The sequence below is a fragment of the Aegilops tauschii genome, chromosome 2, assembly GCF_002575655.3.
Source record: "Aegilops tauschii subsp. strangulata cultivar AL8/78 chromosome 2, Aet v6.0, whole genome shotgun sequence".
In the NCBI taxonomy this organism is placed as follows: Eukaryota; Viridiplantae; Streptophyta; class Magnoliopsida; order Poales; family Poaceae; genus Aegilops; species Aegilops tauschii.
In genome coordinates this window covers 360,429,274-360,501,362 of record NC_053036.3, presented here as the reverse complement: position 1 = coordinate 360,501,362, position 72,089 = coordinate 360,429,274, and positions in this window count along the sequence as shown.

Below are 72,089 nucleotides of genomic sequence, written 5' to 3'. Positions count from 1 at the left end.
TACTCACCCGAGTGTGGAGTTCTCCAGGCCCGTTTGCGGATCTTCCGAAGAGTGCCGCCGATGCTGCACAGTTCTTCCGAGCCCAGGAGGGGAACTCGATCGAGAAGTTGTTCTGGTCACAATTTCTCGCGCCGGAACACCCGACACCTCTGAACGACCAGCTGAATCAGCTAATGGAGCTGCATAGGGTGGCAGGCTTGGCCATGAAGGATCTAATAGTCCAATTCTGGCCGGCCGAGCCGATTCCTAGCAGCTACTTCAGTTTGGTGAAGCGGCTTGTCGACGCGTGGCCTCGGATTGATGTTGTGAAGCGCTCGGCCTGCATAGAGGGTACCCGGATGGCCTTCGCCCGCATCAAGATGCAATGGGCAAAGATGAAGGCCACCGAAGTGGCAACTACAGGCCCACCCGGAAGCCGGAGAGATACTTCGACGACGTCCTAGAAGGAGCCCGAATGATAGAGGGTCAATGTTCTAAGGATATAGTATTTGATTTAGTGTGTTCAGGTTGTACAAACTATGTGATGAACCCATGCTGTTTATATATCTATGCTTGCGCTTTTTGTTTCAAGCGATGTTTCCTCCTGTGCGGCCGTTTATTGTTCTATTTCTGAAAGTTGCCAGTCGTCGGCTTCAGCCCCCGTATAGATGCTACAGGGGTGTTCGGCATAACGCGTGACCACACTTTATCCCGCGTCTTGGTCCGTAAAGGAGGTGTCCGCGAGGTGAACCAGGCAATCGGACTATGAGGCTTTATTACTTTCACTTAGCCATAGGAGTTTGACTGTGGAGCTAAGTACTAGCCCCTTGTGCGTGTGCGGTTATCCGGACTATGGCGCCTTTTCCACGCGGCTGGACGAAGACCAGCCCCTCCTATAACATGGGGTGAATCGCTAACAATTTGTACTATAATACTAAGTCGCCGAATCACCGACCAGCTCACCTATCATGACAATCAGTTTTCGGCTTTCTCTACTAAGGTACTTGACCGGACAAACCAGAAATACAATCGTAGTAGTTCTCCCTTTACTACCTTAGCCGAACGAGCGGAGCGTAAGGTGGTAAGCACAGGAGCCGGGCAACCCAACTATAGACGGAAGACATGATTCGGGGCCGATGCATATAATGCAATATCCGGGACGCCGAAGAGTTCCCTATAGGTGTTCGGACTTGAAATGTGCATGGCCGAATACAGCCCCCGGTGTTAAGGCCGGGCTAATGCACGTGCGGCAATCTGAAGTAGGGAGGGAATACAGATGGTAATATGAAATAAAGTGAATGCCAAACAAAAGTGGTGATCAACTGCTTCCTTTATACCCTTATTAATATGTCGAGCCATGTTATTATAGATAATGCCATGAATATCGAGGCCATTTTACATGCCAAAAATTTACACAAGGGAAAGGTTTATACAGGGCCTAGAAGTAGTGGTTTGAAGATCACAATGATGCCCTGCTGCACGTCTTCGTCGTTTCTCCTTGGTGAGACATCCTTGTAGAGGAGGAGTATAATGGTTGTCAGCTAGAAAGAGGGATCTGGAAAAGAGCCCCCGTACGACTGTAGATCAGGTAGGTTTCTTAACGAGCCTACAATGAGAAAATATTTGAGGTCCGAATAGGGTCAAGCCATACTATGGACCTTTTCCGCGGTGTGCCTCCGGTGCTGCCCAAGGTATTTTAAATGGGTAATTATGTACACGCAGTACGTATGCGGCAACCTTATGGGGCGATCGGCGGAGGCTAAACTACTATTCAAGCTCCGGATCCACCGAGCTACCGCCTTGTAACATGGGTCGGACACGTTTAGCAGTGTCATGGGTCTTGATGACCGGTGATTTGTTCAGCTTGATGAGGCCACCCTGTACTTCGGCTGCTAGGGCCATGATATGCTCCTCGGTATGGAGGGAGCGCTCTATATTCCCATTTACTGTAATGATGCCACGAGGTCCAGGCATTTTTAGCTTTAGATAGGCATAGTGCGGGACTGCATTAAAGCGGGTGAAAGCAGTTCGTCCGAGCAATGCATGATAACCACTGCGAAAAGGAACGATGTCGAAGATCAATTCTTCGCTTCGGTAGTTGTCTGGAGAGCCGAATACTACTTCCATTGTTAAGGAGCCCGTGCAGCAGGCCTCCACTCCGGGTATCACTCCTTTAAAGGTAGTGCTACTAGGCTTGATTCTTGACGGGTCGATACCCATCTTATGGACAGTATCCTTGTAGATCAAGTTGAGGCAGCTGCCGCCGTCCATAAGGACTCTAGTAAGATGGTATCTGTCAATGATACGATCGAGTATCAGGGCCGCCGAACCTCCGTGACGGATACTGGTTGGGTGGTCCCTATGATCAAAGGTGATCGGACAAGCCGACCATGGGTTGAATTTTGGGGCGACCGGCTCTACGGCGTAGGCGTCCCTCAATGTGTGTTTGCACTCCCTCTTGGGGATGTGGGTGACATAAATCATGTTCACCATTTTCACCTCGGGGGAAACTTCTTATGTCCCCCAGTGTGCGGTTGGCGAGGCTCATCATCGTCCTTGCTGTGAGGCTCATCACCGGCCTGTTTGAAAACCCACAGTTTCTGTTGGTGTGGTTGGCAGGCTTGTCAGGGGTGCCATGACTCTGGCAAGGTATCTCTAGTATTTTGTCCAGGTTGGATGGACCGTCCCTATTACCTTTGAACGACTTCTTCCGCTGATCGGGTTTAGAGCCACTGAATCCCGCGTTGACTGCCGTATCCTCTATTTCTTTGTTGTTGTTCTGACGCTTGTTTTTACTGCATCGTGGCCTTCCATTGCCATCCTGGGCCTCAGAAGTGCCGGGGTCGCTGGTACTGTTGCTTCTTCGAGCCAACCAGCTATCTTCACCCGCACAGAAGCGGGCCATAAGTGCAGTAAGAGCTGCCATGGTCTTCGGCTTTTCCTGACTGAGGTGCCGAGCGAGCCATTCCTCGCGGACGTTGTGCTTAAATGCCGCTAAGGCCTCGGCGTCCGGACAGTCCTTGATGTGGTTCTTTTTAATTAAGAACCGATTCCAAAGTTTGCGAGCTGACTCTCCGGGTTGCTGGATTATGTGACTCAGGTCATCAACATTCGGTGGCCGGACATAAGTGCCCTGAAAGTTGTCCCGGAAGGCATCCTCTAAGTCTTCCCAGCTTCCAATGGAGTTCTCTGGGAGGTTGTTCAACCAGTGCTATGCTAGTCCTTTCAGCTTTAGAGGAAGGTATTTAATGGCATGGAGATCATCTCCGCGAGCCATGTGAATGTGGAGAAGAAAATCTTCAATCCATACGGCAGGATCCGTCATTCCATCGTATTGCTCGATGTTCATAGGTTTGAACCCCTCTGGAAATTGGTGTTGCATTACCTCATTGGTAAAGCACATAGGGTGTGCGGCACCTGTGTATCGGGCGACATTGCGACGGAGTTCGGATGACATCTGTGTTTAGTGCTGATCCCAGACTTGGTTATGTTTGTCGCGCCAGGCTTGATGGCCGTCATCTTGTGCTGGGGCACGTCCTCTTGATCCATAGATTGATCTGTTCTGGCCGGCTCTATTGTCTAGGTCCTGACATAAGTCATACGTGTAGCCCGGAGCCGCTGTCTCCTTGCCTCTATGGCGAGGGGGCGCGGGCTGGTGTTCGACATAATTAGCCGTTTTGTCCCGTCCATGTGGTAGTCGGTCTGGTTGATCAGCCTGATTGTATTTTGACGGTATTGGCTCAAAGGCCTCGTCGTCGAATTGTGGCAGTAGCCTGCGTTTGGGATAACGTTTTGTTTGGCGCTCAAAGCCATATCCTTCTTCGGCGGCTAGGACCCTGGTCCATCTATCGTTTAGCGTATCCTATTCGGCTTGAATCTGCTGTTGTTTCTTTTTCAGGCTCTGTGCAGTGGCGATGAGCCATTGCTTGAAGCGTTCTTGTTCAAGGGGTTCCTCTGGGACGATGAATTCTTCGTCACCGAGGCTAACATCCTCTTCAGAGACAGGTAAGTACTTACTATCCTCCGAATCCTCGTGATCGGCGTGTTTGGGGCTGTATTGACCCTCTTCCCTTTCATTCTGCTCGAACGCAGGCTCAACGAGGTGACCGGGATCTTCGGCATTGTCCGGAGTGTTATTATCTCCGGTGTCGGTATTGCTTTCCCTTGACCGACACGATCATGAGCGGCGCCTCTGACGCCGATGTTTTGGTGGTTCATCAACGGGCTTATCCTCATCTGGATCTTGAGTGCCATCGTCGTCCTTCTTCTCAGGCGTGTCCACCATGTATATATCGTAAGTAGAAGTGGTCTTCCAATGCCAGTGATGGGCGGGTTCTCACCTGGTTCGGCTCCGACATCGTCATCCATGCCATCGATGTCTTTAGAGGCGTAATCTAGCATGTCGGTTAAATCCTCGACCGTGGCTATTAAGTGGGTGGTGGGCGGGACGTAAAATTCCCTAATCTCAGCCCCCAGTTCAAGCTGGGCGTAGTTCGGAGGTGACACTTCCATGATGGTGAGAGATTGTATTAAGTCCAGTGTTTCGTTTAAGAGCGAAAGTTGGACAGGCGTTTGAGGATCTGCGGAGCTAGGCTTGGTGATAACCTCTTGGCCGAGCCCGATGGACACAGACCTCGAGAGTTCGGAGTTGATGTACAGAGGCGAGTCCGGCTTCCCGATGACGGGGAGAGTCCCATTTGACTCCGGATCCGCCGATGGCGTGCTCGCACCTGGGTCCCCGGCTAGAAGCTCTATGATGGGAGAGAGTCCGGCGGGGTTCATCCTCCCGTCATCGGACGAAGTGGTTCGCCCTGGATCTAAGGCCGAGGTAGACACGAGCGTCGGCCCCTGGACAAGATCTCATGGTAGATCCGAAGGGCCTCCTTCGCGTGGGTGGGGAGCGACACCGAGGCCGTGAACCCCTCGAAGATCAGGTCTCCTCAGATATCGACGATGTAGTTCAAGCTTCCAAACCTGATCTGGTGACCAGGGGCATAGCTGTCGACCTGTTCAAGGTGATCAGTCGAGTTGGCACGTAGCACGTAGCCACTAAACACAAAGAGTTGACCAGGGAGAAAAGTTTCCCCGGAAATAGCATTGTCGTCGATGACAAGGCGAGCCATCGATCCTTCTATCGACAACACAACGGAACTCTCAATGAAAGCACCAATGTCGGTGTCAAAACCGGCAGATCTCGGGTAGGGGGTCCCAAGCTATGTGTCTAAGGATCAATGGTAACAAGGAGCAATAGGGACACGATGTTTACCCAGGTTCAGGCCCTCTTAAAGGAGGTAAAACCCTACGTCCTGCTTGGATATATTCAGTATGTGTATAGGGGTTACAAGAGTTGATCTACCTCGAGATCGTAATGGCAAAACCCTAGCTGTCTAGCCTATGATTGTTCTGATGGCCTATACAAACTAAACCCTCTGGTTTATATAGACACCAGAGGGGCCTAGGGTTGTACAAAGTCGGTTTGCAGAGGAAGGAAACAGTACATCCGGACATCAAACTTGCCGTCCACGCATATAGGAGTCCTACCCGGACACGGGGATAGTCTTCTGCTTTATCTTGACGGCCCATCAGTCCAACCCATATCAAATAGACCGGACACCCAAGGACTCCCTAATCCAGGACTCCCTCACTAGGTTCTACTTTGATTTGTTCAGCAGGTTTAGGTGCTCTTATATAGCTTTTATTAACCACGGTTGAGACCTTAGCATGTTCCTTTATCCTAACAGGGAAAGGTGGTTTTTCGATGTAAGTAGTAGGAACAACTGGGTCAACATTATAAATGATAGTTTCATCTTTAGCTATTACTGGTTCTTTAATTTCTTCTTTAATAGGTGGGTGATATTTAAACCACTTCTCTTTAGGGAGATCAACATGAGTAGCAAATGATTCACAAAAGGAGGCTATTATCTCAGAGTCAAGTCCATATTTAGTGCTAAACTTTTGAAAAGCATCGGTATTCATAAAAGATTTAACAAAATCAGACTTAAGATTAATACCTGACTCTTTACCTTAGTCGAGTTCCCAATCTTCAGAGTTGCGTTTAATTCTTTCTAAAAGATCCCACCTGAATTCAATAGTCTTCTTCATAAAAGAACCAGAACAAGAAGTATCGAGCATGAATTGATCATCACGAGAAAGCCGAGCATAAAATTCTGAATGATAATTTCTCATGAGAGCTCATGATTGGGGCATGAATATAACATTGACTTAAGCCTCCGCCAAGCTAGAGCGATAATTTCTCCTTCACGAGGCCAAAAATTATGTATGTTATTCCGATCACGATGAATTAAATGCGTAGGATAATTTTTTGGTGAAATTCCAATTTCAATCGATTCCAATTCCAAGATCCAATATCATCGCATAGCCTATACCATGCCAATGCTTTTACCCTTCGCAGATAAAGGGAAAACCTTCTTAGATTCATCTCCGGGTAAACTTGCAAGCTTAAATAATCCACATATATGAAGTGCATATCAGGATGTTCGGTTCCATCTCCTGCATAAGGATTAGCTAGCAGTTGTTCTATCATACCCGAAGGAATTTCATAACCAATATTTTTAGTAGGTTAAGTAGGTTTAAGGGCAACTAATTGTGGTTCTGGTCGAGGTGAAGATACCATGAACAAACCCCTCAAAGGATTGTTCTCCATAGTAACAACTGACAATAAATTTCAACACGTAGTAATAATTTTTCCTTACCAAGAGCGCTTCGCTCGCCGGCAAGGGCGCCAGAAAAGAGCCTTGATGACCCGCAAGTATAGGGGATCAATCATAGTCCTTTCTATAAGTAAGAGTGTTGAACCCAACGAGGAGAAAAAGGAAATGAGAAGCGGTTTTCAGCAAGTATTCTCTGGAAGCACTGAAATTATAAGTATCCAGTAGTTTGATAGCAAGATAATTTGTAACGAGGGAGTAACGGTAATGGCAAATAATATGTAGCAAGATAGCCCAATCCTTTTGTGGCAAAGGACAGGCCAAAACGGTCTCTTATGATAAGCAAAGCGTTCTTGAGGGTACACGGGAATTTCATCTAGTCACTTTCATCGTGTTGATTTGATTTGTGTTCGTTACTTCTATAATTTGGTATGCGGATGGACCGGTGCTTAGGTGTTGTTCTTACTTGAACAAACCTCCTACTTATGATTAACCCCCTCACAAGCATCCGCAACTACGAGAGAAGTATTAAGATGAAATCTAACCATAGCATTAAACTTTTGGATCCAAATCAGTCCCTTACGAAGTAGCGCATAAACTAGGGTTTAAGCTTCTGTCACTCTTGCAACCCATCATCTAATAACTACTCCACAATGCATTCCCTTAGTCCCTAATAAGGTGAAGTGCCATGTAGTCGACGTTCACATGACACCACTAAGGGAATCACAACATACATACCATCAAAATATCGAACACATATCAAGTTCACATGATTACTTGCAACAAGATTTCTCCCGTGACCTCAAGAACAAAAGTAACTACTCACAAATGATAATCATGCTCAAGATCAGAGGGGTATTAAATAGCATAATGGATATGAACATATAATCTTCCACGAAATAACCCATATAGTAATCAACTACAAGATGTAATCAACACTACTAGTCACCCACAAGCACCAATCTAAGGTTCCGGTACAAAGATTGAACACAAGAGATGAACTAGGGTTTTAGAGGGGATGGCACTGTTGAAGATGTTGATGGATATTGACCTCCCCAAGATCGGAGAGTTGTTGAAGATGTTGATGATGATGATATCCCCCTCCGGGAGGGAAGTTCCCTCAACACAAGCGCTCCACCGGAGGGCAAAAGTGCTCCTGCCCAAGTTCCGCCTCGAGACGGCGGCGCTTCGTCCCGAAAGTCCTCTCCTCATTTTTCTAGGTCAAAATGACTTATATACCAGAAGAGGGGCACCGGAAGTGGCCCGAGGAGGGCACAACCCACCAGAGCGCGCCTAGGGGCCCTGGCACGCCTAGGTAGGTTGTGCCCACCTAGTGAGCCCCCTCTGGTGGTTATTTGCTCCAATAATTATTATATATTCCATAAAAAATCTCTGGGAAGTTTCAGCTCATTTGGAGTTGTGCAGAATAGGTGGCCTGACATAGTTTTTTCAGGTCCAAAATTCCAGCTCCCAGTATTCTCCCTCTTTGTGTGAACCTTTCATATTATGTGAGAAAAGTCATTAGAATTACTCCAAAAAGCATTACTATGCATACAAACATTACAAATAACAGTAGGAAAACATGATGTAAAATGGACTTATCAACCCCTTAAGACCTTATTCTGCTAACTCCTGGGCTTATTCTACACATCCCCGACCTGATCGCCTGTGACGCCCCCGATTCAACCGTACACTAATCATGCACGAAAACGTGTACGATCAAGATCAGGGACTCACGGGAAGATATCACAACACAACTCTAAACACAAATAAGTCATACAAGCATCATATTAGAAGCCAGGGGCCTCGAGGGCTCGAATACAAGTGCTCGAAAATAGATGAGTCAGCGGAAGCTACAATATCTGAATACATGCATTAAGTTAAACAAGGTGCCATAAGATGGCTAGCAAAAACTGGGAAACAGATCGAAAGAGGCGTAGGCCTCCTGCCTGGGATCCTCCTAACTACTCCTGGTCGTCGGTGGCCTGCACGTAGTAGTAGGGACCCTCAGTGTAGTAGGGGTCATCGTTGACGGTGGCGTCTGGCTCCTGGACTCCAACATCTGGTTGCGACATCTGAGAAGAATGGAAAAGGCGGAAAATAGGTAGCAAAACAACTGTGAGTACTCATCCAAAGTACTCGCAAGCAAGGACCTACACGACATATGCATTAGTATCAATGAAATGGGTAGTATCTGTGGATTGAACTGCAGAATGCCAGAATAAGAGGGGGATAGCTAGTCCTATCGAAGACTACGCTTCTGGTAGCCTCCATCTTGAAGCATGTAGAAGAGAGTAGCAAGTGCAGCATCAAGTAACAACGCATAGCATAATCCTACCCGGCGATCCTCCCCTCGTCGCCCTGTGGGAAAGCGATCACCAGGTTGTATCTAGAACTTGTAAGAGGTGTGTTTTATTAGGTATCTGGTTCTAGTTGTCATAAGGTCGAAGTACAACTCTGGGTCGTCCTTTTACCGAGGGACATGACTATTCGAATAGATAAACTTCCCTGCAGGGGTGCACGACATTACCCAACACGCTCGACCCCTCAGGCCGGGCACACTTTCCTGGGTCATGTCCGGCCTCGGAAGATCAACACGTCGTAGCCCTACCTAGGCTCAATAGAGAGGTCAGCACGCCGGTCTAAATCCTAAGCGCGCAGGAGTCTGGGCCTATTGCCCGTTGCACACCTGAACGTTGCGTATGCAGCCGGTGAGCAGACCTAGCAACCTCCATTACAAAGGAAGTTGCGTTATGCTGTCCAACCTGGCACGCGCCGCTCAACCGCTTACATCAAGAAGTCTTCGGCTGACACCACGACGTCGAGTGCCCATAACTGTTCCTGCGTAGTTGGTTAGTGCATAAAGGCTCGTAGCCAGACTCAGATCAAATACCAAGATCTCGTTAAGCGTGTTATTTTGAAGTAACCACGGATACTGACCAGGGACCAGGCCCACCTGTCTCCTAGGTGGTCGCAACCTGCCCTGTTGCTCCACCACAAAGTAACCATCAGGCGGCTGCCAGGAACCCAGGGCCACCACTACCTGGGTGGAACCACCTGCCCCTTCAGCCCCCATCTCCGAATCATCAACATAAGTATGTAATAGTATAGTATATACCCGTGATCACCTCCCGAGTGACCACAACCCAGTAATATGGCATGGCAGACGGACAAGAGTGTAGGGCCACTGATGTAATACTAGCAACCTATTCTAAGCATTAGGATAGTAGGTAAAGGTATCAACAATTGTAGCAACAATGACAGGCTATGCAACGTAATAGGAGCTATTGAATCAAAAACAGTAGCGAACCGAATGCAAGCATAAGAGAGAAGAGAGTGGGTGATATCTGGTTGATCAAAGGCGGTTGGCTTCCCTAGAAGCTCAGTCGAGAAGGAGGGGTCGTTGACGGTGTCCTGGACTAGGGGGTACTCACCACATCATCTCCCGGCCAGGTGGATCGGGCTGAGGACCCCCATGGCGGTTCACTCATGGGCCACTTCGGGCAGCCCATGCCGCATACGAGGAGTATTCCACAAGACTTGGTGATCAAGACAAGGACTCCTCTCCACCAACGTATTCGGCTAGGACTCTTGTTATCCTAGGCCTCTGGGGCATTATATAAGCAAAGGCCAGGCTAGTCGATAGATTATTATGACATTAATCATCATGCCCCTAGGGTTTAGACCACAACATATGATCTCGGGGTAGATCAACTCTTGTAATCTCTATATTCATCAAGATCAATCAAGCAGGAAGTAGGGTATTACCTCCATTAAGAGGGTCCGAACCTGGGTAAACATCGTGTCCCCTGTCTCCTGTTACCCATCGATCCATGACACACAGCTCGGGACCCCCTACCCGAGATCTGCCGGTTTTGACACCGACAATGGTGCTTTCATTGAGAGTTCCGCTGTGTGGTCGACAAAAGGATCAATGGCTCGCGTGCAGATCAACTGCGACGTCGATGTCTTCGTCGCCGCCTTGACTGGTCACCTTGGCTTGACCGAGGACTGTGCCCTACCTCCAATTGTCATGTTCGGACGAGGGCCTTCATCAACATCAACTCCGATCTCTATCAAGATCATGGAGGAATCATCCATGGAGCTCAGGGGCTCAACGTCAACATTGCCCTCGGGCGACCATGCTGTTCTTCCGAACAGCAAACTTGTATCTGCTACCACCACCTCCTCGAGCATTGCTTTGATGATTCCTTCGTTGGAATTGTGCGGAATTGAGTCTACAACAACACTGTAAAATTTCATCGCGTTCCGGTGGAGCAATCTCCGCCGGTCTCCGATATACCGGAGCCCCGTCAAATCTGGATGGGAATCTGGACGAGTTGGGAGCATGGTGTCCAGCATCTAGCTCGGACGTCCTTTGGAAGATCCAACCGTTTATCGGCTGCGGAATTCCTATATCTACCACCCCTCAAAATTTCAGCTCGATCCGACCGTCCAAACTCCGGGAACCTTCCGATTATTGCATCACTTTTCAGATCTGTTTTCTGCGAGAGAACGAATCCGACCCGAGTTCATCTTTCTTATGAACGGGATTTTGGAAATCCTTTTTGAAGGAAGTTTTGTATGGGGTATTGTGCTTTGTTCCCAAACACATCTCATTAATTTTAAAGTCTTTTCCAATACGGTCTTCACCATCGCGCTGGTGTCAAACCAGTCCGGCAATATTGCTCCACGGCTGCCGACTTGCGCTAGACACATTGTCGCTTTGTTGAGCCGAGCTCAACTTCTTCGGATCATCATCTCGGCAAGCCGAACAAGAGTTCGGAATCGCAAAGGAAAAATCATCACCAACATCGCCGCCCCACGGATCACACAGAGCAGGCACACCGGCATCGCCGCATGGTCACTTCATCATGCCGGCATTGACCGCATCACAAGTTACGACCAGCGTCGGCATGGTCGCACTGTTGCTTGTTCAAGCCGATGTCCATCACGCCGAACTGCTTCAACACCTCGGCTGACATGGCAGCTGCAACGTCTCCTTACCGTCCTGCTCCGTCACCTCGGCTGGACCGGGGGCTTCACCATATCTTCATCAAACCTACTCCAGTGACTTCAGCGTCACGAGCCAACCTGCTCCGACTCATCGGCTGACATGGAGGCTTCGACACCTCGACTGGACCGGGGACTTTGCTATTTCTTCATCAACATACTCCGGTGACTTTGGCGTCACCAGCTGACTAGCTTCGTCACATTAGCTGGACCGGGGGCTTTGCCTCGGCAAGCCAACCTTTGCCAGCATCGCCATGCCGTCGCTTTATCGCCCATCAGGCAATGAGTGTGCAGATCAAGTCCCAATTTTGGGAGTCACCTTTCTTCGGATTGCTAAAACAAATAAACCAGGTGCTATTAATCCTAGTAATTTTTGCTTGTTTGGTTTTATTTTTCCCGAGGAATTATTACTCTGGGTTGTTCCATCATCTATACATAGGTCTATCAAATGGTGGCCGCATTAATGACAGTCGCGTGGTGGTTCGGTCAGTTTCCGTACACAGTTCGGCGAACGCCGCATCCGGAACTTGGACCGACCTGTGAATTCAAGCTTTGCCAGGCCTTACCGCATCACGCGGACGCCCTGCATTGACATTGACTTCGGCGCCAGGCCACATATCTTTAAATAAATTATTTTGCGTAAATTAATTACGTGAAGATTTTTATATATTTATATTATTATTGTTGGACTGCACTATCTTACATGTGTAGGTAATCGACTTCGACTGCGTCGTGCGGTCACTTCGGCAAGCCGACGTCGTCGTCCCAATCGACGTAAATCGGCTCGCGTGATCACCTTGTTGGTCGAATTGCCATACCGACATGTTCGGTTTCCTCGGGACTTCGGCATCACTGAGGGAGCTCTACCTCATCGAGTGTTCAGCACATAGGCCATATTTCTTTTATTACTCACTTTGCATAAATTATTAATTATGCAACAATTTTTTTAATACTATTATTTCCGGTTTGCACTATTTTCTGTGCACAGGTAAATGATCCGGGTCGGGCAGTGTTGTCACCTCGACGTACTGATGTACCACGTCAGCTCGGCTGGACTGGGGGCTTCGTCATTGTCGGTTCCATATCCGGCATATCTCGTAGTAGGGGTCCTAAGCTAGGCGTCTTAGAGCGATGGTAACATGGACACGGGATTTTACCCAGGTTCGGGCCCTCTTGATGGAGGTAAAACCCTACATCCTGCTTTTGATTATATTCATACGGGTGTAGTATAGGGTACATGTGTCTACCACGAGATTGATCTAATGAATATCAGATGATCTATTGACTAGCCTGGCCTCGGTTTATATAACACACCGGAGGCCTAGGGTTTAAGAGAGTCCTTGGCTTGGGCACCAAGTCTTGTGGAAACCTCCTTGTATGCGGCATGGGCTGCCCGAAGTGGCCCATGAATGAACCGCCAAGGGGGTCCTCGGCCCGATCCAGCTGGTCGGGAGACGACGTGGTGAGTACCCCCTAGTCCATGACACCGTCAGTAGCCCCCTGAACCGGTCTTCAAGTTGGGGACGCTCCTCGGTTCTTCCGAATTGTTCTTCATCTTCGGTCATCGGTCTTGAAAACTCGTTCAACAAATCTTTCCCATCTTTGAATGAGGATCACCGAGCTGAACCCAAAGAGTGCACATGTCGAGCATCCGAGGAGACCTTTAAGTTTTCAGCCTTTATCAATGCCTTGTTATTTTTTACGCCACCCCTCGGGTTTGAAGTTGTTCCCGTGCGGCAGTGTCCTCTTGCATCCGAGCTCCAAGGCTGGACTCTATCCAAGCTCTAACGCCGGACTGCATTCGAGGTGTCATTTTGCAGCCGAGCTCCAACGCCGGTCTGCCTCCGAGCTCCAACGCCAGACTATATCCAAGCTCCAACGCCGGAGAGTATCCGAGCTCCAACGCCGGACTATATCCGAAATATCATAGATCATCTTGGCTAAAAAAAGTCGAAGGAGTTTAACCGAGCTTAATGCCGGAAATGCCCTCTATGGAGCCAACCATTTGTATCTAAGCTTTATGCCGAATAGGCCCAAGATGGTACCTATTATTGTCCGAAGACGCGTTTGCTTATAGCTCGGTCAAGCCGAACACTGAGCACTTTGAATTTTCTGTATTGAATAGGCAATGCAGTAGCCCCCGAGCCACTGGTCGGCAACACCAGATCAGGGGATCGATGTGCCCCTTTAGTATTAGTAAATGATAAGCCTGAAGCCCAGTAGTCCCCGAGCCTTAATGTGGGTGCGGGTGGCTGAATTAAGGATCGATATTTGGAGTAAAATCACAAATTATGTGTAATGATTCTATGTATCCAAGTACTCTACATCATTAATGGTCGGATCCGCATTGTACAAAACTTTGTTGACCGACCATCGGCTTTAACCTCCTCGGCCAGTAGCCAGGGAGTGTTTGCCCTACTTTATAAAGCCTTTATAAGGGCAAAGATTTACGGCAAACAAGGCAATCCGGTCATACGGTTTTATAAAAAAAGGTACGCGGTGAAATATGTTATATTACTTTTTATGTAAGAAACATCTTCCAAGGAAAATAGTCCCGCTATCGGTTCCTTTCTTTGGGTTGTCATGCTGATCATGATCATGAAACCTCACCTCCGATCAATGTGGGAGGAAAATATTGAGGATTTAGTTCGGGGAAAGTTTCCGAACTATGTGGTCTAAATGAATCAAAATTTTCACTTCCGTCGTTGCCAACCAATTATATCCTTTAAGATCGCTAGCTTTCGGCTTCACCCAATCTGAGGTACTAACTCGGATGACCCGGTAGTAACAATCACAGAGGTGCTCCCTTTATCGCCTAGCCGAACAATCGGGAACGTAGGGGTAAGCACAGGAGCCAGGCAACCCAGCTTGGCCAAAATCTTAAGTCAAATTGATGCATATTTATGGCTTTATAATGATACTTACGGAAGGCAGCCCTCGTATATTAAATACAAACGCCGATGATATGTTTATTTTGACTCCGTTGCGACCGTTTATCAGATGAAAGTGGCCCATCGTCGGCTTCCACCCCCTTGTAGATGCTACGCAGGGTGTTTCCGCCATAACAAAACAACCCTTAGCCGACGTCTCGGTGCCCGAAGGCGGTTGTGTTAGCGGAAACGAGGCAATCAGATATGCGGGCTTTATAACTTTCACTTAGTCAGAGGAGCTTTAAACTGGGGAAGCTAGCTACGAGCCCCTGGTTAGTGTTCGGCACCGACCGAAGTCTAGCCATTAACACTTCGGGCAATGTTATGAAAGGCCCATCGTTTAACACGGGGTAATTGGTATCGATCTATATTTTGATACCGTCATCGGATCGCTGACCAGTTTACACCTTGTGACAGTCAGTTTTCGGCTTTCTCCACTGAGGTGCTTAACCATTCGAGCTAGAAGCACAATCGCAGTGGTTCTCCCTTTGCACACCTAGCCAAACAAAGCGGAACGTAGGAGGCAATCACAGGAGCCGGGCAACCCAAGTATTGACCGAAGACACAATTCGAAACCGATGCATATATAGCAATATCCGAGAATGTTTTTGCCGAATCTCTAAAGGTGTCCGGCGTTGCACTATGAGACTTATGCTGGAAACACACAAATAGTTTAAAAGTGCCATAGGTTTGGAAAACCAAAAAACTTCAGTAATAACTTTACGCCCGAACTAAATCGAGTCATTTGGTGCCTATCCGAAAATTGGTCTTACTTTTGTGCTTCTGTCGTGCATTAAATGATACATCCAATCTCAAGACTTCAAGCGGGTCAGCCTACGGCTGCAACCTCCTATCCCGAAGGCGGAGTACTGCTCGTTAGGCTAGTTTAGCGAACTAAGCTCGAGCGGCATTAGAGAGAAAACAGGCTATCCGGCTGTTGACCACACACTCGAGTCGAGAAAGGAGTGGTAGAAAAAGACTGCGCAGCGACTAACAAAAATGGCTCATACTAATTTAAGAGCCCCCAAGTGACTTGGGTAAAAGAATTTTATGTATAATGATTGTATGTACCGAAGTACTTATATCATATCTGTGTTCACTCGAACTTTAAACGCGTCTTAACCGGCCGTCGGCTTCTCCCTCTTCGGTCAAGGGCCGAGAAGTGTTATGTACTCCACCTGTCGACAATATCAACGGTGTTTTCGATAACCAGGCAATCAGGCCATAAGGCTGTAACAGACAAAGCATGCTCAGGGAACTTATGCTATATTACTGACAAAGTGTAAGAAGCATCTTCACAGAAAATAGTACCCCCGCGGATACCTTTCTTCGGTTGCTCATTGCTACTATGAGACTTGTGCAATAGATTTTTTGTACTCATGAGTTCCGTTGTGTGCCGACCATGATTGAAAATAATAAGAGTGCTAGCTTTCGGCTTCACCCAGTCTGAGGTCCGAGCTCGGATGACCCGATCGTGACAATCGCAGAGGTGCTCCCTTTACTCGCTAGCCGAACAATCGGGAACGTAGGGGTAAACACAGGAGCAAGGCAACCCAGCTTGCGGAACACTTAAGTCAACGTGGTGCATATTGTGGCGTAATACACAAACAAGGAACGAAGCCATACAAGTATAATCATATGCAAGAGGAAAGGCTTCATAAAGGAAGCCCCCAAGTAAATGGGGTATTTGAATTTGTGTGTCACAAAAAAAGTTTTGACAAGGAAGTTTTTCACAAACAACTTTTTGCCAGAAAAGTATAATGCTTGGTTGAACCGAACAAAATTTAAAACTGAGATTTTTTGAGCATGAAAGCAACTTAGCTGGCTAATGTGTTCGACGTAGATGATGTGGCCCGAGCTTATGGCGGGACGAGGTCCCAGCCCCCAAGCCAGTCCCGAGGTGGCCGAGCGAAGAGCTCGGCAATCCGAAGAGGTGAAGCCCCCAGTCTAGCCAAAGTGATGGAGCAGGTCGGTGGGGTATGGCCGAAGTCCCCGGAGTAGGTTGGAGAAGTGATGGCGCGGTGATGCCGACAAAAAGGTGTGTTGTCCTGCGCCAAAGTGGTAACACAATTTGGTTGACGAAGGCAGGACGACGACATCGGCACGCCGAGGTGACCGCGTGACGCAGTCAAATTCGAATACCTACACACGTAAAATAGTGCAAAAAGTAATAACGAATAATACTAATGAAAAATCTCCTCTGCTTAATTAATTTAAGGAGGTATAGAATTAAAGAAAAATAGCCTGGATGCCGAGGTCGGCTCGGCGAAGTAACATCATGTGGATGCCAACGCATGTCCCAACTTGTTCTAGGAACGTGTCGACGCGGCATGATGGTGGCCTAAAAATGTCGGGGTCCCTGCGGCAATGATGTCGGCCTGCACACACAAACAGTGCTAATCCGAAGTAAAGGATTTCTTGATGTATGAAAATGTGCAAAACAAATAAATGGAAAAATTGCACCTGAACCCGGGTAATCGTGGGAACAAAAACTGCACCAAAGTGCTCTTAGAGCACTCACGTGAGAGGTAGCTATATTAGACTACTTGCTCCACGGTTAGTCTTAAACAGAAAATATTAGAAAACAAGAGCCGTCTAGTCGCTGGACTTTAAAAAGAAGAGGAGAAGGAATCTTCCTGGACTCATGCCGCGAAGCTGAATTCATGTCAGCCCCGGTGCACTCTTCGTAGTACTAGTAGCCCTGTGAGCCGCCTCGACCGGATCGCTGTTGTTCGAATGCCGGTGTAGGGTCGCTCATCAAGGTGGCGTAGGCAAAGTATTTTTCCTGTTTTATTTGTTGTGGCAATCAACTGATGATGTAGCAATCCGACAGCAGATCCTAATTAATATGGCTCAGGAGGTCTAGCATCTCAGGTATGATACTAGCAAGCATAGTTATAGTACTACTTGTCACGCCATGGTCAAATCAATCTAATGCGTGAAAAAGTGCACCAAAGGCAGACCACAAGTTAAAAGCGTAGACAACCTCTTATCTTAATATAAAATAAAGAAAAGGAAGGATTGATCTCCCTGTGCGTTGCCACATATACGGAATAGCTGAATTCGTGTCAGCTATGGGCACTGCTTCGCGTGGACTATACGCAGCCATGCCCGTCTTCCTTCGATGGATCGTGACAGACCGGATTGCCTTACACATCGGCTGCCTGTACGCACGTGCTTCTTCGGGGTCCTTCCACAGCACGGTGTGACTCATTTTTGGGTAGACCTTCGATCCGACGTACTGTGCAGAGAAAATAACACTGGCCAAAGCAATAATTCTCCCAAAAAATAATATTGTGTATTGAAAATACTTTGGAGAGATAGCACCTGGCAATAGTACTAGAGGTTAGTCAAATCGAAGGCAAACGAAGCAAAGTCTGACAAAAAAACTGTCCTGCACCAGAACGACGAAGCCGGCCACTGCCAGCAGACAATCCATACTCCAGCAGCCATCACGTGGTCTCATACTAGTGTTTGCAATGAGAAGCACTAGTACTAGTGTTGCCTCTTGTTCCTCGGGCCTTGCGCACAGCCACATCCCTGGTTTGGCACTTCGGCCAGCAAACAGATAGACAAAAAAGACTGCTACAGTAGAAATTGAACTTGGCTGATCGCCCGGCATTACGCCGCCCTAAAAGGATTCCCCAGATCTCGATCTTATACTGCGATCAAAGTAGCACAAAGCCAACAACAATAATTTTGAAGAAATCAACTGATGCAAAGTAATCTAATTAGAGAAGTAACACCTGATTTGACATCGGCCGAAGATCCATCACAACGCGGCAACACCTAGCAGGCTCTCAATGAAAGCACCATTGTCAGTTCCATATCCGACATATCTCGTAGTAGGGGTCCTAAGCTAGGCGTCTTGGAGCGATGGTAACATGGACACGGGATTTTACCCAGGTTCGGGCCCTCTTAATGGAGGTAAAACCCTACATCCTGCTTTTGATTATATTGATATGGGTGTAGTACAGGGTACATGTGTCTACCACGAGATTGATCTAATGAATATCAGATGATCTATTGACTAGCCTGGCCTCGGTTTATATAACACACTGGAGGCCTAGGGTTTAAGAGAGTCCTTGCTTGGGCGCCAAGTCTTGTGGAAACGTCCTTGTATGCGGCATGGGCTGCCCGAAGTGGCCCATGAATGAACCGCCAAGGGGGTCCTTGGCCCGATCCAGCTGGTCGGGAGACGACATGGTGAGTACCCCCTATTCCATGACACCGTCAGTCATCACTTCATTAACCCACGCCGGGGACTTCGGCGTCACTCTGCCGGCCTGCATTTGGCCGTGCTATGTCACCACTTTGGAGTGCCGGGCTCTACGCTCCGCCACCTCGGGACCGGCTTGGGGGATGGAACCTTGTCCCGCATCAAGCTCGGACACCTCGGACTTGAGGGCTGGGACCTCGGCCATGCCGAGGACTGTGAACCTTGTCGGATCTGTCACAGATCAATGGGCTCTTGGTCCCGCCACAAGCCCGAATCGCGTCATCAACACTGAGCACATTAACCAGCTAAGTCGCTTTCATGCTCAAAAACTTTCAGTTTTAAATTTTGTTCGGTTCGACCAAGCATTATACTTTTTTGGCAAAAATTTGTTTGTGAAAAACTTCCTTGTCAAAACTTTGTTTGTGACACACAAATTCAAATACCCATTTACTTGGGGGCTTCCTTTATGAAGCCTTTCCTCTTGCATATGATTATACTTGTATGGCTTCATGCCTTGTTCGTGTATTACGCTACAATATGCACCATGTTGACTTAAGTGTTCCGCAAGCTGGGTTGCCTTGCTCCTATGTTTACCCCTACATTCCTGATTGTTCGGCTAGGGAGTAAAGGGAGCACCTCTACGATTGTCACGATCGGGTCATCCGAGCTCGGACCTCAGATTGGGTGAAGCCGAAAGCTAGCGCTCTTATTGTTTTCAATCATGGTCGGCACACAACGGAACTCATGACTACAAAAAATCTATTGCACAAGTCTCATAGTAACAATGAGCAACCGAAGAAAGGTATCGGTGGGGGTGCTATTTTGTTCGAAGATGCTTCTTACACTTCGTCAGTAATATAGCATAAGTTCCCTGAGCGCGCTTTGTCTGTTACAGCCTTATGGCCTGATTGCCCGGTTATCAGAAACACCGTCGATATTCTCGACAGGTGGAGTACATAACACTTTTCGGCCCTTGACCGAAGAGGGAGAAGCCGACGGTCGGTTTAGACGCGTTTAAAGTTCGGGTGAACAAAGATATGATATAAGTACTTCGGTACATACAATCATTATACATAAAATTCTTTTACCCAAGTCACTTGGGGGCTCTTAAATCAGTATGAGCCGTTTTTGTTAGTCGCTGCACAGTCTTTTTCTACCGCTCCTTTTTCGACTCGAGTCTATGGTCAATAGCCGGATATCCTAGCTTCTCTCTAAAGCCGCTCGAGTTTAGTTCGCTAAACTGGCCTCGGAGAAGCACTCCGCCTTCAGGATAAGGAGCTTGAAGCTATAGGCTGACCCACTTGAAGTCTTCAGATCAGATGTGTCATGTTAAAGCACGACAGGGGCACAATTTTTTTAAAAGACCAATTTCCGAATTGGCTCCAAAATCTCGGTTTAGTCCGGACATCAAGCTTCTACATAAGTTTTTGGCTTTTCGAGCCTATGGCACTTTTAAACTATTTGTGTGTTTCCAGCATAAGTCTCATAGTGCAACGCCGGACACCTTTAGAGATTCTGCAAAAACATTCTCGGATATTGCTATATATGCATCGGTTTCGAATTGTGTCTTTGGTCAATAGTTGGGTTGCCCAGCTCTCGTGCTTGTCTCCTACGTTTGGCTTTGTTCGGGTAGGTGTGAAAAGGGAGAACCACTGCGATTGCGCTTCCAGCTCGCATGGTTAAGCACCTCAGTGGAGAAAGCCGAAAACTGACTGTCACAATAAGCGTAAACTGGTCAACGATCCGATGACTGTGTTAAATGATGGGCCATTCATAACATTGGCCGAAGTGTTTACGGCTTGACCTCGGATGTCGCCGAAAACTAACCAGGGGCTAGTAGCTGGCCTCCCAACTTTAAGCTCCTATGACTACGTGAAAGTTATAAATCCCGCATATTTGATTGCCTCGTTTCCGCTAACACAAACGCCTTCCGGGCACCGAGACGTCGGCTAAGGGTTGTCTTGTTATTGCGGAAACACCCCGCGTAGTATCTACAAAGGGGTAGAAGCCCGCGATGGGCCACTTTCAACTGATAAACGGTCGCAATAGAGTCAAAATAAGCATATATCATCAGCGTTTGTATTCATTATACAAGCGTTGGCTTCCATAATTATCGTTATAAAGCCATAAATATGCATCAATTTGACTTAAGATTTTGGCCAAGCTGGGTTGCCTGGCTCCTGTGCTTACCCCTACGTTCCCGATTGTTCGGCTAGGCGGTAAAGGGAGCACCTCTGTGATTGTTACTACCGGGTCATCCGAGTTAGTACCTCAGACTGGGTGAAGCCGAAAGCTAGCGATCTTAAAGGATATAATTGGTCGGCAACGACGGAAGTGAAATTTAGGTTCGCTAAAGACCACATAGTTCGGGAACTTTCCCCAAACTACATCCTCAATATTTTTCTCCTGCATTGATCGGATGTGAGGTTTCATGATCATGCTTTGCATGACAACCCAAAGAAAGGAACCGATAGCGGGACTATTTTCTTTGGAAGACATTTCTTATGTTAAACAGTAATATAACATATATCTCTGCGTACCTTTGTTTATAAAACCGTATGGCCGGGTTGCCTTGTTTGTCGTAAATCTTTGCCCTCATAAAGGCTTTATAAAGTAGGACAAACACTCCTCGGCTAGTGGCCGAGGAGGTGGAAGCCGATGTTCGGTCAACAACGTTTTGTACAATGCGGATCCGAGCATTAATGATGTAAATTACTTAGATACATAGAATCATTACACTTAATTTGTGATTTTACTTCAGATATCGATCCTTAATTTGGCCACCCGTGGGCTACTGGGCTTCACGCTCTTTATTTATAAATATTAAAGGGGCACATCAATCCCCTGATCTGGTGTTGCCACCCGACCAGTGTCTCGGGGGCTACTGCATTTCTTATTCAATGCAGAAAATTCAAAGTGCTCAGTGTTCGGCATGACCGAACTATGGGCAAGCGCGTCTTCGGACAACAATAAGTACCATCTGGGACTTATCCGGCATCAAGCTAATATATCACGGCGACTTCTCATAACCCTCTCTCAGGGGCCTGTCCCCTGATCATTATTTCTAATATATTACACTACGTTTCTATTCCTACGTATGCTGCCGAGCTAGGAGTTGATCCTCAGGCCGATTTTGCAAATTGCATGAGTCTCAGGGGCTACTAGGATCAGCAGTTTTATGTTTTCCTTCAGGTGCATCTCGGGTTTTAGACCGACACACACCTTGAGGGCTACTGGATATACATATACTGGCTATATATCTCGGCAGAGAATAAATTGCACCAATAAAAAATATTCACAAAAAATCAGCCCACGGTCGGGGTGGTGCACCACCTCAGAAGCAGTCCGGCATAAAGCTCGGGCGCCAGTGGCTGGCTCCATAGAGGACATTTCCGGCATTAAGCTCGGCTAAACTCCTTCAACTCTTTTGAACCAAGGTGATCTATGACACCTCGGATATAGTCCGGCGTTGGAGTTCGGATACAGTCCGCGTTGGAGCTCGGATACAGTCCGGCGTTGGTGCTCGGCTGCAAAAGATACCTCGAATGTAATCTGGCGTTGGAGCTCGGATGCAAGAGGACACCGCCGCACGGGAACAAGTTCAAAACTAAGGTGTGGCATAAAAAATAACAAGGCATTGATAAAGGCCAAGAACTTAAAGGGGCTCCTCGGATACCCGACGTGTAAACTCTTCGGATTCACTTCAGCGATCCTCAAGATCAAAGATGAGAAGATCTGTTGAACCAGTTTTCAAGACCGACGACCGATGATGAAGAACAGTTCGGAAGGATCGAGGAGCGTCCCCAACTTGAAGACCGGTTCAGGGAGCTACTGACGGTGTCCTGGACTAGGGGGTACTCACCACATCGTCTCCCGACCATGTGGATCGGGCCGAGGACCCCCATGGCGGTTCACTCATGGGCCAATTCGGGCAGCCAATGCCGCATATAAGGAGTATTCCACAAGACTTGGTGATCAAGACAAGGACTCCTCTCCACCAACGTATTTGGCTAGGACTCTTGTTATCCTAGGCCTCTGGTGCATTATATAAGCCAAGGCCAGGCTAGTCGATAGATTATTATGACATTAATCATCATGCCCCTAGGGTTTAGACCACAACATATGATCTCGGGGTAGATCAACTCTTGTAATCTCTATATTCATCAAGATCAATCAAGCAGGAAGTAGGGTATTACCTCCATTAAGAGGGCCCGAACCTGGGTAAACATTGTGTCCCCTGTCTCTTGTTACCCATCGATCCATGACACACAACTCGGGACCCCCTACCCGAGATCTGCCGGTTTTGACACCAACAGTCGTCAACAACGTAGTCGATTGGGGCAGCAGCAGCGACGTCAGTCTCGTAGTCTACCGGAGAGAAGAGGGGGAAGAAACAATGAATACAATGCAAACAAATACATGACGATGCATTACAAGACATTAAGCGATGCTAGATGTTCTCTAACGCGGTAGTAGGTGGTATTGTCGAAGGGGAAAACATCCGGGAAAGTATCACTGGTGTTCGTGTTTTCGAACAGACGGACCAGAGGGGGACGGTTGCAGGTTCGCTATGCTAGGGACGTGTGGCAGACGAACGGACTGCGCATTCGGATTCGTCTCATCGTTCTGAGAAACTTTCATGTACAAAGTATTTTCATCTGAGATACGACTATTTTATATTGTTTTCAAAGTTTTAAATCAATTTTGGATTTAACAGATTTAAATTAATTAGAAAATGCAATTACTGTGTTAGCGTGACATCAACACGATGTGAGCAGGTCCACAGGTTGACTAGGTCAACCCTGGTAGGTGGGACCCGTTCGTCATAGACTGAGACTAACTAAACAGGGTTAATTAGCTTAATTAGGTGATTAGGTTAATTAAACAATGTTAATTAAGTTAATTAATCATTTATTTATTTAATTAATTGATTATTTTTATTTATGTATTTATTTATTCCCTTTTTAAATGTTTCATAGGGGCAGGCCCACATGTCAATGGCCCCAGGGCTTAGCGGGCGCTGGGCAGCGATTACGGGCGCAGGCGCTGCGGGCGCCTAACCCGTATGAGGGCCGAGCGGGCGCCGGCGCGTCACCGGAGGTGGCCGCAGGCACGGCAGAGCGAGGCGGCAACGAGGTTGGGCCGGCGGAGCTGCGGCGAGGCAGCGGGCCGGAGCAGGGGAGGCGATAGTGGCTTGGCTGCGGGGGGAGCGCGGGTGGGGCACGTGCGCGAGGTGAGCACCAGCGGCCAGCGGCATCATGCGCAAGCGGGGGGATGCGAGCGCGCAGAACGACGAGGCCGCAACAGTGCCAGCGAGGAGGGGCAGCGTGGACGGGTGCCGGGGCAGGGCTGCGCGGTACGGCGATGGAACAACAGCAGCGGCAGCGAGCAGAGGCGAGCGGCGAGCGTGGTGGTTGCGATAGAGGAGCCGACGGCAGCCGCGAGGCAACAGGGCGCGTGCGTGCGGCCGCGGACGCGTGCGGTCTATGCGGCGAAGATGAGCATGACGACAAGGCCAGGCAAGGGGGGAGAAGGGGGCAGAGGGGTGGCTCGCGGAGGGGCTGTAGGGGAATGACAGCAGGATCGGGGTGGTCCGGTGAGGGGGAGGCCGAGGCGATCTGGCGAAGTCCGACGACGTCGTGGCGGCTTGGGTTCGGGGTCGACGAGACCGGGGCAGTGTCCGGGCCACCGACGACGAGGGCAGTGGGGCGATCGCGCGCGACGACGGCGGGGGAGGGGGGTCAGGGGCGTCGGTTGCCCCCGATCCAGATCCACTCGGGGGCGAGGTGGGGAGGCAAGAGGGATTGGGGGAGGAGTGGGGGTTACGAGCTAGGGTTTTGGGAGCGTGGGGGTTAAGGGAGTGAGGTGGGGGGGGGGGGGCGACTGGACTAGTGGGCTGGTCGGCTAGGCCATTTGGCCAGGGGGAGTTTTTTTTCTTTTCTGTTTTTATTATATTTTTCACTTTATTTTAGTTATAATGTTGAAAACTTTTACCGTTTGACTTCATTTTAAATTTGAATTTCGAATCGATTTTGGACTAATGCGAGATTAATAACAGTGACATGGGATCATTAGTATGTGATTACTGTAGCCTAATTCTCCGGGTGTCACAAATCTCCTCCACTACAAGAAATCTCGTCCCGAGATTTTAGAGGTCGAGTCATGGGGAAAGAATCGGTTACGAAATTCTAACGAATCTTCTTGATCTTGGTTGCCCTTCCCGAAGTAGTTGATCCTTTTTGTTGATGTCTTTATTTCTCTTCTTCAGGTCATCATGATGAAGTCGGGATCCTTCTTCACGAACTCCATCTTACTTACCGAAGAACAGGGGGGTTATTCCGGAAGAACGGACCTCTACAAGGTTGACTATCTGGTAGAGAATATCGGGGAAGGTGGCGGAAAGTAACTCTCAGATTGAAACTTAAGAAGATATCGAGAGCAAAGTAAGAAGGTACAATGAGAAGTTTCAAGCGGGCAGGCAATTGTTCGATGCCTGAAATAGGGTGTGAAAGGGGCTCAAAGCAATGAGAATAAGTATTGTATCTAATACTAGAATTGATGATCTCTCGGAAGGTGGCTCGTGAATTACATACGAGACTGATAACCCACAAGTATAGGGGATCACAACAGTTTTTGAGGGTAGAGTATTCAACCCAAATTTATTGATTCGACACAAGGGGAGCCAAAGAATAGTCTCAAGTATTAGCAGTTGAGTTGTCAATTCAACCACACCTGAATAACTTAGTATCTGCAGCAAAGTGTTTAGTAGGAAAGTAGTATGGAAGTAACGGTAACGGTAGCAAAATTAATATTTTTGGGTTTTGTAGTGATTGTAACAGTAGCAACGGAGAAGTAAATAAGCAAAGAACAATATGTGAAAAGCTCGTAGGCATTGGATCGGTGATGGAGAATTATGCCGGATGCGGTTCATCATGTAACAGTCATAACATAGGGTGACACAGAACTAGCTCCAATTCATCAATGTAATGTAGGCATGTATTCCGAATATAGTCATACGTGCTTATGGAAAAGAACTTGCATGGCATCTTTTGTCCTACCCTCCCGTGGCAGCGGGGTCCTAGCGAAAACTAAGGGATATTAAGGCCTCCTTTTAATAGAGTACCGGACCAAAGCATTAACACATAGTGAATACATGAACTCCTCAAAATATGGTCATCACCGGGAGTGGTCCTGATTATTGTCACTTCGGGGTTGCCGGATCATAACACATAGTAGCTGACTATAGACTTGCAAGATAGGATCAAGAACTCACATATATTCCTGAAAACATAATAGGTTCAGATCTGAAATCAAGGCACTCGGGCCCTAGTGACAAGCATTAAGCATAGCAAAGTCATAGCAACATCAATCTCAGAACATAGTGGATACTAGGGATCAAACCCTAACAAAACTAACTCGATTACATGATAAATCTCATCCAACCCATCACCGTCCAGCAAGCCTACGATGGAATTACTCACGCACGGCGGTGAGCATCATGAAATTGGTGATGGAGGATCGTTGATGATGACGATGGCGACGGATTCCCCTCTCCGGAGCCCCGAACGGACTCCAGATCAGCCCTCCCGAGAGAGATTAGGGCTTGGCGGATGCTCCGTATCGTAAAACGCGATGAATCTTTCTCCCTGATTTTTTCTCCCCAAACACGAATATATGGAGTTGGAGTTGAGGTCGGTGGAGCTCCAGGGGGCCCACGAGGCAGGGGGCGCACCCAGGGGGAAGGCACGCCCCCACCCTCGTGGAAAGGGTGTGGGTCCCCTGGCCTTGATTCTTTCGCCAGTATTTTTTGTTATTTCCAAAAATAATCTCCATGAAGTTTTAGGTCATTCCGAGAACTTTTATTTCTGCACATAAATAACACCATGGCAATTCTACTGAAAACAGCGTCAGTCCGGGTTAGTTCCATTCAAATCATGCAAGTTAGAGTCCAAAAGAAGGGCAAAAGTGTTTGGAAAAGTAGATACGATGGAGACGTATCAAAGACCACACATGAGGAATAGCTAAGGAAACACGGGGTGTATAGGAGAGTCGGGTTTCAATCCTGTGGAACTGTGGGTTATGGGCCCACCATGTGGGTTAAATGTAGGGAGAGCTATGTCATCTTGCACGATCATGATAGCAAGGCATGTCGGAGAATAGACTGTCATTTATGTCGGCAACAACATCGGTACCAAGGGCGAGGGACGAAGAGAACCATTTTCCTGCTCGTTGAACGAGGAAGACCAATAGGAAAAGTTCTCATCCATCGGTGGTTACCGGAATGTCATCAACACAAGTAACAGGGTCTTACTGACAGAGTGGTACAACGAGGTGCTTACTTAAGCAGGGAATTATCACTACTCACCTAAGCCAGATTACAAGAAAGGTTAAATGATACAATGGAAAGGGGAATGCGATTATCAAATTAAGCAGAACAATGGAAAGGAAAATGTGTTTGAACACATATTCAGGGGTATATCCTTCCCAAGGACAAGCAGAGCATGATATCCATGGTAGGATATAACGTAGAAAACCCTTTAGGAAAGGGGAGAGAAATTTCATGACATTACGCATACAACGGTGCTTGGATAATTAATAAAGAAATTTTAGCATTGTGCTTCAAATGTTCTAATTGAAAATCGGAGTACCACGGACATGCTTCGAGATAGCATTGACATGGTCTTCAATCAGAGGTCGGACAATCAGAGGTCGGACTCTGGATACACAAAGGATCCATCATGAACAACTCATAGAATAAGTCTTACCATTTCCTCTTGGAAGAATGGCTAACCTTGCTAAAAAGGAAACTATAACAATAGGTCTTCCGGCCTGGTGTGCTAGGCATGACATCACCTTACCGGGTCATAAAAAGACCATGGTTATAACTCTTGGAAATATGTTCCAACCATCATATCTGACCGAGATTCAGATCTGGTTGGTGCCAGGATACCTCAGACTCAGGATGTATGAGAAGAAAAGGTGCAACACAAATTGACGAGATGCCATTGCAAGATTCTTGGGAATTGAACTACGGAAGCGAGTTCCACAACCAGAGTTCATCATTAAACCTAGGAGAGGATAAGGAGGTGGTTGATGTACTCAGCGACAATTCATCGAGATTTCCAAAAAGATGGATTTCCACAATGAAGTGAACAAGGTGAAAACATCGGACATACCAAAGTATATAATGAAGTATGTTCGAGGGGAACACTCATAATTAAGCATTGATCGAAAGGTGCACCTGGAATTATGGGTCAAGTAGCACGATCAATGTTAGAATGATGATTCAATAAGCAAAAGGCTTAGAATGGAACTATTGATTGATAACTCCAAAGCATTAGGGTTGCTAGAAGTTTTGAATTCACACATCATAGTTCAATTGTTGGTACTCCGGCTAGAAACAACATGGGACCAAGATATGAACGGAGATGGCAAGAAGTATTACTATATCAAGAATTATTAAGAGGTAGTGAAATTCTCACAACATTCTTGATATATAAGATGGTAATACTCCAAGGTAGGACATAATATAAGTTGGATTGCTAGGAACTCAAGGTACACCCACAACATGAACAAGTTTGTGTTGGAAAGAAGGCAAGAAAGTAGTCGATGACAACACAAATTACCAATGGATAAGGATGGTAATCCCCATCAGGAATTCGATTGATATCCTGCAAGGATTCAAAATGTTGATGATGATCATGACAAATTTTCTCGAGAGGCTCCATGAAGAAGCAATCGAACAACGATTGCATCAAGCAAAAGGACTGATGCAGGGAAAGACTATTGGATCCATGGATACGACACTGATACGTCTCCAACGTATCTATAATTTATGAAGTATTCATGCCGTTATATTATCATTCTTGGATATTTTACAATCATTTTATAGTAACTTTATATAATTTTTTGGGACTTACCTATTGACTTAGTGCCCAGTTCCAGTTGTTGTTTTTTTGCTTGCTTTCTACATCGTAGGAAATCAATATCAAACGGAGTCCAAACACCGTGAAACTTTTTGTGGATTTTTATGGACCAGAAGACCACAAGTGGGCTAGAGAAGCACCTGGGGGTGCCCCGAGGGGGCACAACCCACCAGGGCGCGCTTGGGGGCCCATGCGCGCCCATGTGGGTTGTGCCCACCTCGGTGGCCTCCCGCACCCCCTCTTTGCCCTATAAAATCCCGAATATTCCAAAAACCCTCGGGGTTAACCTAGATCAGAAGTTCCCCGCCGCAGGGCTCTGTAGCCACCGAAAACCAATCTAGACCCCGTTCCGGCACTCCGCCGGAGGGGGGAATCATCACCGGTGGCCATCTTCATCATCCCGGCGGCCACCATGATGATGAGGGAGTAGTCCACCCTCGGGGCTGAGGGTTTGTCCCAGTAGCTATGTGTTTAATCTCTCACTCTCTCTCGTGTTCTTGAGATGTCATGATCTTGATGTATCGCGGGCTTTATTAATATAGTCAGATCATATGGTGTTTTCCCCTCTCTATCTTGTTGTGATGAATTGAGTTTTTCCCTTTGAGATTTCGTTGTTATCGGATTGAATACTTTTATGGATTTGAGAGCAGTTGATATATGTCTTGCATATGAATACTCGTGGTGACAATGGGGTATCATATTGATTCACTTGTATGTGTTTTGGCACTAAACTTGCGGATACCCGCGGTGAGATTGGGGTAATCTACGCGTACGGGTTTGATACGTCTCCAACGTATCTATAATTTATGAAGTATTCATGCTATTATTTTATCATTCTTGGATGTTTTACAATCATTTTATAGCAACTTTATACCATTTTTTGGGACTAACCTATTGACCCAGTGCCTAGTAACAGTTGCTATTTTTTGCTTGTTTTTTACAACGCAGGAAATCAATACAAAACGGAGTCCAAACACAACGAAACTCCACGAGGATTTTTATGGTCTAGAAGAAATCCATTGGGCCAGAGCAGCACCTGGGGGGTGCCCTGAGGGGGGCACAACCCAACAGGGCGCGCCATGCCCCCCTGGCGCTCCCAGGTGGGTTGTGCCCACCTCGGTGGCCTCCTGCACCCCCTCTTTGCACTATAAATTCCCTGAAACCCATCGGGGTTACCCTAGATCAGAAGTTCCGCCGCCGCAAGGTCTCTGTATCCAGGAAAACCAATCTAGACCTCGTTCCGGCACCCTGCCGGAGGGGGAATTATCTCCGGTGGCCATCTTCATCATCCCGGCGGCCACCACGATGAGGAGGGAGTAGTCCACCCTCGGGGCTGAGGGTTTGTACCAGAAATTTTGAGGTCTCTTTATAGTTCTTTGTGTGGATTGAGTATTATGAATATGAATATGTTTTGGTGTTATTCTAGTACAAACTCTAGGATAGATCGAACGGAAACAATAGCTTTGTGTTATTTTAGTACGAACTCTTGAATAGATCGATCGGAAGGAATATCTTTGAGGTGGCTTCTACCCTACAAACAATTCCTATATTTTGTTCTCCGCTAATAGGAACTCGGGAGTGATTCTTTATTGTACTTTGAGGGATAATCATATGATCCAACTATATTAGCACTGTTGAGAGATTGCACTGGCGAAAGTACAGACCTAGGCCTCATTTTTAAGCATTGCAGCACCGTTTTTGTGCTCCTTTACTATTTGCTACCTCGCTGTTTTTATTTATTTAGATTATAAAAATATATTTCTACCATCAATATTACACTTTTATCACCATCTCTTCGCCGAACCAGTGCACCTATACAATTTGCCATTGTATTGGGTGTGTTGGGGACACAAGAGATTTCTTGCATTTGGTTGCAGGGTCGTTTGAGAGAGACTGTCTTCACCCTACACCTCCCACGGATTGATAAACCTTAGGTCATCCACATGAGGGAAAATTGCTACTGTCCTACAAAACTCTGCGCTTGGAGGCCCAACATGAGTCTACGAGAATAAAGTTGCGTAGTAGACATCAAGCTCTTTTCTGGCGCCGTTGCCGGGGAGGTGAGTGCTTGAAGGTATATCTTTAGATCTTGCAATTGAATCTTTTAGTTTCTTGTTTTATCACTAGTTTGGTTTATAAAAGAAAACAACAAAAAAATGGAATTTAGGTTGCATCATATTTTTGATCATCTTTATAATATCTTTCTTGAAAATGATGGTTCGGAAAATTGTGCTCAATTGTTAGAAGAAGAAGTCAATAAAATGCTTGGCACAAAATATTTGAATGATGAGCATGATTGCAATGTTGTTAGTATGAATTCTTTGAATATCCTAAATGCTAATGATGATTTCACAAGTCATGGCAAAAATGTTTCTTATAAGAATGTCACTTTTTGTGGAGTGAATTGGGCGTGCCTTTGCACACCAAAAAGGGAAGATAGATTTTGCAAGAAGCATAAATGTTTAGACACAAGAAAGTTGCAAGAGAGGCTAGATGATTGTGCTGAAAGATTTATTTTTCGCCATCCTTGTGAACTTTGCAATGAACATGGTCATTTAAACCTCCAATGCAAATTCTTTCATGATCAAATCGTGTCCAAAAATTGTGATAACTTGATTACCCTTGAGCATCATAAAGAGCTTAGTCTTCTTTTGGGGTATGAAGAAATGAAACGTATAACTAAGGGTATTCCAAAATTTAATCTTGAGAGGTTTCTTGATTTTGATCTAGAAGAAATTTATATGTTTTGTGCGGTAAATTGCATTGAGAATCCTTATATTGCCAACTATCTAAAGTCAAGAGAACAAATAGAATATGAAGAGAGTACTAATGAAAGGGAAAATGTTTCCCAAAACCCTCCTAGTGTTTATTATGATGAATTAGGTAACGAGGAGGAGCTTCCTATCCAACCAATCTCATCAATAAGAAGCTTGAAAAGATTAATTAAACCCACACATGATGTGGTGAAGAAGAAGAAAAGAAGAAAGAAGAGAGGTAAAAAGGTATCTCTCCCAAATAATGTTTCTCCTATTATTGTTGTGCCTCATGAAAATGAATCAAAAATAATTGTGGAAGATGATGCACTTGATGATGATATTGCTTCTATGTCTTATGGCACAATGACCGAGAGCACTATTGATGATGATTTTGTTATGCCTATTGCTCGTTATGATGATTATGATTGGGAAGATAACAATACTTCTTATAATCTTGGAAATCTTTTTGGCACCAACTTGGGAAATTATCATGATAGCAATTGTTATACCGTTGGTGCTATTCATACTATTAATGATGAGAGTGATTATGCTTATGATATGCCAAGCCACAAGCTTGGGGATGCTATGTTTGATGAGAATGACATGTTTGAGAATTTATTTGCTGCAATTAATGTTTGTCCCAAGCTTGGGGATGCTATGTTTAATGAAGATGATCTTTTTAGCCCCCCTACTTTAAATGATCAAACTTTCTATGATGGTTGCATGCCTCCTATTTATGATGAGAACAAAGTTTCTACTTATGATGATTATTGTGATGATACTTATGTTATAAAAAGTAGTGATAATTATTGTCATAATTTTGAATATCATTTTACTAAACATTACTCTCTTAATGTGGGAACAATTTTTATTATTCAAGTCTCTTATGATACTCCCACTATTGTGAATGAGAATAAAATTGCTTATGTGGAGAGTAATAAATTTTCTATGCTTATGGATCACGAAGAGAATGCTTTATGTAATGGTTATATTGATGAATCTATTCATGATGCTACTTCAAATTATTATGAGAGAGGAACTTATGATGCATGATGTTCTCTTTGTGTTTCAAATCTTATCTTTTATGTGAGCATCATTGAATCATCATGCCTAGCTTAAAAGGCATTCAAGAAAGCGCTTGTTGGGAGACAACCCAACACTTTTACCTACTGTTTTTGCATGTTCACATGATTATGCTACTGCATTGATCATGTTTTATAGCTTTTGTTTCAATAAAGTGCCAAGTAAAGCCTTTGGGATGATGTTGGGTGATAGTTGATTTGACCTTGCTGAAAAACAGAAACTTTTGCGCTCACGAAAATGAGTTTCATTTTTAACAGAAGAGTGATATTGAGTTGATTCTTTTGGCAGAAGTTTAATATAAAAATTTCTCACGTGGTCCAATTTTTTTCATAATTTTTGGAGTACCAGAAGTATGGTAGTTATCCAGATCATTACAGACTGTTCTGTTTTTGACAGATTCTGTTTTCAATGCATATTTTGCTTGCTTTCTAGTTTCTGTGGCTTATATTTCTCAATATAAATTGTGGAAATGATATATTACAGTAGGAATTGTGTGAGAACAATTATGAATCTTGTCTTTGACAGTACCAAAGTGAAATGGTTTGCTCTTTATCATACTAACCTATCTCACAAAGTTTCGTTAAGTTTTGTGTGATTGAAGTTTTCATGTTTTGGGTGAGATGACAATATGAGGAGAATAAGGAGTGACAAGACCCTAAGATTGGGGATTCCCAAGGCACCCCAATATAATATTCAAGGAATATCCAAGAAACTAAGTTTGGGGATGCCCCGGAAGGCATCCCCTCTTTCGTCTCCAACATTATCAGTAACCTCACTTGGAGCTATGTTTTCATTCATCACATGATATGTGTTTTGCTTGGAGCGTCAATTTATTTTGTTAGGATTTGCTTGCCGTTATTTAGAATAATGTTTTGCATCTTTTATTTCAATAAAAGTGGCATTGATAGCCTTTGCCATGCTTATCTTGCAAGTATACATGTTGCTGTTTGAAAACAGAAGTTTATCGATGTTGCAAAAATTCCCGAGGAAAGTCAGAATGTGATAAAATGTTGAAATTTTTTGAATAATAAGATCTGATAAATTTTCTACAGTGTGGTAGAATTTCATAATGTTTGGAGTTGAATAAGTATGATGCATCTTGCATTCTTTACAGACTGTACTGGTTTGGCAGATTGCTATTATGTTTGCATATGTTTGCTTGTTTAATGATTCTATTTGAGGATAGGAGTATTAAATATGTAGAGGCATTTAGTATGCAATGTTGAATAATATTTTTAGTGATTTTCTACAGTAGAGAATGATAAGGTTTTTACATTGGTTTATACCAACTTATCTCACGAGTTCTTGTTGAGTTTTGTGTGGATGAAGCTTTTGAGATTTAGGAAAACCGTGATATGAGAGGAATTAAGGAGACACAAAAGCTCAAGCTTGGGGATGCCCAAGGCATCCCAAGATAATATTCAAGAAGTCTCAAGCATCTAAGCTTGGGTATGCCCCGGTAGGCATCCCACTTTTCTTCATCAACAATTATCGGTTAGTATCGGTTGAGCCTAAGTTTTTGCTTCTTCACATGAGTTGTGCTATTCTTAGAATGTCATTTTATTTTTGTTTTGCTTGCTGTTTTAATAAAATACTTAGATCTGAAAGTTTTAAATAAGAGAGTTCACACATAGCTATTTATTTACTTAACAACTCATTCAATCTTCACTTATATCTTTTTGGAGTAGCTTGCCATTTACTCTTGTGCTTCACTTATATCCTATGAGTAAATTGTTGAATGAATTGAATATCATGAAGTTGAAATTATATCATGCCTAGTGGTAGCTTCACATTGGGTTTATAAAGTGAAATCTTTTGAGGCTTGACAATCACAATTTTGGTCGTACAAGCAATTCACAAATACTTAGTATAAGGAAGAGAAATTTCACATATAAATACACTATCATGGAAATCTTTTGTGATTGTGAGCCCCCATCAAAATATTATATGCCAAAATTGTTGACGTTGGACAAGGAAGACAACATAATGATTTATGTTTATTCATATTCACATAGAAGTCATATTGTCATAGACCCTTCAACATGTGGTGCTTGCCCCCTATCTTTGCTAGCCAAAAATTTCGCACTAAGTAGAGATACTACTTGTGCATCCAAAAACCCTTAAACCCAAATCTTATTTTGACGAGTCCACCATACCTACCTATATGTGGTATTCTTTTGCCATTCTAAGCAAATTTGTATGTGCCATCTCTAATAGTCAAAATAAATTTCTCTTTTGTGTGCTCGTACTGCTCGCGAGGCGGTGAGGGGTGGCCAATATTTTCAATGCTAGATGTTTTATTCTCATGATGAGTGTTTATTCACTTGTCATTGCACGGGAGTAAGGCAAAGGTACTAGGGATGCCCAGTCCCGAAATGAAAAAAATGAATTTACTTTATGTTGTCAAATAATAAATTCCTTGGAAAATGTTGGTATGGAGGGCACCCGTGGATACGGTTAGCCATGGAAGTGAAAGTACGGTGGAAAACGGAATAAACTTTATTTTCTGTTTGGGAACCACCTATGATATATCTAGCATGGAAAGTGTTGGGAACTCTAAGTCGTTTTCGTTGGTGGGAAAAGTATGCCTCTCAAAATGTTTTTATCTCTCAATTTTCGCTTTGAGCTCTGGCACCTCTACAAATCCCTACTTCCCTCTGCGAAGGGCCTATCTTTTACTTTTCAGTATTTACTTTTATGCAAAGAGTCAAAGTTATTCTCTCAATTCCCTTTTATTTTTTCTCTTTTGGCAAGCATCATGTGGTGAGGAAAGATCCAGGCACATATGTCCAGTTGAATAGGGGTAGCACCAGTTATTATTGTTGACATCACCCTTGAGGTGAATACGTTGGGAGGCAAAACAATAAGCCCCTATCTTTCTATGTGTCCAGTTGAAACGTTTTGCTCATGAGTATGCGGTGAATGTTAGCAATCATAGAAGACTATATGATGGTTGAGTGTGTGGAGCTCTTACTTAAACTCTGTTGAATAAGTTGAATTGCAATTGCTTGGTGACTAAGAAAATAGGTTGTTGAGTTTGAAGAGAGTTCATTTTTTGAACCTTAACATGTGAATTGGTTGCTACTATAACATGAGAAGTTTTATAAGAAAGGATTCCTGTTATGATGCTAAGAAAAGTGATTGAAATTGTCATTGATCAAACTTATGCACTTTGCTAGCATTCACACTTAATAAATTATTTCTTTTATCATTTACCTACTCGAGGACGAGTAGGAATTAAGCTTGGGGACTAACCTATTGACCCAGTGCCCGGTGCCAGCTGCTGTTTTTTACATCGCAGGAAATCAATACCAAACGGAGTCCAAACGCAATGAAACTCCACGGGGATTTTCTATGGGCCAGAATACATCCATTGGGCCAGAGCAGCACCTGGGGGTGCCCCGAGGGGGGCACAACCCACCAGGGCGCGCCAGGCCCCCCTGGCGCGCCCAGGTGGGTTGTGCCCACCTCGGTGGCCTCCCGCACCCCCTCTTAGCACTATAAATTCCCAAATATTCCGAAACCCATCAGTGTTACCCTAGATCAGAAGTTCCGCCGCCACAAGGTCTCTGTATCCATGAAAACCAATCTAGACCCCGTTCCGGCACCCTGTCGGAGGGGGGAATCATCTCCGGTGGCCATCTTCATCATCCCGGCGGCCACCACGATGAGGAGGGAGTAGGCCACCCTCGGGGCTGAGGGTTTGTACCAGTAGCTATGTGTTTTATCTCACTCTCTCTTGTGATCTATATCATGGGCTTTGTTAATATAGTCGGATCATATGATGTTTCTCCCCTCTATACTCTTGTTGTGATGAATTGAATCTTTACCCTTTGAAGTTTTGTCATGTCGGATTGAATATTCAGAGATGAGAACACATGATATATGTCTTGCGGTATGAATACTTGAGGTGACAATTGGGGTATCTTATTGATTCAGTTGATATATGTTATGGCATTCAACTCGCGGATTCCCGCAGTGATATTGGGGTAATCTATGCATAGGGGTTGATGCATGTTTTTCTCCGGTAGAAACTTTGGGGCCTCTTTATAGTTCTTTGTGTGGATCGAGTATTATGAATATGAATATGTTTTGGTGTTATTCTAGTACGAACTCTAGGATAGATCGAATGGAAACAATAGCTTTGTGTTATTTTAGTACGAACTCTTGAATAGATCGATCAGAAGGAATAGCTTTGAGGCGGCTTCGTACCCTACAAACAATTCCTATCTTTTGTTCTCCGCTAATAGGAACTCGGGAGTGATTCTTTATTGTACTTTGAGGGATAATCATATGATCCAACTATGTTAGCACTGTTGAGAGATTGCACTAGCGAAAGTACGGACCCTAGGCCTCATTTTTAAGCATTGCAACACCATTTTTGTGCTCGTTTACTATTTGCTACCTTGCTGTTTTTATTTATTCAGATTATAAAGATATATTTCTACCATCAATATTACACTTTTATCACCATCTCTTCGCCGAACTAGTGCACCTATACAATTTGCCATTGTATTGGGTGTGTTGGGGACACAAGAGATTTCTTGTATTTGGTTGCAGGGTTGTTTGAGAGAGACCATCTTCATCCTACACCTCCCATGGATTGATAAACTTTAGGTCATCCACTTGAGGGAAAGTTGCTACTGTCCTACAGAACTATGTGCTTGGAGGCCCAACACGAGTCTACAAGAATAAAGTTGCGTAGTAGATATCAGGGTTGATGCACGTTCTCGTCTTTTTGTTTCTCCAGTAGAAATCTTGGGGCACTCTTTGAAGTTCTTTGTGTTGGATTGAGTATTATGAATCTGAAATTATTTGGTGTTATTTTAGTATGAACTCTTGGATAGATCGATTGGAAAGAATAGCTTCGAGGTGGTTTCGTACCCTACAAACAATTTCTTCGTATGTTCTCCGCTAGCTAGGAACTTTGGAGTGATTCTTCATCGCACTTTGTGGGATGGTTATATGATCCAATTATATTAGTATTGTTGAGAGATTGCACTAGCGAAAGTACGGACCCTAGGCCTCATTTTCAAGCATTGCAATACTGTTTGTGCTCCGTTTTATCAATTGCTACCTTGCTAATTTTTCATTGTTCTTATTACAAAAGCCAATATCTACTATCCATATTACACTTGTATCACCATCTCTTCGTCGAACTAGTGCACCTATACAAATTACCATTGTATTAGGTGTGTTGGGGACACAAGAGACTTTTTATTATTTGGTTGCAGGGTTGTTTGAGAGAGACCATCTTCATCCTACACCTCCCATGGATTGATAAACCTTAGGTCATCCACTTGAGGGAAATTTGCTACTGTCCTACAAAACTCTGCGCTTGGAGGCCCAACACGAGTCTACAAGAACAAGTTGTGTAGTAGACATCAAGCTCTTTTCTGGCGTCGTTGTCGGGGAGGTGAGTGCATGAAGGTATATCTTTAGATCTTGCAATTGAATCTTTTAGTTTCTTGTTTTATCACTTGTTTGGTTCATAATAGAAAATTACATAAAAATGGAATTGAGGTTGCATCATATTATTGATCATCTTTATAATATCTTTCTTGAAAATGATGGTTCGGAAAATTGTGCTCAATTGTTAGAAGAAGAAGTCAATAAAATGTTTGGCACAAAATATTTTAATGATGAGCATGATTGCAATGTTATTAGTATGAATTCTTTGAATATACATGATGCTAATGATATGCAAAGCCATAAGCTTGGGGATGCTATGTTTGATGAAGATGATATTTTTAGTCCCCCAAGATTTGATGTGCAAATTTTTTATAATGATTGGATGCCTCCTATTTATGATGATTATAATTATGAAAGTGGATTTGAAGAGGTCATGACTTTATTTAATGATGTATCCACCATTTTGGATGAGGCTTCAATTGACTATGATAACAAAGTTGCTATCTATGATGATTATGGTGATGATATGTATGCTATAAAGAATAATGATAACCATGAAACTTGTCATCATGATTTTAATTTTCACTCTCATGATAGTTATTTTGTGGAGTTGCTCCCACTACTATTGATGAGAAGAATTTTGCTTATGTGGAGAGTAATAAATTTTCTATGCTTGTGGATCATGAAAATAATGCTTTATGTGGTAGTTATATTGTTGAATTCATTCATGATTCCACTGAAAATTATTATGAGAGAGGAACATATGCTTGTAGGTATTGCAATAATATCAAGTTTCCTCTCTATGTGTTGAAAATCTTGAAGTTTTGCTTGTTTTGCCTTCCTATGCTAGTTGATTCTTGTTCCCACAAGTTGGTTGCTCACAAAATCCCTATGCATAGGAAGTGGGTTAGCCTTAAATTTTCCTGCCATATGATTCATGATGCTCCCATTTTCTTTCAATTCTTATCTTTTATGCGAGCATCATTGAAATCATCATGCCTAGCTAAAAGGCATTAAAGAAAAGCGCTTGTTGGGAGACAACCCAACACTTTTACCTACAGTTTTTGTGTGTTCACATGATTATGCTACTGCATTGATCATGTTTTATAGCTTTTGTTTCAATAAAGTGCCAAGTAAAGCCTTTGGAATGATGTTGGACCAGAAGAGCACCATTTGGCCAGAGAAGCACCTGGGGGGTGCCCCGAGGGGGGCACAACCCACCAGGGCGCGCCCAGGTGGGTTGTGCCCACCTCGGTGGCCTCCCGCACCCCCTCTTTGCCCTAAAAAATCCCAAATATTCCAAAAACCCTCGAGGTTAACCTAGATCAGAAGTTCCGCTGCCGCAGGGCTCTATAGCCACCGAAAACCAATCTAGACCCCGTTCCGGCACTCCGCCGGAGGAGGGAATCATCACCGGTGGCCATCTTCATCATCCCGACGGCCACCACGATGAGGAGGGAGTAGTCCACCCTCAGGGCTGAGGGTTTGTACCAGTAGCTATGTGTTTAATCTCTCTCTCTCTCTCTCTCGTGTTCTTGAGATGTCACGATCTTGATGTATCGCGGGCTTTGTTAATATAGTCGGATCATATGGTGTTTCCCCCTCTCTATCTTGTTGGTAAGCCTCATATGGGGTAATCTACGCGTAGGGGTTGATGCACATTCTCGTCTTTTGTTTCTCCGGTAGAAATCTTGGGGCACTCTTTGAAGTTATTTGTGTTGGATTGAGTATTATGAGTCTGAAATTATTTGGTGTTATTTTAGTACGAACTCTTGGATAGATCGATCGAAAGATTAGCTTCGAGGTGGTTTCGTACCCTACAAACGATTTCTTCGTATGTTCTCTGCTAGATAGGAACTTTGGAGTGATTCTTCATCGCACTTTGAGGGATGGTTATATGATCCAATTATATTAGCATTGTTGAGAAATTGCACTAGCGAAAGTACATACCCTAGGCCTCATTTTCAAGCATTGCAATACCATTTGTGCTCCATTTTATCAATTGCTACCTTGCTGTTTTTTTATTGTTTGTTATTACAAAAACCAATATCTGCTATCCATATTACACTTGTATCACCATCTCTTCACCGAACTAGTGCACCTATACAAATTACCATTGTATTTGGTGTGTTGGGGACACAAGAGACTTTTTATTATTTGGTTGCAGGGTTGTTTGAGAGAGATCTTCTTCGTCCTACACCTCCCATGGATTGATAAACCTTAGGTCATCCACTTGAGGGGAATCTGCTACTGTCCTACAAAACTCTACGCTTGGAGGCCCAACATGAGTCTACAAGAACAAGTTCTGTAGTAGACATCATACACCAACTCGGAATCAAGCTTATTGTTCGAGGTGGAACAATAAGACGAGGGAATCGACGTAAGCTTAGCTCATCGTCGAAGGTTGTGCTCCGGGAATAAGGACGAGGTAGCACAGTTAAAATCAGCATGATAATGATATAGCCAATCAGGCTAGGAATGACATGATCGGGTACAAACTTGTAAGTAAATAAGATTACTAAGAGTTGTTTAATCACGGTGCGGACTCGATTCAGTTGTCGATGTCCTCGAGTGACTAACCACTCAGAACCCAGGAAAATTGGAATTGGTGGGAATTAGTACTTGATGAAGGCTCATAATTAAGCAACATGATTGTGTGATATTATCAAAATTCCAGAGGGTGATACTCGAAAGTAGGGCAGAATAAAGGTTGGGCAGATGTATTGATTTGCAGAAGACAAGTACTTTAACTTGTCTGAGAAATGGAATCAAGGAGAAAATATGGTCGGAACCATGGTGGCAAAGGATCAATTCATAGGTACCAAATGATATTTTCAAGGAAATAGTTATTATTGCAAGAAGCTTCCATGATAAGATCTACATCGTGTCCATGGGCATGAACACAAAGTTCAAGGTTGACTCCCACTTCTCCAATGCATGACCTTTCATTCACTTCTCGTCCCCGAAGAAGTTGTATGGTAGAAAATTATCTGGTAAAACACCAGAAGGGTATGACTTGTGAAAACCTTCGGTTTCATACGATTTTTAGGGAAGGTATAGGTTCAACCCATTGGGGCATCTCAGAAACATATACCTCAAGCTTCAAGAGTAAATATCACCAGCTCGAAAGCAAAGCATGGTTGGCCAAATTAAAGAATAGGTTTTACCAATGGCATTATGTATCAAGGAAAGAACTCTAGGTTTTGAGAATATGCAAGAATGGTCGGCTTATAATCCACCAAAGGATCTAGCGGACCGCAAATGATCTAATGTGAGTAACGGTACTCAACCAGAAGAAGAAAGAAAGCAAGGGGTCATATTATAGAAACAGCTGACTAATTTAAATCTCAAATGTAAAGGAATTATGATTTCCAAATCAAAGGATCAGAAGCAAACACTCTGATTAAGGATGGATAAGTTGAGTAATCTTAGGGGTACAATCGATGACAATCTGATTGGTCGAGATCCAGCTCATGTTTAAAATGATGACTGAGCCGGAAGGATGAATTCTAGGATCTGATTGAGGATTGCGAGCATTCGCAACATATTGAATCAATGGACTAAAAATGATAATGACAAAGGATGCCAATAAAATTACGAGACTTATGTGATTAATCGTAATGCTAGCAAGCACGAAATTCAAGAGCATTAGGCTGTTGAGGATTTTCAGAACAACGAATGGTATTTCGAAGACTTTGTGAAATACATGAATCAACCGGGGATGAGCGGATACTCGATAGGTGCAAGAATTTATCCGTAGGGGTATTCAGGTGGATTAGAACTGCAAGGTAGTAGGCACAAAGTTTTCTCGGAGCAATTGATAGAATTTCGGGGTATCTCGTAATAACAAGATCAACTGGGAATAAAAGTAAGAACGACATGTGTATGTATTTATCCATAGGGATATTTTGGTGGTAGGGAATTGCAAAAGCAACGACACAAAGTCTAGAGAGAATATCAAAGAGTATCTTCAAAATATTTTGGTGCAGTCGGCGATCATCTGGACTGAAGGGGCTCTCCGGGAGGAAGTATTTACGAGAACCTAAAGTTAGAGTTAGCAAAATCATTTAACCCGAATAGAAGAGAGATCAGAGTCCCGGAGTACAGACGAGGAGTAAAAGATCCTAATACCACCCAATGGCGACGTGGGCCCGTAAGCCGCACAACCATGTTAGTAAAAGTTTTTTAACGACTAGACTCAACTTCGGCCAAGGTGTTGGAAAGGGGATTCCTACAGGAAGTCGGCTCTGATACCAACTTGTGACACCCCCGATACAATCGTACACTAATCATACATGCAAACATGTACGATCAAGATCAGGGACTGATAAGCCACAAGTATAGGGGATCACAACAGTTTTCGAGGGTAGAGTATTCAACCCAAATTTATTGATTCGACACAAGGGGAGCCAAAGAATATTCTCAAGTATTAGCAGCTGAGTTGTCAATTCAACCACACCTGAAAGACTTCATATCTGCAGCAAAGTATTTAATAGCAAAGTAGTATTGAAGTAATGGTGACAATGGCATAAGTACCAGTAGTAGTTTCATAGCAATTGTAACAGTAGCAACGGGAAAGGAATGAAGCAAAGGTCAATATGTGAAAAGCTCGTAGGCAATGGATCAATGATGGATAATTATGTTGGATGGCATTAATCATGCAACAGTTATAACATAGGGTGACACAGAACTAGCTCCAATTCATCAATATAATGTAGGCATGTATTCCAAATATAGTCATACGTGCTTATGGAAAAGAACTTGCATGGCATCTTTTGTCCTACCCTCCCGTGGCAGCGGGGTCCTACTGGAAACTAAGGGATATTAAGGCCTCCTTTTAATAGAGTACCGGACCAAAGCATTAGCACTTAGTGAATACATGAAATCCTCAAACTACGGTCATCACCGGGAGTGATCCTGACTATTGTCGCTCCGGGGTTGCCGGATCATAACATGTAGTAGGTGACTATAACTTGCAAGATAGGATCAAGAACACAAATATATTCATGAAAACATAAAGGGTTCAGATCTGAAATCATGGCACTCGGGCCCTAGTGATAAGCATTAAGCATGGCAAAGTCATAGCAACATCAATCTTAGAACATAGTGCATACTAGGGATCAAACCCTAACAAATCTAACTCGATTACATGGTAAATCTCATCCAACCCATCATGGTCCAGCAATCATACGATGAGATTACTCATGCACGACGGTGAGCATCATGAAATTGGTGATGGAGGATGGTTGATGGCGACGGATTCCCCTCTACGGAGCCCAAAACGGACTCCAGATCTGCCCTCCCGAGGAAGAATAGGGCTTGGCGGCGGCTTCGTATCATAAAACGCAATGAATCCTTCTCTCTGATTTTTCTCTCCCCGAAAGTGAATATATGGAGTTGGAGTTGAGGTCGGTGGAGATCTAGGGGGCCCACAAGGTCGGGTGGCGTGCCCCAGGGGGTGGGTGCCCCCACCCTTGTGGCCAGGGTGTGGGCCCCTTCACTTGATTCTTCTGCCAATATTTTTTCTTAATTCCAAAAATGATCTCCGTTAATTTTTCAGGTCATTCCGAGAACTTTTATTTCTGCACAAAAATAACACCATGGCAATTCTGCTGAAAGCAACCTCAATCCGGGTTAGTTCTATTCAAATCATGCAAGTTAGAGTCCAAAACAAGGGCAAAAGAGTTTGGAAAAGTAGATACGATGGAGACATATCAACTCCCCCAAGCTTAACCCATTGCTTGTCCTCAAGCAATTCAGTTGACAAACTGAAAGTGATAAAGAAAAACTTTTACAAACTCTGTTTGATCTTGTTGTTGCAAAAATGTAGAGCCAGCATTCAAGTTTTCAGCAAAGATTATGAACTAACCATATTCACAATAACGTTTAGGTCTCACATTTACTCATATCAATGGCATAATCAAATAGCGAGCAATAATAAAAAATCTCGGATGACAACACTTTCTCAAAACAATCATGATATGATATAACAAGATGGTATCTCGCTAGCCATTTCTGAGACCGCAAAACATAAATGCAGAGCACCCTTGAAGATCAAGGACTGACTAGACATTGTAATTCATGGTAAAAGAGATCCAGTCACAGTCATACTCAATATAAATTAATAACAATGCATACAAATGACAGTGATGCTCTCTAACTGGTGCTTTTTATAAGAGGATGATGACTCAGCAATAAAAGTAAATAGATAGGCCCTTCGCAGAGGGAAGCAGGGATTTGCAGCGGTGCCAGAGCTCGAGTTTTGAAATAGAGATTTGAGCAGTATGCTTTAATTATCAACATAACAACTAAGAGATCTCGGTATCTTCCATGCTACATACATTATAGGCGGTTCCCAAACAAAATGGTAAAGTTTATACTCCCCCACCACCAACAAGCACACTCCACGGCTGGTCCGAAACAACGGGTACCGTCCAACTAACAACAGTCCTGGGGGAGTTTTGTTTGCAATTATTTTGATTTGATTTGAGCATGGGACTGGGCATCCCGGTTACCAGCCGTTTTCTCGTGAATGATGAGCGGAGTCCACTCATCGTGAGAATAACCCACCTAGCATGAAAGATATTGACAACCCTAGTTGGTACATGAGCGATTCGAGCATACAAAACAGATTATCATTTCAAGGTTTAGAGTTTGGCACATGCAAATTTACTCGGAACGGCAGGTAAATAACGCATATAGGTAGGTATGGTGGATTCATGTGGAACAACTTTGGGGTTATGGAAGTGGATGCACAAGCAGTATTCCCGCTTAGTACAAGTGAAGGCTAGAAAAAGACTGGGAAGTGACCAACTAGAGAGTGACAACAGTCATAAACATGCATTAAGATTAACCAACATTGAATGCAAGCATGAGTAGGATATAAATCACCATGAGAATAAATATCATGCAGGCTATGTTGATTTTGTTTCAACTACATGCGTGAACATGTGCCAAGTCAAGCCACTCTGTAGCGACCCGACCTCAGAAGGTCAAGTCTCCGTGCTTCCGTTTCATCCCTGGATCGGTAATGCTGACACACACAGTACTCGAAGGATTTATAACAGAGTAGCAATCACACACTTATTACATCGAATGTCTCCAAAGAGAACTTATTACAGTAAATATGGCTTAAGGCCATCTAAAAGAAATAACAGCGGAAGGCTTGGAAGATAAAGTGAGTCCATCAACTCCGACGGCATAGCTGAGTGCATGACAAACGACCTAGCGCACCTTACTCCTCGTCTGAAAAAGTCTGCAAGATGATACATTGCAGCCCGAAAATGGGCCAGCACATGGAATATGCTAGCAATATAACACAGTAGAGCAATGAAGAGATAAATGCTATCACTACATGCATATTTGGCTGGTGGAGGCTCTATGGTTATATAGTTTTGCGAAAAGCCAATTTTTTCCTACAACAAAGGCATAAATTTTATTTAACTATCATGGTGGTTGAAACATCATTGAGAAGGTTCCTCCAACTCAATCCCAATTAAAGTAATCATCAACAACCCAACAAGTTCATTTAGAGTGATGAGATCAAATCAATAATTCAAGTACCAGATACTCAAGATGTCCATAACCGGGGACACGGCTAACCATGATTAGTTTATACACTCTGCAGAGGTTTGCGCACTTTTCCCCACAAGACTCGATCTCCTCCGTTGGATTTCTCGCACTGCATGGTGTTTGAGAAACGGATGACCGAGACACAGTCTTTCAGAAGCATTAACTCTAACCCCGGGTAGATAGTACCAACCTACATCCCCTACATCTGCTAGCCTACCACTGGAAGAGGTCATGCAACATACTGATGACCCACAAGTATAGGGGATCTATCGTAGTCCTTTCGATAAGTAAGAGTGTCGAACCCAATGAGGAGCAGAAGGAAATGATAAGCGGTTTTCAGCAAGGTATTCTCTGCAAGCACTGAAATTATAGGTAACAGATAGTTTTGTGATAGGATAATTTGTAATGAGCAACAAGTAACAAAAGTAAATAAAGTGCAGCAAGGTGGCCCAATCCTTTTTGTAGCAAAGGACAAGCCTGGACAAACTCTTATATAGAGAAAAGTGCTCCCGAGGACACATGGGAATTATCGTCAAGCTAGTTTTCATCACGTTCATATGATTCGCGTTCGGTACTTTGATAATTTGATATGTGGGTGGACCGGTGCTTGGGTGCTGCCCTTACTTGAACAAGCATCCCACTTATGATTAACCTCTATTGCAAGCATCCGCAACTACAAAAAAAGTATTAAGGTAAACCTAACCATAGCATGCAACATATGGATCCAAATCAGCCCCTTACGAAGCAACGCATAAACTAGGGTTTAAGCTTCTGTCACTCTAGCAACCCATCATCTACTTATTAATTCCCAATGCCTTCCTCTAGGCCCAAATAATGGTGAAGTGTCACGTAGTCGACGTTCACATAACACCACTAGAGGATAGACAACATACATCTCATCAAAATATCAAACGAATACCAAATTCACATGACTACTAATAGCAAGACTTCTCCCATGTCCTCAGGAACAAACGTAACTACTCACAAAGCATATTCATGTTCATAATCAGAGGAGTATTAATATGCATATAGGATCTGAACATATGATCTTCCACCAAATAAACCAACTAGCATCAACTACAAGGAGTAATCAACACTACTAGCAACCTACACGTACCAATCCCAGACTTAGAGACAAGAATTGGATACAAGAGATGAACTAGGGTTTGAGAGGAGATGGTGCTGGTGAAGATGTTGATGGAGATTGCCCTCTCCCGATGAGAGGAGCGTTGGTGATGACGATGGCGATGATTTCCCCCTCCCGGAGGGAAGTGTCCCCGGCAGAATAGCTCTGCCGGAGCCCTAGATTGGTTCCGCCAAGGTTCCGCCTCGTGGCGGCGGAGTCTCGTCCCGAAAGCTTGCTTGTGATTTTTCTTCGGACGAAAGACTTCATATAGGAGAAGATGGGCACCGGAGGGCCAACAGGGGGCCCATGAGGCAGGGGGCGCGCCCAGGGGGGTAGGGCGCGCCCCCACCCTCGTGGACAGGTGGGGGCCCCCCTGACGTGGATTCTTCTTCCAATATTTTTTATTATTTCCAAAAATAACTTTCGTGGAGTTTCAGGACTTTTGGAGTTGTGCAGAATAGGTCTCTAATATTTGCTCCTTTTCCAGCCCAGAGTTCCAGCTGCCGGCATTCTCCCTCCTTATGTAAACCTTGTAAAATAAGAGAGAATAGGCATAAGTATTGTGACATAATGTGTAATAACAGCCCATAATGCAATAAATAACGATATAAAAGCATGATGCAAAATGGACGTATCAACTCCCCGAAGGTTAGACCTCGCTTGTCCTCAAGCGAAAGCCGATAACGATAAATATGTCCACATGTTTAGAGGTAGAGGTGTCGATAAAATAAAATACGGACATGAGGGCATCATTATTATTCTCATAACAACAACATATATAGATATTGTCATATGATTCTTATGCTCAAGTAATAATCTATTCATAATGCAAAGTATGAATCAGAAACTTTATTGAGAACAAACAAACTATAATCTCAGTCATTGAAGCAATTGCAATTTATCATAACATCAGAAAGAGTATATGTCAGAGCTTTCTAGCAAGTCCACATACTCAACTATCATTTAGTCTTTCATAATTTCTAACACTCATGCAATACTTGTGGTTACGGAGTTTTAACCGGACACAGAGAAAGATAGGGGCTTATAGTTTCGCCTCCCAACCTTTTACCTCAAGGGTAATGTCAATAATAATAGTTCATGCTAACTTACATCCAGTTAGATATATCTATCAGGATCTTTCCAATACATTGTGCTTGCCAAAGGATAAAATATAAAAAGGAAAGGTGAAGACCACCATGACTCTTGCATAAGGTAGAAGATAATAATAAAAGATAGGCCCTTCGCAGAGGGAAGCAGAGGTTGCCATGCGCTTTTAGGGTTGGATGGACAAAATCTTAATGCGAAAGAACGTCACTTTATATTGCGACTTGTGATATGAACCTTTATTATGCAGTCCATCGCTTTTATTTCTTCCACATCACAAGATCGTATAAAGCTTATTTCCTCCACACCAATCAATCATACAAATTTAGAGAGCAATTTTTATTGCTTGCACTGATGACAACTTACTTGAAGGATCTTACTCAATCCATAGGTAGGTATGGTGGACTCGCATGGCAAACCTAGTTTAAGGGTTTTTGGAAGCACAAGTAGTATCTCTACTTGGTGCAAAGAATTTGGCTAGCATGAGGGGAAAGGCAAGCTCAACATGTTGGATGATCCATGACAATATACTTTATCTCAGATATAAGAAAACATAACCCATTATGTTGTCTTCCTTGTCCAACATCAACTCTTTAGCATGTCATATTTTAATGAGTGCTCACAATCATAAAAGATGTCCAAGATAGTATATTTATATGTGAAACCTCTAATTTCTTTATTACTTCGTATTAATTGCAACGATGACCAAAGCTATGTTTGTCAACTCTCAACAATTTTTAATCATCATACTCTTTCTATGTGAAGTCATTACTCTCCATAAGATCAATATGATCTCATTGTTTCTTTTTTATTATTTTCTCTTTTCTTTTATTCACTCAAGATCATAGCAAGATAATCAAGCCCTTGACTCAACACTAATCTTTATTATATAGCTCACGGACTCGATTACATAGAGAGATCATAAAGCAAAACTCAAAACTAGATCATACCAAAACTTTTATTCTACTAGATCAAGATACTACTAAATAGGATCGAACTAAGAAAAAGGTAAAGATAGGAGATGTGGTTGTGATACGATACCGGGGCACCTCCCCCAAGCTTGGCAGTTGCCAAGGGGAGTGCCCATACCCATATGATTATGTCTCCTTTGCTGGTGAAGGGCTTGTTGATGATGTAGGCTTGTCGTCCATCTTCCAAGGCATAGGCTCACCATCATAAAAGGATGATCGAGTCTCCGGGATCCTTAATTCTGCAGCCAAACTCATCCTCTTGAATCTATATTCATACTCACAGTTTTGGTTTTGCAGGTCATAGATTTGGGCTTGGAGGTGCTCGATTTTCTCGTGGAGCTTGAAGATGGCCTCCCCAATGTCCTTGGCATCCAGCTTGTGGTTGTTGGTGAACTCCGTGATCATTATGTGATTGGAGTCAAGTCCACGCTCCACCATCTCCTGGCACTTGAAAACTTGTTGCTCCATTGCTTCAAGCCTTGTCTCCATGCTTCCGGTCCTCAGTGGCCCCTCAACATCGCGGATGTGCAGCACCCCCTCATGCATCTCAATGGTTTGAGGGTGTTGCAGCACCTCCGCGAGGTAGGGATTGATGACGTTCTCGAAGAACATGTCCTTGGGGGCACTTGGATACGTCATGATGATCTAGATCTGTCAGAAAAACAGCTCGAAACAAGAACAGAGGATATTTGCGTGATACAGGAGTCAAAACCTTCGGGAGATTATATAATGAATTTTTACCGACCAAAATACGTATCGTGCAAGAAAACGGAGTCCGGAGAGCACACGAGGTGCCCACAAGGTAGGGGGGCGCCCTCCACCCTCGTGGATCCCCCGTGTCCTTCCCAGACTGCTTCTTATTTTTCTATTTTTCTAAATATTCCAAAACGGAGAAAATTTGCCTTTAGAACTGTTTTGCAGTCGGTTTACTTACCGTACCACATACCTATTCCTTTTCGGAGTCTGAAACGTTCCGGAAAGTGTCCCTTATGTATTCCTCCGGGGTTACGGTTTCAATAACATTGGTTTCCACATTTATAGGATTACCTGAGATATAATGTTTAATTCTTTGACCGTTCACCACCTTCGGGTTTGTGCCTTCGAAGTTGTTGATTTTTATGGCACCGGAATGATAGACCTCCTCGATAACGTAAGGGCCTTCCCATTTAGAGAGAAGTTTTCCTGCAAAAAATCTTAAATGAGAGTTGTATAGCAATACATAATCACCTACATTAAACTCACGCTTTTGTATTCTTTTGTCATGCCATCTTTTAACTTTTTCTTTAAACAACTTGGCATTCTCGTAGGCTTGGGTTCTCCATTCATCAAGTGAGCTAATGTCAAATAACCTCTTCTCACCGGCAAGTTTGAAATCATAATTGAGCTCTTTAATAGCCCAATAAGCCTTATGTTCTAGTTCGAGAGGTAAGTGACATGCCTTTCCATAAACCATTTTATACGGAGACATACCCATGGGATTTTTATATGCAGTTCTATAGGCCCATAATGCATCATCAAGTTTCTTGGACCAATTCTTTCTAGATCTATTAACAGTCTTTTGCAAAATTAATTTGAGCTCTCTATTACTCAATTCTACTTGACCACTAGACTGCGGGTGATAAGGAGATGCAATTCTATGATTAACATCATACTTAGCAAGCATTTTACGAAAAGCACCATGAATAAAATGTGAAACACCATCAGTCATTAAATATCTAGGGATTCCAAACTTCGGGAAAATAACTTCTTTAAGCATCTTAATAGAAGTGTTATGATCAGCACTACTAGTTGGAATAGCTTCTACCCACTTAGTAACGTAATCAACAACAACTAAAATATGTTTATATTCATTAGAGGCAGGAAAAGGTCCCATATAATCAAAACCCCAAACATCAAATGGTTCAATAACAAGTGAATAATTCATAGGCATTTCTTGACGTCTACTAATATTACCAATTCTTTGACATTCATCACAAGACAAGACAAACTTACGGGCATCCTTGAAGAGAGTAGGCCAATAAAAACCGGATTGCAATACCTTATGTGCAGTTCTATCTCCAGCGTGGTGTCCTCCATAAGCCTCGGAGTGACACTTGCGTAGGACCTGTTCCTGTTCATGCTCAGGTACACAACGTCTAATAACACCATCTACTCCTTCTTTATAAAGATGTGGGTCATCCCAAAAGTAATATGTCAAATCATAGAAAAACTTTTTCTTTTGCTGGTATGTGAAACTAGGTGGTATAAATTTAGCAACAATATAATTAGCATAATCAGCATACCATGGAGTAGTATGAGAAGCATTTATGACATTTAATTGCTCATCAGGAAAACTATCATCGATAGGTAGTGGGTCATCAAGAACATTTTCTAACCTAGACAAGTTGTCTGCAACGGGGTTCTCAGCTCCCTTTCTATCAATAATATGCAAATCAAATTCTTGTAGCAAGAGAACCCATCTAATAAGTCAAGGTTTAGCATCTTTCTTTTCTATAAGATATTTAATAGCAGCATGATCAGTGTGAATAGTTACTTTAGAATCAACAATATAAGGTCTGAACTTATCACAAGCAAATACAACTGCTAAGAATTCTTTTTCAGTAGTAGCATAATTTCTCTGAGCATTGTCTAGAGTCTTACTAGCATATAGAACAACATTTAATTTCTTATCAACTCTTTGCCCTAGAACAACACCTACAGCATAATCACTAGCATCACACATAATTTCAAAAGGTAAATTCCAATCAGGTGGCTGAACGATAGGTGCAAAGATCAATGCTTTCTTAAGTATTTCAAATGCTTCTACACAATCATCATCAAAGACAAATGGTATATCTTTTTGTAACAAATTATTCAGAGGCCGAGAAATTTTTGAGAAGTCCTTAATGAACCTCCTATAAAAACCGGCATGACCAAGGAAACTTCTTATACCTTTGATGTCCTTGGGACATGGCATCTTCTCAATAGCATCAACCTTGGCTTTATCAACTTCAATACCTCTTTTCAGAAACTTTATGCCCCAAGACAATACCTTCATTAACCATAAAGTGGCACTTTTCCCAGTTCAAGACAAGATTAGTTTCTTCACATCTCTGCAAAACTCGATCAAGGATGCTCAAGCAATCATCAAAAGAGGATCCATAAACGGAGAAATCATCCATGAAAACCTCACAAATCTTTTCAAAAAAGTCAGAGAATATAGCCATCATGCATCTTTGAAAGGTAGCAGGTGTGTTACATAAACGAAGAGGCATACGTCTATAAGCAAAAGTACCGAAAGGGAAAGTAAAAGTGGTCTTTGATTGATCATCGGCTAACACATGTATTTGAGAGAAACCAGAATAACCATCTAGAAAGCAAAAATGTGTATGTTTGGATAATCTTTCTAGCATTTGATCGATGAAAGGTAAGGGGTAATGATCTTTTTTAGTAGCTTTATTTAATTTGCGGAAATCAATTACCATTCTATAACCTGTAATAATTCTTTGCGGAATCGATTCATCTTTATCATTAGGAACGACGGTAATACCTCCCTTCTTAGGAACACAATGGACATGACTTACCCACTGACTATCAGCGGGATAAACTATACCTGCCTCAAGGAGCTTTAGTATTTCCTTTCTTACCACTTATTTCATCTTAGGATTCAGCCGTCGTTGGTGATCACGAACTGGTTTGGCATCTTTCTCCAAATTTATTTTATGTTGACATAGAGTGGGACTAATGCCCTTAAGATCATCAACAGTATATCCAATAGCAGCGCGATGCTTCTTCAGAGTTTTCAATAATCTCTCTTCTTCATGCTCTGAAAGGTTAGCACTAATAATAACAGGATATATCTTTTTCTCATCAAGATAAGCATATTTAAGGGTATCAGGCAATGGATTAAGCTCAAACACGGGATCACCCTTGGGTGGAGGAGGATCCCCTAGGATTTCAACAGGCAAATTGTGTTTCAGGATGGGTTCCTATTTAAAGAATACTTCATCTATTTCCCTTCTTTCATTCATAAACATATCATTTTCATGGTCTAGCAAATATTGTTCTAAAGGATCACTAGGAGGTACGACAATAGAAGCAAGACCAATTATTTCATCCTTACTAGGCAATTCCTCTTCACGGTGTTGTCTACTAAATTTAGAAAAATTAAACTCATGAGACATATCACCCAAACCAATAGTAACGACATCCTTTTTGCAGTCTATCTTAGCATTAACAGTATTCAAGAAGGGTCTACCAAATATAATGGGACAAAAGCTATCTTGTGGGGAACCAAGAACAAGAAAATCAGCAGGATATTTAGTTTTCCCACACGAGACTTCAACATCTCTAACAATTCCCATTGGTGAAATAGTATCTCTATTGGCAAGTTTAATTGTGACATCAATATCTTCTAACTCGGTAGGTGCAATATCATCCTTAATTTCTTTGTATAAGTCAGTAGGTATAGCACTGGCACCAATGTCACATAAGCCATGATAACAATGATCTCCTATTTTAACAGAAATAACAGGCATGCCTACTACATGTCTATGTTTATCTTTAGCACAAGGTTTGGCAATTCTAGCAGTTTCATCACAGAAATAAATAACATGCCCATCAATATTATCAGACAAGAGATCTTTAACAATAGCAATATTAGGTTCAACTTTAATTTGCTCAGGACGTGTATAAGTTCTAATATTGATTTTACGAACCACAGTTGAAGCTTTAGCATGATCCTTTATTCTAACAGGGAAAGGTGGTTTCTCAACATAAGAAGTAGGAACAATAGGATCATTATAAGTGATAGTCTTTTCTTCAACTTTAATAGGTGCAGCTACTTTTACTTCTATGGGAGGATGATATTTAAACCACTTCTCCTTAGGGAGATCAATATGAGCAGCAAAAGATTCACAGAAAGAAGCTACTATTTCAGAGTCAAGTCCATATTTAGTGCTAAATTTACGGAAAACATCGGTATCCATAAAAGATTTAACACAATCAAACTTAGGTGTCATACCTGACACCTTACCTTCGCCGAGATTCCAATCTTCAGAGTTGCGTTTAATTCTATCCAATAAATCCCATTTGAATTCAATAGTCTTCATCATAAAAGAGCAAGCACAAGAAGTATCGAGCAAGGTGCGATTGTTATCAGAAAGCCGAGCATAAAAATTCTGAATAATTATTTCTCTTGAGAGCTCATGATTGGGGCATGAATATAACATTGATTTAAGCCTCCCCCAAGCATGAGCGATGATTTCTCCTTCGCGAGGCCAAAAATTATATATATAATTGCGATCACGATGAACAAGATGCATAGGATAAAATTTCTGATGAAATTTCAATTTCAATCGTTTGTAGTTCCATGATCCCGTATCATCACATAGCCTATACCATGTCAATGCATCTCCCTTCAAAGATAAAGGGTAGACCTTCTTCTTAATAAAATCACCGGGTATACCTGCAAGCTTAAATAATCCACAAACTTCATCCACATATATTAGGTGCTCATTAGGATGCTTTGTTCCATCTCCTGCAAAAGGATTAGCTAGTTGTTTTTCTAACATACCCGAAGGAATTTCAAAGTGGAAATTTTCATCTTCAGTATGTTCAGTAGGTTGACGAGCAACTCTTTGCTCTACTAGTCGGGGTGAAGATACCCCGAACAAGCCCCTCAGAGGATTACTTTCCATAGTAACAAGTGACAGTAAATTTCAGCACACTATATAAATTTTTCCTTACCAAATTCCACCTACCAAAGGCGCTTCACTCCCCGGCAATGGCGCCAGAAAAGAGTCTTGATGACCCACAAGTATAGGGGATCTATCATAGTCCTTTCGATAAGTAAGAGTGTCGAACCCAACAAGGAGCAGAAGGAAATGATAAGCGGTTTTCAGCAAGGTATTCTCTGCAAGCACTGAAATTATAGGTAACAGATAGTTTTGTGATAGGATAATTTGTAACGAGCAACAAGTAACAAAAGTAAATAAAGTGCAGCAAGGTGGCCAAATCCTTTTTGTAGCAAAGGACAAGCCTGGACAAACTCTTATATAGAGAAAAGCGCTCCCGAGGACACATGGGAATTATCGTCAAGCTAGTTTTCATCACGTTCATATGATTCGCGTTCGGTACTTTGATAATTTGATATGTGGGTGGACCGGTGCTTGGGTGCTGCCCTTACTTGAACAATCATCCCACTTATGATTAACCTCTATTGCAAGCATCCGCAACTACAACAAAAGTATTAAGGTAAACCTAACCATAGCATGAAACATATGGATCCAAATCAGCCCCTTACGAAGCAACGCATAAACTAGGGTTTAAGCTTCTATCACTCTAGCAACCCATCATCTACTTATTACTTCCAAATGCCTTCCTCTAGGCCCAAATAATGGTGAAGTGTCATGTATTCGACGTTCACATAACACCACTAGAGGATAGACAACATACATCTCATCAAAATATCGAACGAATACCAAATTCACATGACTACTAATAGCAAGACTTCTCCCATGTCCTCAGGAACAAACGTAACTACTCACAAAGCATATTCATGTTCATAATCAGAGGAGTATTAATATGCATATAGGATCTGAACATATGATCTTCCACCAAATAAACCAACTAGCATCAACTACAAGGAGTAATCAACACTACTAGCAACCTACAGGTACCAATCCCAGACTTAGAGACAAGAATTGGATACAAGAGATGAACTAGGGTTTGAGAGGAGATGGTGCTGGTGAAGATGTTGATGGAGATTGCCCTCTCCCGATGAGAGGAGCGTTGGTGATGACGATGGCGATGATTTCCCCCTCCCGGAGGGAAGTGTCCCCGGCAGAACAGCTCTGCCGGAGCCCTAGATTGGTTCCGCCAAGGTTCCGCCTCGTGGCGGCGGAGTCTCGTCCCGAAAGCTTGCTTGTGTTTTTTCTTCGGACGAAAGACTTCATATAGCAGAAGATGGGCACCGGAGGGCCAACAGGGGGCCCACGAGGCAGGGGGCGCGCCCCCACCCTCGTGGACAGGTGGAGGCCCCCCTGACGTGGATTCTTCTTCCAGTATTTTTTATTATTTCCAAAAATAACTTTCGTGGAGTTTCAGGACTTTTGGAGTTGTGCAGAATAGGTATATAATATTTGCTCCTTTTCCAGCCCAGAATTCCAGCTGCCGGCATTCTCCCTCCTTATGTAAACCTTGTAAAATAAGAGAGAATAGGCATAAGTATTGTGACATAATGTGTAATAACAACCCATAATGGAATAAATAACGATATAAAAGCATGATGCAAAATGCACGTATCACATACTCAACTATGCCAGAGCCCATAATGGCTTGTGGCTGCACACGTAAGTTTCTAGCATGAATAATCTTATGATCCCTTTGAGCCTGGGTGGCGGACCGTAGGATGATCACACGGGTACTCCGGGATATCCTAGGACAACACTGGATTCTCCAGGTGCCCACAAGCAATCCACCCAGATGTGTATTAAAGTTGCCACCTTAAGTTGAACCATTAATTAACAACTCACATTTGTCATGGATACACTCAAACCCAATCCACGTCTACGAGCATAGCATGGCAATAAACATAATGTAGAAGTAACTCCCAAGGGTTTGATAATAAAATAGGTAATAGGTTCTACCTCATCATCTACTTCCCAAACCCACATGTTAAGAGATCCCACTCATGCAAGAGATCCTACTCATGCAATGTGTGAGGGTTGTAACTAATGCATAAAAACTGGGTAACAAAGGGGTTTGATCAATGTGTTACTTACCTTGCTGACGATCTGCAAATCCTAGAGACTCGTAGTAGCACGCTTCGCACTCCAGGAATTCTATCGCAAACAAACAATAGCATACATAAGAAATCAAGCAAAGATGCATGGGTAAATCTCAAATAACAAGATCTAACCAGAAAGTTCAACTGAAGAACTCCGGTTTGCAAAAAGAATCAAATCAAACGGAGCAACGAAACTCAAACTGCGAAAGAAACAAGATCCGATTATATTCTGGACTAAAGTCAAAATTTACAGTACTGAAATCTTGTTCAAGTTGGTGAAACAGAAAGAGGGCTTCGAGACGAAGACCTAGGCGCTTGAATCGCCTGATTCCGATAAACGAGCGAAAATTTAAACTAAAACAAAGATCAGGGCAGAAATCGCGATCGAAACTAATCGCGAAAACCCTGGAAAAAGAAAAACTGACGAACAGGCTAACGAACGAACGTTCGCTGTCTGCGGCTAACGGGCGAACAACGTTCATTAAAACAAACGTACGGATGAACGTCCGCTAAATAAATAAACCGACGGGAAAACCGAACCAATCTATTAAAAAAAGAATCTAGGGTTTCAAAAAAAACCGAACGAGCCGAAAAAACTGGTTTTCTCGCGAAAACCGGCTGTGGCGGTGGCGCTACCTCCGGCGAGGTCGGCAACGGCGGCGGCGGGGTCACGGGACGCCGGCGGCTCCGGCGGCGGCGGGCGGCTCCGACGGCGGCACGGGGCGGTGGGACGGCGGCGTGGGGCGGCGGGACGGCGGCGCGGCTGGCGGCGGCGTGGGCGCAAGGCGGCGGCGGCTCGCAGCAGCGGCTGGCAGCGGCGGCACGCGGCTAGGGTTAGGGTTGGGCGCGGCGCGGGCTTCGGTGGGCTGGGGCGGCTCGGTCGGCACGGCTTATAAAGGCCGGCTGGGCGGTGTCCTAGTCGGGCACGGCCCGGTTAGGTCGGTTACTCTTTAAAAAAAATATTCCGACACGCAGAAAAACGAAGAAAAAATTACTAAACAGACTGCAAAAATCCCGAAATAAATTTTCCCCGTCCTCTAAAAATATGCCGGACAAAGTGAACATTTATTTGGGCTTCTAGTGCAATTTCGAAAACGCGTATTTTTTCCTAATTCGAATAAAATTGCAATAAAATCCAAATAAAATAATTTATTTGATTTTAATATTTTTCCTCCAATATTTCATTTATTTTGGAGAAGTCCTGTTATCTCCTCTCATATATTTTGACATGAAATATTTTTGGAGAGAAAAATTAATTAAAACCAAAATGATCCTTGTTTCAATATTTGATAAAATTCAAATATAAGAAACGTGAAATCCCCAACTCTCTCCGTGGGTCCTTGAGTTGCTTAGAATTTCGAGGATCGAGAAACGAAATGCAGTAAAATATGATATGCATGAATGACCTATGTATAACATTCCAAATTGAAAATCTGCGATGTTACACACTCGAATCATTCAAAGGAAGCTACCATCCTATCATACTACATCACAACCATTTTAATTTTCATGTTGGCACACAAGGTAAACCATTATAAACTCCTAGCTAATTAAGCATGGCATGAGTAGCTATAATATCTAATTGTCATTGCAAACATGTTTCATTCATAATAGGCTGAATCAAGAACGATGAACTAATCATATTTACAAAAGCAAGATAGGTCGAGTTCATACCAGCTTTTCCTCATCTCAATCATTTCATCATATATCATCATTATTGCCTTTCACTTGCACGACTGAATAGTGTGGATACTAATAATAGTGCACGTGCATTGGACTAAGCTGGAATCTGCAAGCATTTAATCAAAGGAGAAGACAAGGTAATATGGGCTCTTTGTTAGATCAACAATAATGCATATGAGAGCCACTCAACATTTTGGTCGTGGTCTTCTCCTCTCGATCACCAAAGAAAAGAAAATAAATTCAAAGGAACACACACTGAAATGTTTTTGGAGTTTTTGTTTTCCGAGGGAAGTACAACAAGAACGAGAAAAACTATTTACACGGGAAGGCTCCCAACAAGCAAAAGAAGAACGAGAAATCTTTTTGGGTTTTCTTTTAATACTACAACTAAGCATGCATAGAAAGTAAACTAACTACAATTAATTTTGTTTTGTTTTTGTTTTCTTAAGGTTTTTCAAACACACAAGAAGAAAGCAGAAAAAGAAATAAACTAACATGGATAATACAATGAAAAAGTATGAACACCGACAACTGAAATGAATGTGTGAACATGAATATAATGTCGGTGGGAAATACGTACTCCCCCAAGCTTAGGCTTTTGGCCTAAGTTGGTCTATGCCCATGGATGGCCTGGTGGATATCCAAAGTTGTACTCGGGGTTGTACTAAGATGCAGCAGCTACTGCTTGGCGAGATGCCTCTTGGAGGCGAGCATCCTCCGCTGTTCGCTCATACTCGTTTGCTTCCTCTCTAGTTAAATATCACCCATTTGCCTGAAAGTTAAAGAAAGAAGGAGCAGGAAGAGCAACATGGACGGCATGTCGTCTATCAAAGATTAGTCGGTACTGGAGGAACTATTCGTTCCTCTTGAGAAACCAGTAGCGTACCATAGCCTCATAATCTAGAAAAGCAGGTGGCAACTCAATATCATACCATTTTATGGGTACACCCAAATAATTAGCTAAACGAGTTGCATAAATCCCACCAAATAAATCTCCATCTTTAGCATTAAGGTGTAACCTCCTAGCAATAATGGCCCCCAAGTTATGTCGCTTATCGCCTAAAACTGCACATTTGAGGACACTAAGATCTGGTACTCAAAGCTGGCTATGATCATGTTTACCATTAATGCATCTTCCTATAAAGAGAGCAAAGTAGTGTAAGGCAGGAAAATGAATGCTCCCTATGGTAGCTTGTGTGATATTTCTAGTTTCTCCAACGGTGATGCTAGCAAGAAAATCAGTGTATTCAGATTTGTGAGGCTCACTAAGATTACCACATTATGGAATTTTGCATGCATCACAAAAATCTTCTAGGTCCATGGTATAAGATTCATCATAAAGATCAAACAAGACAGTATGAGTATTACGCTTAGATGAAAACTCAAACCTCCGCACAAAGAAATCGGTGAGATAATAATACTGTAGGCACTTGTCCGATAAGAAATCCTCGAGGCCGACATTTTGTACGTACGCATATAATTCATCCTTGAAACCTGCACGATCCATAAATTCATCCGACAGCCATTCACACGGCTTCACTTGAGCTTCCTGTGGTGGTTCTGGTTCAGGGTCCAGTTCGCATACGCCTCGGTGCTTGCTTCCTTGAAGAACCACCCTGGTACATTCTCCTAGACATTTTTCTTTCTTTGAAAAATTCCTGAAATTTTTAGTGGCTCAAAATAAAAGTGAACCAAACTCAACAAAATTGATAGCAACTACTCCTACAAGTGCCTAGATGCTATATCATGCATCAAAACTACTTGGACCATATAAATTTGACATGCAAGCTCAAGAACAAGGTCACCTCGGCAGCAAAAATTTCCAATAAATAAAGCACTAGAACAAAAACTAATTTGACCTTTGGAGGAGTCACATACCGAAGAACAATCCCCCAAAGCAGTTTTGTGAATGGAGCTTTGAGCAAGGAGATCGAAAATGGCAGCAGAGGAGCAAGAACACGAGTTTGAGCTATGGAGTGATTTTTCGGGAGGAAGAAGGAGAGGATGGGTGCTGAAATAAGTGGAGGGGGGCCACATGGGGCCCACAAGGACATGGGCGTGCCCTCCACCCTTGTGGCAAGCTGATGAGGCCCCATGGTGCATGTTCAGTGCCAGAATTCTAAAATAATCTATAAAAAATCATACTAAATTTTTAGGGCATTTGGAGAACTTTTATTTTTGGGACATTTTTATTGCATGGATAATTCAGAAAACAGACATAAAATACCATTTTTGCTTTATTTAACCTAAATAACAGAAAGTAAAAAGTGGGTACAGGGATTTGTGCTTTATAAATTCATCCATCTCATGCTCATCAAAAGGAATCCATTAACAAGGTTGATCAAGTCTTATTAACAAACCTCTTCCGAGTGACATGAAACCAGAGAATTTTTGAAATAACACTAGGTTACCTCAACGGGGATATGCATTTCCGCAACAATAAGAATATCATATTTCTTTTTGGCAGTAGGAAGAGGGAATTCAAAACCTCCAATAGTAATATTGAAATTTTCCAATAGAATTGATACTATGAACTTGAGGTTGTCTCCTCGGAAAGTGTACCGTATGCTTATTACCATTACACATGAAAAGTGACATTGCCTTTGTTGTAATCAATAACAACCCCGACAGTATTCAAAAAGGGTCCACCAAGAATAATCGACACATTGTTGTCCTCGGGAATATCAAGAATAACAAAGTCCGTTAAGATAGTAATGTTTGCAACCACAACAGGCACATCCTCAAAAATACCGATGGGTATAGCAGTTGATTTATCAGCCATTTGCAAAGAGATTTCAGTAGGTGTCAACTTATTCAGTTCAAGTCTACGATATAAAGAGAAAGGCATAACACTAACACCGGCTCCAAGATCACAAAAAGCAGTTTTAACATAGTTTCTTTTAATGGAGCATGGTATAGTTGGTACTCCTGGATCTCCTATTTTCTTTGGTATTCCACCCTTAAAAGTATAATTAGCAAGCATGGTGGAAATTTCAGCTTCCGGTATCTTTCTTTTATTGGTAACAATATCTTTCATATATTTAGCATAAGGAGGCATTTTAAGCATATCAGTCAAACGCATACGCAAAAAGATAGGTCTAATCATTTCAGCAAAGCGCTCAAAATCCTCATCATCCTTTTTCTTGGAAGTCTTAGGAGGAAAGGGCATGGGTTTCTGAACCCATGGTTCTCTTTCTTTACCACGTTTCCTAGCAACGAAGTCTCTCTTATCATAATGTTGATTCTTTGATTGTGGGTTATCAAAATCAACAGGAGGTTCAATCTCTACATCATTATCATTACTAGGTTGAGCATCAACATGAACATCATTATTAACATTATCACTAGGTTCATGTTCATCACCACACTCTGTCTCAGCATCAGAAATAGAAATATCATTGGGATTCTCAGGTGTGTGTATAGCAGGTTCTCTAGCATGCAAAGTCCTATCAGTTTTCTTTTTCTTTTTATTATTAGGACTAGGTGCATTAGTATTAATTCTCTGAGAATTTTGCTCAACTCTCTTAGGATGGCCCTTAGGATACAAAGGTTCCTGAGTCATTTTACCCTCTCTAGTCATAACCCTAATAACATTATCATTATATTTACTATTCAACTCATTAAGCAAATCATCATGTGCCTTAAGTACTTGCTCTACTTGAGTTGTAACCATGGAAGCATGTTTACTAATAAGCTTAAGATCATTAACGGTTCTACTCATATAATTACTCAAGTGATCAAGCATGTAAGCATTATGTTTCAATTGTATACTAACATAAGCATTGAAATTCTCTAGTTTAACAATAAAAATATCAAACTCATCTAAGCATTGACTAGCAGACTTATTATGAGGAATATCACTTTCATCAAATCTTCGGAGAGAGTTTACCTCTACTACCTGTGTCGGGTTATCAAGACCATGTATTTCTTCAATAGGTGGTAGATTCTTAACATCTTCAGCTTTAATACCTTTTTCTTTCATATATTTCTTTGCCTCTTGCATATCTTGAGGACTGAGAAATAGAAAACCCCTTTTCTTCGGAGTTGGCTTCGGAGTTGGTTCAGGAAGTCTCCAATCATTATCATTACTCAATATATTACTCAATAGCAATTCAGCTTGCTCAACAGTTCTTCCCTGAAAACAGAACCAGCACAACTATCCAGGTGGTCTCTGGAAGCATCGGTTAGTCCATTACAAAAGATATCAAGTATTTCATTTTTCTTGAGAGGATGATCAGGCAAAGCATTAAGTAATTGGAGAAGCCTCCCCCAAGCTTGTGGGAGACTCTCTTCTTCAAATTGCACAAAGTTAAATATTTCCTTTAAAGCAGCTTGTTTCTTATGAGCATGGAAATATTTTGCAGAGAAGTAGTAAATCATATCATGGGGACTACGCACAAAACCAGGAGCAAGAGAATTAAACCATAACTTAGCATCACCCTTTAATGAGAAAGGAAACAATTTGAGAATATAGTAATAGCGAATATTTTTCCTCATGAGCAAATAGGGTGGCTATATCATTCAATTTAGTAAGATGTGCCACAACAGTTTCAGATTCATAGCCATAGAAACGATCAGATTCAACCAAAGTAATTAACTCAAGATCGACAGAGAATTCATAATCCTTATCAGCAACAAAGGTAGGTGAAGTAGCAACAGTGGGATCATATTTCATTCTAGCATTCAAGGATTTTTCTTTCAGCGTAGCTAACAATTTTTTAAGATCTTCCCTATCGTTGGAAGCTAAGAAGTCTCTAGCAGTTTCTTCATCCATAACATAACCTTCAGGTACAATAGGCAATTCATATCTAGGGGGGAGAATCATAATCTTCAGTTTCAATAATATCATCAGTTTCAGTAATTTCATTTTCTCTAACCCTAGCAAGTTGTTCATCAAGAAATTCACCTAGTGGCACAGTATTATCAAGCAGAGAAGTAGTTTCATCATAAGAATCATGCATAGCAGAAGTGGCATCATCAATAACATGTGACATATCAGAATCAATAGCAGGTGTAGGTGTCGCAAGTTTACTCAAAACAGAAGGAGAATCAAGTGCAGAGCTAGATGGCAGTTCCTTACCTCCCCTCGTAGTTGAGGGAAATATCTCGGTTCTTTGATCTTTCAAATTCCTCATAGTGATCAGCAGATATAAATCCCAAGTGACTCAGAGAATAGAGCTATGCTCCCAGGCAACGGCGCCAGAAAATGGTCTTGATAACCCACAAGTATAGGGGATCACAACAGTTTTCAAGGGTAGAGTATTCAACCCAAATTTATTGATTCGACACAAGGGGAGCCAAAGAATATTCTCAAGTATTAGCAGCTGAGTTGTCAATTCAACCACACCTGAAAGACTTAATATCTGTAGCAAAGTATTTAGTAGCAAAGTAGTATGGAAGTAACAGTGACAATGGCAGAAGTAATAGTAGTAGTTTCATAGCAATTGTAACAGTAGCATCGGAAATGTAATGAAGCAAGTATCAATATGTGAAAAGCTCGTAGGCAATGGATCAATGATGGATAATTATGTTGGATGGCGTTCATCATGCAACATTTATAACATAGGGTGAAACAGAACTAGCTCCAATTCATCAATATAATGTAGGCATGTATTCCGAATATAGTCATACATGCTTATGGAAAAGAACTTGCATGACATCTTTTGTCCTACCCTCCCGTGGTAGCGGGGTCCTATTGGAAACTAAGGGATATTAAGGCCTCCTTTTAATAGAGTACCGGACCAAAGCATTAGCACTTAGTGAATACATGAACTCCTCAAACTACGGTCATCACCGGGACTGGTCCCGACTATTGTCACTCGAGGGTTGCCGGATCATAACACGTAGTAGGTGACTATAACTTGCAAGATAGGATCAAGAACACAAATATATTCATGAAAACATAAAGGATTCAAATCTCAAATCATGGCACTCAGGCCCTAGTGACAAGCATTAAGCATGCCAAAGTCATAGCAACATCAATCTTAGAACATAGTGGATAGTAGGGATCAAATCCTAACAAATATAACTCGAGTACATGGTAAATCTCATCCAACCCATCACGGTCCGGAGATCCTACAATGAGATTACTCACGCACGGCGGTGAGCATCATGAAATTGGTGATGGAGGATGGTTGATGATGATTATGGCGACGGATTCCCCTCTCCGGAGCGCAAAACGGACTCCAGATCTGCCCTCCCGAGGAAGAACAGGGCTTGGCGGCGGCTCTGTATCGTAAAACATGATGAATCCTTCTCTCTGATTTTTTCTCCCTGAAAGTGAATATATGGAGTTGGAGTTGAGGTCGGTGGAGATCCAGGGGGCCCACAAGGTCGGGTGGCGCGCCCCCCACCCTTATGGCCAGGGTGTGGGCCCCCTTCACTTGATTCTTTCGCCAATATTTTTTATTAATTCCAAAAACGATCTCCGTGAATTTTTCAGGTCATTCTGAGAACTTTTATTTCTGCACAAAAATAACACCATGGCAATTCTGCTGAAAACAGCGTCAGCCCGGGTTAGTTCTATTCAAATCATGCAAGTTAGAGTCCAAAACAAGGGCAAAAGAGTTTGGAAAAGTAGATACGATGGAGACGTATCAGGGACTCACGGGAAGATATCACAACACAACTCTAAACACAAATAAGTCATACAAGCATCATATTACAAGCCAGGGGCCTCAAGGACTCAAATACAAGTGCTCGAAAATAAACGAGTCAGCGGAAGCAACAATATCTGAGTACATGCATTAAGTTAAACAAGGTGTCATAAGATGGCTAGCACAAACTGGGAAACAGATCAAAAGAGGTGCAGAGCTCCTACCTGGGATCCTCCTAACTACTCCTGGTTGTCGGTGGCCTGCACGTAGTAGTAGGCACCCTCAGTGTAGTAGGGGTCGTCGTCGACGGTGGTGTCTGGCTCCTGGACTCCAACATCTGGTTGCAGCATCCGAGAAGAATGGAAAAGGGGGAAAAGAGGGAGCAAAGCAACCGTGAGTACTCATCCAAGGTACTCGCAAGCAAGGATCTACACTACATACGCATTGGTATCAATGAAATGGGTAGTATCTACGGACTGAACTACGAAATGCCAGAATAAGAGGGGGATAGCTAGTCCTATCGAAGACTACGCTTCTCGCAGCCTCCATCTTGAAGCATGTACAAGAGAGTAGCAAGTGCATCATCAAGTAACAATGCATAGCATAATCCTACCCGGAGATCCTCCCCTCATCGCCCTGTGGGAAAGCGGTCACCGGGTTGTATCTGGAACTTGTCAGAGGTGTGTTTTATTAAGTATCCGGTTCTAGTGTCATAAGGTCGAAGTACAACTCCGGGTCGTCCTTTTATCGAGGGACACGACTATTCGAATAGATAAACTTCCCTGCAGCGGTGCACCACATTACCCAACACGCTCGATCCCTCTGGCCGGGCACACTTTCTTGGGTCATGTCCGGCCTCGGAAGATCAACACGTTGCAGCCCTACCTAGACTCAATAGAGAGGTTAGCACGCCGGTCTAAATCCTAAGCGCAGGGGTCTGGGCCATCGCCCGTTGCACACCTGCATGTTGCATACGCGGCCGGTGAGAAGACCTAGCAACCTCCATTACAAAGGAAGTTGCGTTACGAGGTCCAAACCAGCGTGCGCCACTCAACCGCTGATGTCAAGAAGGCTTCGGCTGACACCACAATGTCGAGTGCCCATAACTGTGCCTGCGTAGTTGGTTAGTGCGTATAGGCTCATAACCAGACTCAGATCAAATACCAAGATCTCGTTAAGTGTGTTATTTTGAAGTAACCGCGGACACCGACTAGGGACCAGGCCCACCTCTCTCCTAGGTGGTCGCAACCTTCCATGTCGCTCCGCCACAAAGTAACCATCAGGGGGCTGCCGGGAACCCAGGCCCACCACTACCTAGGTGGAACCACCTACCCCTTCGGCCCCCATCTCCGAACCGTCAACATAAGTATGTAATATATTCCAAAACAAAGAAATTTGCTATTGGAAACGTTTTGGAATCGGCTTACTTACCGTACCACATACCTATTCCTTTTTGGAGTCTGAAATGTTCTAGAAAGTGTCCCTTATGTACTCCTCCGGTGTTACGGTTTCAATTATATTGGTCTCAACATTATGGGAGTACCTGAGATATAATGTTTGATTCTTTGACCGTTTACCGCCTTCGGATTAGTGCCTTCGGCGTTGTTGATTTTGATGGCACCGGAACGATAGACCTCCTCGAGAATGTAAGGAGCTTCCCATTTAGAGAGAAGCTTTCCTGCAAAAAATCTTAAGCGAGAGTTATATAGCAAGACATGGTCACCTACATTAAATTCACGTTTTTGTATCCTTTTGTCATGCCATCTTTTAACTTTTTCTTTAAACAACTTGGCATTTTCATAGGCTTGAGTTCTCCATCCATCCAGTGAGCTAATATTAAATAACCTCTTTTCACCGGCAAGTTTGAAATCATAGTTGAGCTCTTTGATTGCCCAATAAGCTTTATGTTCTAGCTCAAGAGGTAAGTGACATGCTTTTCCATAAACCATTTTACATGGAGACATATCCATAGGGTTTTTATAAGTAGTTCTATTAACAGTCTTGTGCAAGATCAATTTAATTTCTCTATTGCTCAATTCTACTTGGCCGCTAGACAGAGGATGATAAGGAGATGCAATTCAGTGGTTGACATCATATTTAGCAAGCATTTTACGGAAAGCACCATGAATAAAGTGTGAACCACCATCAGTCATCAAATATCTAGGGAGTCCAAACCTTGGGAAAATAACTTCTTTAAGCATTTTAACAGAAGTGTTATGATCAACACTAATAGTTGGAGTAGCTTCTACCCACTTAGTAACGTAATCAACAACAACTAAAATATGTGTATACCCATTAGAGGAAGGAAAAGGTCCCATATAATCAAAGCCCCAAACATCAAATGGTTCAATAACAAGTGAATAATTCATAGGCATTTCCTGACGTCTACTAATATTGCCAATTATTTGGCATTCATCCCAAGACAAGACATACTTACGAGCATCTTTGAAGAGAGTAGGCCAATAAAAACCAGATTGTAATACCTTGTGTGCAGTTCTATCTCCAGCATGGTGTCCTCCGTAAGCCTCGGAGTGACACTTGCGTAGGATTTGTTCCTGTTCATGCTCAGGTACACAACGTCTAATAACACCATCTACTCCTTTATAAAGGTGTGGCCGGGTCATCCCAAAATTAATGTCTTAAATCATAGAAAAACCTTTTCTTTTGCTAGTATGTGAAGCTAGGTGGTATAAATTTAGCAACAATGTAATTAGCATAATCAGCATACCATGGAGCATTACGAGAAGCATTTATGACAGCTAATTGTTCATCAGGAAAGCTATCATCAATAGGTAGTGGGTCATCAAGAACATTTTCTAACCTAGACAAGTTAGCTGCTACAGGGTTATCGAACGTTAAGCGTGCGGACCTTACGGGTTCGAGAACTATGTAGACATGACCGAGATACATCTCCAGTCAATAACCAATAGCGGAACCTGGATGCTCATATTGGTTCCTACATATTGTACGAAGATCTTTATCGGTCAAACCGCAATAACAACATACGTTATTCCCTTTGTCATCGGTATGCTACTTGCCCGAGATTCGATCGTCGGTATCATCATACCTAGTTCAATCTCGTTACCAGCAAGTCTCTTTACTCGTTTCGTAATGCATCATCCCATAACTAACTCATTAGTCACATTGCTTGCAAGGCTTATAGTGATGTGCATTACCGAGAGGGCCCAGAGATACCTCTCTGATACTCGGAGTGACAAATCCTAATCTTGATCTATGCCAACCCAACAAACACCTTCGAAGACACCTGTAGAGCATCTTTATAATCACCCGGTTACGTTGTCACGTTTGATAGCACACAAGGTGTTCCTCCGGTATTCGGGAGTTTCATAATCTCATAGTCATAGGAATATGTATAAGTCATGAAGAAAGCAATAGCAATAAAACTTAACGATCATTATGCTAAGCTAACGGGTGGGTCTTGTCCATCATATAATTCTCCTGGTGATGTGATCCCGTTCATCAAATGACAACACATGTCTATGGTTAGGAAACTTAACCATCTTTGATTAACGAGCTAGTCAAGTAGAGGCATACTAGGGACACTCTGTTTGTATTCACACATGTACTAAGTTTCCGGTTAATACAATTCTAGCATGAATAATAAACATTTATCATGATATAAGGAAATATAAATTAACAACTTTATTATTGCCTCTAGGGCATGTTTCCTTCAATGCAGGGGGTCCCGGCTCGAGCAGGTAGTCGGGGAGGACGTAGTGAGGGCCAAAGAACCGATCTGTCACGGGGACGAGGCGAGGTGGCGACGGTGGCTGCGGCTAGGACAGGGCCATGGTGACGGGCGTGCTCCGGATCGAGCAAGAGGAGAGGGGAGAGGTGGAACTGGGGGAGGGGAGGCGCAAAGGTGAGCGAGAGGGGACAAGTGGGAGAGAGTGGTGGAGGTCGAGGTGTCGGGGTGGCCTTATCCCCTCCCGGCGTCGGGGTCGGCAAGGTGGTCGGGCGGGGACGTGCCCCTGTTCCGACCCTGGTCGGGGGAACAGGGAAGGGGACGGAGGGGGGGCGGGCTGGCTGGGCCGACCCTAGTGGGCTAGGTCCAGCGGGTAAAGGGGGACTCTCTTTTGTTTTGTTTTTACTTTTTATTTAATTTTCTTTTCTATTTTCTTTTAGTTTCCTTTTATTTTTTTAGCAAAATACCAAAATGGCACCTAATTTGATATTACCAAATATGCCACAGCCACACTAACTTGCTACCCAAACTAAAATAGTTTCGTAATTATTTAATATTTAAAAGTATTTAGATAATAGTTTTCACTACTGTTTTATTCATCTAATAGTATTTAAATATTTTATAAAGGTGTGGTTTCTCCACCATAATTATCTATGCATTACTTGGTTCACGCCGAACATTTTAGTTTGACAATTGAAAACTTTTATAGTTTGACTTATTTTAATTTGAATTCGAACAAGTTTTTAATCATCGTGAGATTATCAACAGTAATCGTGGTGACATGGCATCATTAGCAGAGGGTTGTTGTAACTTAATTATCCGGGCATCACATTGCGCCACTTTGTCATGTACCAACATTGCCAGTGTACCTCCTCATGTCGTGGATAACAATGGTCTCGCGATGCCGGTTCATCGTGTATAGGGCGTAAGGTCCATCCTTGCAGCGCGTCATCAAAATCTGTCGCATCAATAAACAAATCAAATGAAGTTCATTCGACACATAACATTAGGACCACTGCTTCAAATAACTATAGAAGAAATACACCAAAGAAGAAGAAATGATGGAAACAATGGCCTTACTAGTTTTGCGTCCAACAGGTTTTCATCGCCAACAAAACCTTGAACTGCTTTACCGCATCTTCTAAAAAAATGGGCTATGCTCAACCGTCAGCACAGGGTATCCTTCATCATTTTTATTCACAACGATTTCCATTTGAAGAACATACTGCATAGAAAAAGAACAAATGGAGCATGAAAAAGAATAAGCATGCATGAATGGACATAAAAAATTGGTACAAGAGAAAAAATGCACCAAAGCAAAAAATACATGAGAGCAGACACATTTACCGTGATAAATAAAGGTGAAAGTAGCACACGTTCACCAGAACGATAAACTAAACTCATTTCAGGATCTTGCTTCCAGTACTTAATGATATAATCCATGAGATACAAGTCCATGAAACCTCCTTTGCCAAATGTTTTAAAGATATAGTCAACTTTGACTGATTTGACATCATCAAAAGCATTATTCACCATCAAGAGCGTGTTACTGCGGTAAAGATACACCGATGGGATCAAAATAAAGTTCAAAACAGAAAACACAAAAGGATGAAGGGCACACACATAAAACTTACTCGTTGTATTTGGTTACAAAATCTTGGCTGAGAACGAGATCCTTTATTTTCCTCGCCTCATCAATATATTTGAAACTCGAAGGCCTCAATTTCTCTAAAGAGTCTCTCAACTTAAAAACCCTCTCTCCTGCCCTCTTGTTCGAAAATACTTGAGGCTCCTCAATGGGAGGACGATTGATTGCTGCACTCCTAGTCCTAGTGACGCATGGCACCGGCGTAACAAAATCGTCATCAAGATCAACTACCTCATGTGAAGAGCTAGGTGGAGCAACCTTTCCACCATCTGGTCCAGATGCCACATCCGTGTTCAAACCATCTCTAGCCAAGGAACCAAAATTCTCTTGAGAGATTTCAATGGCACAATCCTCCATAACTGCTCCAGAACCCTGGGACTCAAACAGTGATGTACAACCTCCATGAAGACCTCCATCAAAACCTGATAACGAGGGGAAAAAACATGGGAACACTCAGCCAAATACAAAACAAAAAACATTAAATGCAGCTCACTAATATAAAAAATGCAGTTCACTAAAGAACATAATGCAGTTATCTTATCTAGAACAATGCAACCCACTTGTCTAGAACAATGCAACCCACTTGTCTAGAACAATGTAGATCACTTGTCCCAAATAATGCATCTCCCTTGTCTACAACAATGCAGCTCACTTACACAACAATACGCAACTCTCCACTGTCAAACACACATTTCACTAATACGCTAGTAAATAAAACCTTAAGAAGCGGAAGCAAGAAGTAGACAAAAGAAATAAAGGAAATAAAGCAGTTCACTAACACAACCTTTATCTGAAAATATTAAAAGTGACGATAACTCAAGGGAACACTTCGTCGATGTGAGCCAACTGTAGAGCATAGCCTTTCCGATGTAGCCAATGTGCTCCACCCCAAACTGAGTAACTCAAACACCATCCCAAGTCTGCAAGAATTGAAACATGTGGAATCCATATCCATGCCTGCAAAAAAGAACGAAAACATTAGTTTCACATAAATATAAAATAACAGTTGAGGAGAGATAACCCACAAGTATAGGGGATCGCAACAGTTTTTGAGGGTAGAGTATTCAACACAAATTTATTGATTCGATACAAGGGGAGCCAAAGAATATTCTCAAGTATTAGCAGCTGAGTTGTCAATTCAACCACACCTGAAAGACTTAATATCTGCAGCAAAGTATTTAGTAGCAAAGTAGTATGGAAGTAACGGCAACGGTGGCAAAATTAACAGTAGTAGTTTTGTAGCAATTGTAACAGTGGCAACGACAAAGTAAAGTAGCAAAGATCAATATGTGAAAAGCTCGTAGGCAACGAACCAATGATGGATAATTATCTCGGATGGCATTCATCATGCAACAGTTATAACCTAGGGTGACACAGAACTAGCTCTAATTCATCAATATAATGTAGGCATGTATTCCAAATATAGTCATATGTGCTTATGGAAAAGAACTTGCATGACAACTTTTGTCCTACCCTCCCGTGGCAGCGGGGTCCTAATGGAAACTTAGGGATATTATGGCCTCCTTTTAATAGAGAACCGGACCAAAGCATTAGCACTTAGTGAATACATGAACTCCTTGGGGTATGCGGATCATAATTCGTAATAGGTGTCTACAACTTGCGAGATAGGATCAATAACACACATATATTCATGAAAAACATAATAGGTTCAGATCTAAAATCATGGCACTCGGGCCGTAGTGACAAGCATTAAGCATAGCAAAGTCATAGCAACATCAATTTCAGAACATAGTGGATACTAGGGATCAAAACCTAACAAAACTAACTCGATTACATGATAAATCTCATCCAACCCATCACCGTCCAGCAAGCCTACGATGGAATTACTCACGCACGGCGGTGAGCATCATGAAATTGGTGATGGAGGAAGGTTGGTGATGATGATGGCGATGATTTCCCCTCTCCGGA